This window comes from Sciurus vulgaris (genome assembly GCF_902686455.1).
Source record: "Sciurus vulgaris genome assembly, chromosome: 4".
NCBI classification, from domain to species: Eukaryota; Metazoa; Chordata; class Mammalia; order Rodentia; family Sciuridae; genus Sciurus; species Sciurus vulgaris.
Window position 1 is genome coordinate 96,470,071 of NC_136464.1, and position 72,089 is coordinate 96,542,159.

At 36.8% G+C, this 72,089-nt stretch overlaps 1 protein-coding gene across 1 annotated transcript; it reads left to right on the top strand.

The window, feature by feature from the left end:
* Positions 1-29,348: 29,348 nt before the first annotated feature.
* LOC306659361 (zinc finger protein 131-like) lies at positions 29,349-32,294 on the top strand. The gene is given in 5 exon segments (XM_079136825.1): positions 29,349-29,450; positions 29,453-30,092; positions 30,094-30,459; positions 30,461-30,477; positions 30,480-32,294. Coding segments are annotated over 5 exon segments (1,770 nt in total). The 5' UTR covers positions 29,349-29,359; the 3' UTR covers positions 31,136-32,294.
* Positions 32,295-72,089: the final 39,795 nt, after the last annotated feature.

The window sequence follows — 72,089 nt, forward strand, 5'->3', positions numbered from 1 at the left end:
CAATGAATCCTGCACTAATCACTACCTTCAAATTAGCTTAGACTTTTGTTGTGTTTATTGTTGATGAAGAAACTCAGAGACTGTCATTCTTAACATATTTGAATTATAAATACTGAAGTGATATGTAAGATGCAAAAGTACTTATTCTGAACCTCCACTTAATTTTGATTATTATTTTAATTAAAACACATATTGCAGCCACTAGGAACAGAATAACATAATGCAGTCCCTCCATTCTGATCTTCTGCAAAGACATCAACCCCTTCTTCAATAAGAAGGTTGATTATGCCTGGGGATTCATAACCCACAGCAAGCATGAGGGTCATTCTAAAATAACAGAGAAATCACTTTGTCATTAAGTACTTTAATAAAGATGTGTAAAGAGATAAAATGATGTATTTTGTCAATTTCATATCTTGTTTTACATATGCTAACACAAAAACATATTGGGGGATCATCTGTGCAAATCGTCTTTAAGTCTAAAAGAAAATAAATAAATAAATAAATAAAGAGGAAGCCTCTTGTCCCAATGGGGAATTACATAATAGAAGTTATAAACATAAAATCTCTTGATGGACAAGATGACTGTGATGGGGTTATCTATCTGAAGCAGATTAAAGATTCCAATGAAGAATGCTCCATTTCTTCATTACTTTGATATACATATTGTAACTCATAATCAGTCATGCAAATAAAGACTGTGAGCAGACTTTAAACAACAAAAATAATAATGGAGATAATAAGTCATTATTTCTTCAGTTAATTACAAGGAAAAGCATTTGCTGTGTAATGAAATAAATGCTATTATTTATCATCTCACACCACCCTTCAAGCGTGTTTCACTTTTTTTCATATCAGGAAACATGTGATAAGTAATGTTTCCAAAGGGTTATACTTTGTAACTAGGAAAGTTAGATATGCAACCCATTTAAGTATGAATTTAAAGCTTATCTCCTTTCTATTCACTGCACACCTATGTTTTATCTTCATTAAAGGAAATGTTTATGCCATTTAAACTTTTTTCTTCCCTCAGCCCTTGCCAATTAGACATAAAAGCATCAGGGCTGGGGTTGTAGCTCAATGGTAGAGCACTTGCCTAGCACATGTGAGGCATTGGGTTTGATTCTCAGCATCACACAAAAATGAATAAATAAAGGTATTTGTGTTCATCTAAAACTAAAATTTTTTTTAAAAGGAATGAAAAGCATCAAAATACATTGGCAAATAAACAACATCTAGCAATACCAATTAAGGCTCACTTAGGATAAGCTAACATGAATACTCTTCAAAAAAAAAAAAGCAATTTAGAGTAAGCCAAAAGAAAAAATAATTATCAAAGCCTATTTATGCTCAATATACCATTTTAAAGCAAAAGCATATGAGGAATAGAAGTTTAAAATAGGTCAAGAAATTCATTATTCAACCAAAAAATGCTAAAATCCATACTTATTTAAAACTTTAAATAACATATGATCATGTTGCTTTAGTCAGTTTTTCACTGCCATGCCTAAAGGACCTGAGCAGCAGAACTGTAGAGGAGAAAAGGTTTAATTGAAGGCTCATGGTTTCAGGGATCTTAGTCCATAGAAGCTTGGCTCCAATTCTCAGGGATCAAGGTGGGGCTTAACATCATGAAGGGAGAATGTGACAAAGGGACGCAGAGCACATCATGGTGTTTAGGGAGCAAAGGGAGGTCTCCACTGGCCAGATAGAAATATATACCACAAGCCACACTCCCAATTTCCACCTCTTCAGTTACCGCTGATTTAATCCCTATCATGGGATTAATTCACTGATTAAGATTCTCACAATCCTATCATTTTTCCTCTGAACCATCTTGCATTGTCTCACACATGTGCTTTTGGGGGACATCTCGTATCCAAACCATAACACATGTGAACAACAAAACCAACTATTTCTACCCAAAATATGGTTTGTGTTCATATTTTTTATTTATCCCAAAACTTATAAGTTAATATTTTCCTTCCCATTAATTTAATATTTGACCTGATTGAATAAACTACTGTACCTGCCCCTATTATCAACTGCATGTACATTTGCTTTTGCCTTAATTAAAAATTCTGCCATATGGTGTTTCTTTTCCTTTAGGGCAAGTAAAAGTGGTGTGTGGTCATCCTGGAAAACAAGAATAACACTTTAATAACAGAATTGTTTATTTCTCAATTGAACTGAAAATCTTATAACAGACCATATGAACATTAACATATACTATATAAAGTAACTGAAGGGCAGTCTCTTCCTTCTACCATCCTGCACTTCCACACAAACTGCTCTTTCACTTTTAAATGCCCTCCTCTGTATAGAAGGGTGCATGAACTCCAGTCATCTCCCAAACTTGTTTCAAAGTTTTACTCTTTCCAGGGATTTTTGCCTCTCTCACAGCCTTTATCATGGTATCTTGAAGTTAGGTGATTGCCACTGGCCCCCATCAATAATAAAATTCTTGAGGACAGAGACTGCATCTTCATTGTCAATGACCCCACATCTAAAACACAGTAGTAAGAGGACTTTAGTGTCTTCCTGAATTAATGAGCTAAACTTTCATCTATTGAGCAGGGCTTATCAATCTATATTCCAAAGAATTTCTACTTTTCCAGAAATACCAAGCCTAACAAGAAAATTTCCTTGATGCACTATAAGAGAAATACTACAAAGTTATGCATCATGCATCCAGTGATAAGGAAATATCTTTACCATTGACAACACCTAGTTGACAATGCTTTCTCATAGTAGACATTCACATTTGGAGAACTCAGGCTGCAGGAATACAGCTCAGAACTTTTCAGTAACATGGGAGTTTCCTTTATGCTACACAAACTCTTTTGATTATCTTCTATTTAGTGCCAATATCCTAAACAATATAAGGCACTTCTTCTCCACATGGGTCTCTAGGAAAATGAGCTCTGAGTTAGAGAGACTTCAAATGAACTTTGATTCATTTGGTACCTGTGTTTTCTCCTATAAAAGGTGAAAGACATTAATCTTAAAGTTAATACAAAATGTATTCTCAGTTGTAATAATCATCCTGGAACCCTAAAGCACATCCATTTTATCAAATTCATTTTCATTCTGGTTCCATTTGAATTGCTACTTAAATTTATTTATAATTTTAGGCATAATAGAATTCAGAAAATGTGTGTATTGACAAAAGTTTTATATTGACTCACATGGATTTTATTAGTGTCATAAAAGAATAAAGCACCCACAAGTTTAAGAGACAAAGCTGAAGACAAAATAATGCTGCTTGCACTATGTATGTACTATCCACCTCTAACTATGAGTAACCTAGTGAAAGTTACAGAAATTCTAATGGGAATATGACTTTTGTAGTATACATAAAGAAAACATTTTAAAAACAATTTCTAAATTCTAAAATTCAATTCCATTTAAGAGATTAATCTATTCCACAAGCCATATCCATGTAACTGAATAGAAACTATCATGAAAACCAGGAAATTTTATCAAAATGTACTATAAAACAGGTGTTATAAAAATTTTATAGAGGCAAAGTACAAGATTCTGAGTGAATGAATGCTGCAGCTTGCTGGCAGCGAACTGGAGAATACACATCCCTGGTATGAAGGGGGCAGGCACCATGAGCACAGCATACCACACAGTAACATGTACTCAAAGGAGATCCCATGAGGTTCTTTAAAAGAAATTTAAACTCCAAATTTCTGCATGAATCTCCTGAATTTTAAATGTTGACTCAACTCACCTAAATTTATATTAACTAAATATACCCATGAGATGAAAAATGTTTCAAAATTTGCTACTGTTCTAACCAAGGAAATTCTTATTATAAACATTTGTTGACATGTCACTGTTGAAAGAAATGTATTTCAAATATTTTGAAAATAAAAGTGGTGCATGTATACCTTGTTTTGGGCTTCAATATTTGCATTATGTGACAGTAGTTTTGCTGCTATTGATGTGTTGTCAGTATAAACAGCGTGATGGAGAGGAGTTTCACCATTGGGGTCCTGAAGATTTAGATCAGCACCATTTTCAAGAAGAATAGTTACACATTCCTCTTCCTGCTGTTGGATGGCCTGTTAGTTTGATACCAAGAAATAGCTTGTCAGTTTCAAGAATTCAAGACAAAAGTTCCACAGGTTTTGCTAATTAGTTATATTTCAATGATATTAATCTAATTTTATTCTAAGTATGTAAATCTAACTCATCCCCTGCAGAAATACTTTGCTACATCTACCTTAATCAGAGGTGTGTTGTTGTCACTGTCACAGAGGTGAATGTTGCATTTCTTCTTTACTAGAAGAGCCACCACTTTTCCCTGACCATAGGCACATGCATAATGTAGAGGGGTCCTATGAAAGTAAGAGGATTTGTTAGGAGGTCATAGAACTCCCACCTAAAACAATTATTCATACCATTGTGAACATTAAATAGCATGCAATTCCTCTCTCTTCAAAACAATTTCTCCAGAAGAAACAATATTTACTAACTGTTATTACAAAATTAATGAAGGATCAGTTTAGCATCCTATTCCACTGACTTCTTTCCTTTCCCCTGCCCACCACTGTAGAGGATCAATCTGAAGGTCACTCAATACTGAGCCATATCCAGAACACTTTCAATTTTTCATTTTGTGATAGGGTCTCACTAAGTTGCCCAGCTCATCTTGAACTTGCAATCTTTCTGCCTCAGTCTCCCAAATCACTAGGATTACAAGCATATAGCATTGCTTCTATCCCCATTGACTCTTGAAGTTCATCTGGAAGATTAAAAGTATCATAATAGCCAAATTAAAAAAAAGCAACCCTGGGAAGGAAGAGTGATGCAGGAGGTATCACCATACCAGACTTTAAACCCTGCAATAGATCAAGAGTAATAAAAATGACATGGTATTGGCACCAAAATAGACGTGTAGACCAATGATACAGAATAGAAGACACAGAGATAAACCCACCTACTTACAGTTATCTCATACTAGACAGAGGTGCCTAACACAAACACTGGAGAATAGATAGCCTCTTCGACAAATAGTGCTGGCAAAATTGGAAATCTTTATGCAGAAAAATGCAATTAAACTATCTCTGACCCTGTACAAAACTCAAATCAAAAAGGATCAAGGATCTAGGAACAAGATCTGAGACCCTTCACCAAACAGAAGAAAGAGTAAGCCCTCATCTTCTTCATGTTGGCTTAGGACCAGACTTCCATAACAAGACCCCCAGAGCACAAGACATAAAAGCAAGAATCACTAAATGGGATGGATTCAAACAAAGAGCTATTTCTCAGCAAAGGAAACAATCTATGATGTGAAGAGAGAGCCTACAGAGTGGGATAAAATATTTTCCACACACACTTCAGACAGAGCACTAATGTACAAAATATATGAAGCAGTTCAAAAGCTTTACACCAAAAATACAATCAAACCAGTCAATAAATGGGCTATGGACCTGCGTAGACCTTTCACAGAAGAAGACATAAAAGTAATGCACAAATATGTGGAAAAGTGCTCATCATCTCTAGAACTAAGAGAAAGGCAAATGAAAATCACCCTAAGATTTCATCTAACTCCAACTAGAATGGCTATTATCAAGAACCCAAGCAGTAATAAGGGTTGGTGAGATGCAGGGAGAAAGGCACTCTCATACATTGCTTGGGGAGATGCAGGCTGGTACAGCCACTCTGGAAAGCAGTGTGGAGATTCCTCAGAAAACTTGGAATGGACACACCATTTCACATAGCTCTCCCACTCCTCAGTTTATACCCACAAGACATAAAATCTGTATACTACAGCAAAGCAGGCACATCAAGGCTTATAACAGCTCAATTCACAATAACAAGATTGTGGAACCAACCTAAATGCCCTTCACTTGATGAATGGATAAAGAAACTGTGGTATATAGACACAATGAATACTACTCAACCATAAAAAAGAATAAAACTATGTCATTTGCTTGTCAAGGGGTGGAGGTGGGGAATATCATGCTAACTGATATAAACCAATCAAAAAAAAAAAAACAAAGGTGGAATGTATTCTCTGATATATGGATGATGACACTTAATGGAGGAGGGAGGATTGTGGGGGGACAGTAAGGGAGAATGGAGGACCTTTGGACTGTATAGAGGTAAATGGGGTGGGGGGGTGGGGAAAGGAAAGATAGGTGACAGAGACTGAGAGAATTACCCTATGTTCATGTATGATTACACAAATGGTGTGAATCTACATTGTGTACAACCAAGGAAATAAAAAGTTGTACACCATTTGTGTACAATGAATCAAAATGCAGTCTGTAAAAATGAAAGGAACATTTGTTTATTAAAAAAAATTACTATCCAGCACAATACTGTACCAGCAGATGTGGAGGCAGAGACAGGAGGATCATGAATTTAAAACCATTCTAAGCAAGTTCAAAAGGCAGCAATATATCGAGACCCTGTCTCTAATAAAATATTTTTGAAAGGTCCTGTGGATGTGGGTCCCTGGGGGCAAATCCCAGTGTGCAAAAAAGGAAGAAAGTTAAAAAGAAAGAGAGTGAGAGAGAAAGAGAAAAGAAAGAAAGAAAGAGAAAGAGAGAGAGAAAGAAAGGAGGGAGGGAGGGAGGAAGAAGGAAGGAAGGAAGGAAGGAAGGAAGGAAGGAAGGAAGGAAGGAAGGAAGGAAGGAAGGAAGGAAGGAAGGAAGGAAGCAAAGAGAAAAATGAAAAAAAAAGAAAACTGCAGAGCTCAGAGCAAACTTCATGAGCTCCTGGAAGACCCAACAGGAGGCGATCAGGCTCAGCACCATGGAGAGCGCTCCATTGCACTCAACTGTCATGCTGTCATGGCTGGCCGTACAGGTGTCCTTAGGCCCCAGAGCCCCGGGGTCTCTAGGGTTTGTCTTCTTTGCCAGGTAGGGCATAGTGCCGTGAGTACCTCTCTTTCTTAGGTTTGTGCTCCTGACATTTGCTTTTTCCCTGCCCAAGGGCTCTATCAACCTAGGCAGCCCAGAACTGGAGCTAGAGTTTCCACACATGTTGCAAGACTAGTGGAGGACAGAACTGCACCACAAAGGCCAAGGAAGAGTCTTTGCTGTTCAGTTGTCATTTAACCCCAGTGGATACCCCTCCCAAGTAGGGGTCCATTCTATATGTGCAGCCACCTACCTAACTGAAGGCCAAAGGCATTGGGGATAGGCCCAGGGGGAAAAACTGCAAAAACAAAACAAGAGGGAAAACACACCATCTTCCCACTTCGAAGAATCCTTATAAGGACGTTCAGTCGACTCCATGTACTCCTACATACAGGCCAACAAACAAATAGAGGTGTGGGTCTATATGAGCAATATTTTTCTCATATTGCATTTTCCTACAGGATATATAACATGCTTTTTCCTTCATAAAATATTCTTTCCTACTTTATAGTAAGATCTCCCTATAGGGTTAGTGTGAGGGTTAGGATTAGGATGAGGAATGGTGTCTCCTAGAAGCAGGCTGGGAAAGTAGGCAGGTCAGCCTCCTCCAACCACAGGTCACTAGACTTTGCCCAAACCATCCCAACTCTGCCTCTTGCCTAGCTCTGTCCCTGAGGCTGGAGACTGCTGAAAGCAGGACCTTTGCAGCACAGGAGGGAGGTAAAGAGAAGCACACCAAGTTGGCCCTGGTCCAGGTTGACTCTGCTAGTCCACGCCTACCGGGTCAGGCACGCCCCTGGGACCTGTCAGGAGGCATGCTCCTGCCCACCACATGCCCTCTTACCACTTTGTCTCCCTCCCCCCTACTTTCCAGGTGTAGCCCGCCAGCCCATTCCCTGGGTGATCAGATCTTCAGCGCTCCCAGCCTCCTGCAGGCCTTCCTCTGCACCTGGGACACCCGCTAAAGTGGTTTCTCTGTAGATGCTCATTAGGACAGCCTGGGAGACAGACTGCCCCCAGGTCTACAGGTACTAAGGCGTGCTGAGGACTCCCTGGGCATATGAAAGCCACGCATCTTGGTGAAGGAAGACCTGGCCACCCATCTGCCCTATTGGACCCGCCTTCCCGGTAGTCCCCCTGCCTCTGGAACCCCAGGACTCCCAGACTCTATTACCTGTTCTTCTTGTCTATGTCATTGTCTATGTTCCCCCGCGAACAAGGAGATGCCTTACTCCTTTTACATCACCGTTCCTGGCAGCTTTATGGATTTTCCCGATCGGGTCGTATCCATCAACTTTAGACCTGGTGCCAACTGCAACAAATGTCTTCTGCCTCGAGGTCATCCTCGGGAGTCAGAGACCTTGTCCCTTCCACTTGACCTTTCTCTGCCTCTGGGACCCACTAATGGGGTTATGGACGGACCAATTTAGTCTGTCTACAGCCTAGAACAGGAGCCCACAGGGCTTTGATATAGGCCAACAACCAAATAGTCATCGTGCATTAACGTTGCACACACGTGAACACCAGCGCCACGGGATCTGTCCAACTGGAGGTGATCACGAGCATGGAAGCTGAGCGGCGCCAGCACCAGCCAGCGCAGGGCTCTACCACCCAGTTAGATGGTGGAGGTGGGACATGTGGTCAAAGAGGCCAACCACTTTCTACCCAAGTCGAGGCTGCAATGAGTAGACCACGCCCACCGGGTCAGGCATGCCCCAGGTACCTGTCATGAGACTTGCTCCCGTCCTCCCAGGACCTCTAGCAGCTCTCTGCCCGACTAGCCTTCCTTCCAGGTGCGGCCCTGCCCTGTCCTCTCCCCGCTGTGAGCACATTTTCAGAGTTCCCAGCCTCCAGCAGGCTCTCCTCTGCACCTGGGACATCCACTAACCTGGTTTCTCTCTAGCCACTCCCTAGGAAGGTCTGCGCGACAGACTGCCCCCAGGTCTACTGGTACTCTGGCGTGCTGAGTACTTCCTGGGCATATGAAAGACATGCATCTTGGTGAAGGAAGACTTGGCCACCCATCTGCCCTGTCGCCTACAGGGCATGGCCGGGATGGTGCAGGCTTTTCCCCATCCGTCCCGCCTTCCCTCGTAGTTCCTTTGCCTCTGGGGCTCCAGGACACCCAGACTCTATTACCTACCTGTTCCTGTCTATGTCATTGACATGACAGCCCCGGGAACAAGGAGACACCTCTCTCCTTTTACATCACCGTCCCTGGCAGCTTTATGGATTCTCAAACCACCCTAAGATTTCACCTAACTCCAATTAGAAGGGCTATTATCAAGAACACAAACAGTAATAACGGTTGGCTTGAGTGGGGGAAGAAAAGTACACTCATACATTGCTTTTTGAGATGCAGACTGATAAAGCTACTGTGGAAAACAGTGTGGAAATTCCTCAGAAAATATGGAATAGACCCACCTTTTGATATTACTGTTTTAAAAATTGAACCTGAAAACTCGTTAAAGAATGTGGTAATTAATTTATTTATAATAGAAATTATAAATTTTAGAAAACTTTGCTAAATTTTCCAATAGTTATAAACTGTGAACATTGCTTTCTCTATTTGTAAATCTCTCTTTTATGTATGTTGGATCACATGTTAATTTCTTATATGTTCTTCTGTGTTGTTTGTGTTGCCTTAATTTGTTTTGGTTGAAGTATATGAAGAAAATGCAACCTCACTCAGATATGTACTTGGAAAAGGGAGGAACACCAGCAACCTTTTTCATACAATGGGGAATTTTCTTCTTTCATACTGTACCAAAACTTGACAAGCAGAAGTATTTAAGTAATAGTTGAAATGTGGAATCAGAATACATAGTGCTATTTCCTATGTTGTTTTGCATTCAGATTCAGGAGTCTATTTTGCACTTGGTATGTGTCATGTGTCCACACCTCTTCTGTTCTATTATTCACTGATCACTCTGAATACAACGGTTACTGAGTTATGATGATTTTTCACATATCAAAGTTTCATTGTATAATATTAAGCATCACATACTAATTTCTTCACCAATCCTTCAGAAACATTCTCAATACTTAAGTAATGTCAGTCTCACAGTGACAGATACAAGTTCTCAAAATTTCTAATTTTTGTTTTAATGTTCAAATTTTATCACTGGAAACAAATACTATCAGATGTATTTCCTAAAGTAGGGGACTCACTTTTTTTCTCATTTTTTCCTAAAATGAAAATCTCTGCAAAATACCTACCTCTGAATAACCTTGATATTACTGTCAGTCATTCTTTCAAGTAGAAACAGTGCTTCCTGAAAAGAAGTCATTAGTATATGCTGCACCTGAGCTCCAGGAGCCAGGGACTGATGCTCATACTCATAAGTTGTGATGCAGGTTAGAGTTTCACAGATGGCAGAATATTAAAACAGAATTATTAGAGAATTAAGCCTTAATAAATTAATGATTTTTATGCTTCCTCCAGGGTATTGTTAATTTTGTGTTTTGTTCTTTTTTCCCCCACAGGTTCCTGGGTATGGAAAATCTAAAGGTCTCCAGTATCTTTATGCCAATCCTGTAATTCCTGTTGAGCCACCAGCGTCTCTGCCATCATTGTTTCTGCCTCATTGGCTCATGTCATCACCATTAAACAGGCACTCAACACTTTGTACCACTTTGAAAATAGTTGGAACATGACCATGCATGTGCTTAGGGGCCCTAGGAGTCTCTAGATAGTATTTTGAGTCATGCTATTTTAGAAACAGAGAAGACTGGACCTCTTCCTTCCTTTGATTGCTATTCTAGCATTTTGCTTTCTGTATTTAACTTCTCTGTTCCTGTCCTGCATGATACATGTGTGTGTGTGTGTGTGTGTGTGTGCATGTGTGCATGTGCATTCCCACACATGTGTTTGACTAGTGAATATTCAGGCTAATTGAAATTTAAGTAAATAGTTCATTTTTTTATTGCAGAACATTTTCAGAAATTCTTTATAACTTCTTCAGTAGTTTTTATGAATTTTTTGAGCATATATTTCTTCTTCTTTAGACAACCATTTTTTTCAAACCTCTTATTCCACTTAGACAATAAATCTTAAATCTGTATCTATATCACAGAAATTTCACATATGCACATTGTATATATTCTGAAAATTTTACATACAGATAAAGGGACCAAATTACAAGTCTGAATAGATTTTGTATTCTCCTACCGTGAAAACTTGGCACATACTTAACGTAATTTTCAGTGTAAACCCACCTGATTGATAAAACAAGGGTTATGTCCATTAGATGATTTTGACACAAAAAAAGTGTCATCCATTTAGAAAATGTCAGGGTGTATAGTGATACAACAAATAGAAGTTGCTTCAAATTGTTTAATTAAAAGAAAATCTGAAGCAAAAAGTGGACTTTACTAGCTGTGCGTGGTGGTGTACACATGTAATCCCAGTGGCTCAGGAGGCTGAGGCAGGATTATCTCAATTTCAAATCCAACCTCAGCAAAACTGAGGGACTAAGCAATTCATTGAGACCCTGTCTCTAAATAAAATACAAAATAGGACTAGGGATGTGACTCAGTGGTCGAGTGCCCCTGAGTTCAATCTCCAGTAACACCCCCCCCCAAAAAAAAAAGTGGCCCCTACTAATAGCTCTGGAATTCTCTCGAATATGGCATAAATTGAATATTTAAACACAGTAGAAATCTTTTCTTCATCACTTTTAAAAATATAAAAGGGTATTAAATTTTACTTGTCAGGATTAGATAATATATTAGAATGACTTATTGATAATGAATATTATTTGCATTTATAATAGGAAGTCTCTTCATTACCAAATGTGATTGAAAGCATCAGAGTCAATACACTTTATGGTCTTTCTATTAAAATGAATATATAAATGACCAATATGTCACATGCAGCTATAGAAGGGCAGTACTTTGAAATATTTTCAATTGAATTCTCTTTTATAAGATGTTTTTATTCACTGCCATTCCTCAATTATTAAAATACTATTTAGCTTATTGGCCCTAAGAAGGGAAAACAAAATAGAGAATCTAAACAAATAATGGACTTTTATTTTCAAAGTTGCCTTAAAAATCTGTGGGCAAATATTTTTAAATGTACTTTTGATATATAGAAATGATTTATATGAATTTGGAGGGAAGAAAATTATTTGAATATGCCAATTCAGAGGCTATAACATTCATAACACAAATAAGTATAAACAATGAATACAAGAGTAGGAAAGTCAGCATGTTGACTCATTAGCCATTTCCCATCTCACAGAACCCAGGTCACAATAATTCAACAGGAAGTAAGCTGCAGAAATTACTGGTCTAGAGACTGATGGTGCCTAAGGAGCCTAACATTTTTATTCCCTGAAACTCTGCCCAGTTGGGAAGTTTATATCCTCTGTCAGTCTGCAGGAAATCTTAGAGTAGAGGAGATGCCTCCTACATCTCCCACGACAGTGTGGCAGAAGCCTTGTGAGGAAACTGCACAGGAATCATGGCACTAGCCCACTGCAATCCGTACAGGCCTGGGTTTGAGGGCTGCTATAGAAGACTCTGAAGAGCACAGCCTGGTGCATATAGGGGAGGAAATCTCCCCTATATGGCAGACAGTGTTCATAAAGGCAATGGCTACAATTAGTCTCATCCCACTTTCAGTTTGTACTACATGGCTCTTTTAGTCCTCATGTGGACATACAGGGTTTGTGTTTCCTCTCCATGAATCCAATAAGTCTCTGAAAAGATATGACACTGTGTGATTTCAAAGCTTAGTCATAAAATGCAAATGGTTTCTGCTTGTTTCTCTTGGATAGTTTTCCCTGGAGCCTAGCTACCCATGTCTGTGAGGAATCTCATCCAGTTAAGAAAGCTTGCAAGGAGGCCTGAGCCAACAGGCCTAATTGAGCTACACCAATAGCCAGCAGCAGCACCTAGACATGTGAGTCTGAGGAAAGTCGTTAGTGAGTCTCCAGACTTCAAGTACCAGAGAGGGCACCCAAAATATCTCAGAGTAGAACTAAGCTATCCCCACTTGGCCTGTTCTGAATTCCTGGTCTTCAGAATCCAAGAACACCACAAAGTAGAGGTTATTTGATGTTAATGAACTTGAAGTGCTTTATCAGGCAGAGTAAATAATAGAGAAGGGGGATATAGAAAGAGGGAGTAGAGTCACCAGGGCCTACGGAGGAGAAGAATCTGCTCTGGGGAGAGGTACGCAAAGTCCCTGAGTGCCCACACTTCCTCCCTAGAAGCCAAACTGGGCCTCTTGGCATCAGGACTGGGTCCTCTGACAGGTGTTCCAATGTCAGCCCGATTGAATTACATACAATTCATGCTCCCAGGAAGAGAAGATGGCTAGGAAACTTTCCCTGAATGCCATGAAATGTCCATAGATTCTCCTGGAAATTACAGAAGCTATTGAAGACCAGGGAATAGGAAATGGGAAATTTAAGTATTAACCAAGATCCATCAAAAATTACCAATATTTAAATCATGTACTTGAATCAGCTTAGTTTTTATTGCCACATCTGGATTATTTTAAGTTTAGTAACAAATCTTATTTTATTTATCTTATGTTCTAATTTTATAAAATGCCCAAAGGCAAGATAATCACATGCATATTTTTAAACATGCTTGTTTAAATGGACACGGAGAAGAATGGATGGATTATCCCTTTATCCCTAAAACTTCAAATTTTAACTGGAAAATAATGTTTAGGTTTGTGAACTGAGACCAAAACTTTATTTCACCAACTTGAACATAAGTTAAAATCTTGTCTGTTAAAATTTGTTTTATTAATCTTTAATTTTGTATAACTAAACAAACCATAAAGTTCACCATCTTAAGCATTCTTTGTTGTATAATCCAGTAATTTCTGCTTTTACTTTTAATAATCTATTCATTCTCTACTTTATAACTGTAGGGAAATCTGATCTAAAATCAAGTAAGTATTTTTAAAAAAGAATATTCCAGTTTGTAAATAATATATGCTAAGTTTCCATAAAAGATAATGGATTCATAACCATCTAATAAGATGCTACAGTCTTATTAAACTACTCTCTGACACCTACAGTATAGTCTATAGGATAAATGACACTGATTGAGATACATCTCTGGCCTCACTGTGGAAGAAAGTTATCTGCTCTGAATAAGAATTGAAGCACATGTTCAGAAATGCTCAATACATTTGACACTATCAGATAATTAAAGTCTCATCAGGCTTATGTCTCAACAAAAATTGATGAATTGCTAATATGGTACAATTTAAAGTGGTGATTTTATAATAGATCTTATATATAGTCAAATTGTAATATTGTTTGACATTGGCTTTATTTGTTATACACTGTTGGATTTCTTACATTCAGTTTTAAGAAAGTAAAATGGAAGTGCTAACTGATTATTTTACTTGAAACTAACTATTTTAGGGAAAACTCTGAGAGCTCCCCGCAACTACCACATATCCCAGAAGATCTTGCATCTGTATGCTCTCCTTTTCCATCAAAATCTCATCTCCCTTCCATTTCTGGGGTCCTGGCTTTAGATCACTTTTCCTAAAACTGGAGTCGGGGCTGAAGTTGTTGCTCAGTGGTAGAGCGCTTGCCTAGCACATGTGAAGCACTGGGTTCAATCCCTAGCACCACATTAAAAACAAATTTTAAAAAATACAAAATAAAGATATTAAAAAAAAAGAAACTGGAGTGGTACAAACAATGAAATAAAACCACATGTGATATTTAGGACATCATTATATGCAAAGCCATTAGCTGAACAAAAGTGGAAAAGCCTCAGCATTATAAAATGCATGCATGTCCTGAACAGATGTACAGTGCTATAGTCTTGTATACAAGGCCACGTAGGTTGAGGTTAGTGGTCTCATACACAGTAAAAGCAGAGGCACAACATAGGGCTTCCACACAGCTAGTACAGGACTGCCTGATTCTGTGATTAATGAATTATTCATGACTGCTTGAGTTCAGGCCTCAGAGACAAAAGGAAACAAAAGAAACAGGAATTCATATTTCAATTTCAACTACAACTTTGAAAGGAGAATTTGGGTAGAACAAAGGCACAGTATGTAGTCAGTATGTGAATAACCAATAATCATAATCTTAAAGTAGTGGTTAGTATACACATTGTTTGACATCTCATATAAATTCACAGTGGTATGAAATGTTCTCACTTATACTGGTGACATGGGCACCTAGGATCAATAGTGCTTTTGTGGTTTATTACCACACTTAATATCAAAGGGAATGCTAAGTTGTGATAAAGAATAGTAAGAATAAAAAGCATTATTTCTAATCCAACTTCATGAACCTCAAAACATGTATCCATGTACCACTTGGGATTCAGTACAGACAAGTTCAAGAACCTCTGAGTAAATATTAGTGTATGGTTCTCTCTACTTATAAAATAAATTACTTTATGCTTCATGCAAATATGAGGAAGAATAGTTTCTTATGCAGCTACTTAAAGAAAATATCAACAAAGACTAAACTAATAACCATAGACTGGCCCAATCTCAAGAGAGGAAAGGTTATATTCATTAGACTTTAAATAGGTTTTGAATAATTGCTATTTTAAGTTGAGGCTAATTCCATATGTGATTAGAAGAAAAACAAAAAAGAAAATTTACAGTCTTAATAGGCAAAGCAGGTACTGTGTAAGTTTGATCATATATTTGTTATTGTTCTCTTGGTCTTTCAAGTAAATTTCCTCTTCAGTTAATTTTCTGTGTAAGCACCAATTATAAGGGAAAGTGTAATTTACTTGAACACTCAGTTCTTTAGTTTTTTCCCATGTAAAATGAATGGGTTAAGTTAAATGACCTTTTAGGTGGATTCTAGTGGAAAGAGAATTCATTTTGAAGTTAAACACAGGTTAAAATCCTTTTTCAAAGCTATTAAATAAAATATGATTTAAGAAAGTTGAGAACAAGTTTATTACAGACTCATTATCAGGATCAAGTAAGATAACAGAAAGCACTAAATAATGTAATTTCTTATTAAGATTCTTATGTGCTTGAAGTAGAAATCCCTACTCTGTGCATATGAATTTTCCATTGTTATTTACTAATAACTGTTTATCCTTGAAAGTACCATGAACATTATGCTACATAGTGGTTGCATCTGTCTGTGACCTACCTTGTGAGGTCAGGTTTGGCATTTTCCATTCATGATGTCACACTTTCACTCAAAAAGTTGAGAATTTTATAGAATTTCACATTTCAGATTTTCAAAGTAGGTATGTTCAATCAATACTGCATCATAAGACTTGGGAATGCATGTAAAATGTTAAGAAAACCACTTGATGCTCTGGAAGTGCTAGTTGTGGATGTTATGATTGTCATCACTATTATTCCCCTAAAGTAAATAAAAATCAAAGAAACCTTACAGCTCTTTCATTATTGCAGAAATGGTCAAATCAGTGCAATGGCCATCTGTGTCCACTCACTTCTTCTTGAAGATGGCTTGCATGATTATACCAGCCAGTCATTTTAACACTTTGTCACATTGCACTCACTGCAGCACATTTTACCTCCATAGTAATGGTTCAGTTTCAACAGTGTATGATCATTAAAAATATGGTTCTAGAAAAGTGAATCATTTACATATGGCATTTAAATTTCCATTTCATAAATTTGAATCATGCTTGGGCTTGTTAGTCAGATAATTTTCAACTAAGAGATACATGAGGCCCTTTAAATCTGGTCATATATGTTGACATATATTTAATCTTAAAACAGAACCTTCTTCTTTCAATCAAGTATTAACCATGCCCTAACTGGGTAAGTAGGTTGCATAGCTATTTCCTTCACTGGAAATCTCAATATCATATTATATTGTGAAAAAACTCAATCTTATTGGTAGACATAGTTATTTTGATAAAACATTTCATGTTAATATAAAGTAATTATGAAGCACACATATAAAGTCTGCTTACTACATATTATACAACTAGCATGTATTTATACATATATACCTTTATAGTGCTCATTTAATAACTGGAAGCTGCATTAGTACAGCACAGCTGGATGGGATCTGAACTGCCCATGCATGGACCTGCATATGCTAGACTGCTTATGCAGATATGCTAGAATATAAATCAACACATCTAGAGTACCCATTCAGAAGCCATTTCTAATAGTCTGTCAAAAATCACAGTTGATAGTTTTTCAGACTACATTTCTGAATATCTTCAGTATTGACCTAGACACAATAAGATATCATCTGCTAATTGCCATGTGTACCACAAATATATAATTAGCTAAATAATTCAGCAGTCAAATGTAATCCAGTAGAGAGCTTCATCTCTTTGAAGCATTGGAGTACAATTATAAGTACTTATAATTCCTTTTATTTCCAAATTGATAGTATTAATTAAATATGACCCCTCATTTGAATATCAATTATTTTGCCATCTAATAACTCTTTAATTTACTTTCCTTCAATTTTTTTTATCTTATCTTCCCACTAGAGTACAGAGTTAAAAGGGCAATTTTAAAAATAGTTTGCATACATTAAGTATTATTCCCTCAGAAATTTTAAAATTAGATTTCTTTAATGTGTTATTGAGTCTGTTAATAGGTTTATTTTTACTATTGTGATGGGCTGACAGATCTGGCTCCATGAGAATATTATAGGCCAGACTCCAAGGGAAATGACTAAACAGACTCCATTTTGCTCTGAGACTCCATGTTATGTAGGAAATAAGTTTTTCCCATGGGAACACCCCGCCTCTGTGCCCATCATTAGTTACTTAGTGTGACATGTTTAATAATATACAATGGCAACTCCTATGTAACCAATGTACCATGTAAATGGTAATTATATGGATGTTAGCAACTATTCTTTAGTTTGTACCTAGGAAAGGGTCAGTTTGACCCACTTCCACCTCTGTCGATGATCTCATGATGTTAGTTTGTAATTTTGAATCATAGACACAGACACTTATGATTGATGTGATTTTTGGTATAAGAACCCCTACAACCCTGTGGTTGGGGCTGTTCTCCCAATAGCCATTTTTAGGGCGGCATTTTGTGAAACAGTCAGCTGGCCAGCTTAATAAAGACTCTCAAATTCGGACTTCTCAGTGGTGATCCGTCTATTCTTAAGTTGCGCCCCATAACATTTGGAGGACCCAGCGAGATCCTTGCTGCCTGGTGAGCAATCGCTGCTCACCACTGACCTGGAAACTCCTGCGGAGGGGAGAGGCCACAAAGTTGCTCCTAGGGGAAGGCCTCTGAGAGACGTTCCTCAGTCCCAGGCGTCATGGTCTGTGAAGCCCCGCCCCAGGACTGAACTAAATTTTCTGAGAGAGCCACCTGTTTCTGCACCCCTGGGGGACTGGTAAGTCTGTTTCTGGTGGATCTGCATCTGGGGACTCTGAGGAAGGCTGGACGCAGCATTACTTCCCGAGTCCGGGGCTGGCAAGATGTTGCTCAGTTACTCTGGTCTGGAATCTGGAGTGGCCACTTGTCTGCATCTTTGGTGTTTTATCTGTTCTGTGTTTGTTTCTCCTTTTCTGTTTTTTTTTTTTTTTTGTTTTTGTTTTTTTGTTTTTGTTATTGCCTTTAAGTGTAAGCATGGGTCAGTCTCCCTTATGTCAGTCATGTACTCCCCTCCAGTGCATGTTAACTAATTTCCAGGAATTCCAGAAGAGAGCCAGTGACTACGGAACCAGCTGTGTTGTCTTTTCTCTCTCTAAATTCCGTGAGAGAGAATGACCAAATTTTGAGGTCAGATGGCCCCCTCAGGGCACCACCAAATTGTCTTTGGGCAGCCTAAACAATCTGATCAAATGTTTTATAGTCAAATTGGGACAAAAATGGTTAAAAAGGTTTTTAACCATGTTACATTAAAATGTGAACTGCTGTCAATAGGAACTTCCAACTCTTGGAGTTGGTCCACCAAAATGCCAGGCTAAAATTTTAATGGCTGCTATCCAAGAGACCAGGAAAACCAGTTTAGAACAAGACCCCAACCTGAGGGGCTCTCCCAAACAGACCAATGGAAGCAGCTCCCTTGCTGTCTCTTTGAGAAACTCCTTAAGGAAGGGATAGGGCATAACCTTGTCTATATTCTCTTAATTCTTTTTCATCTCAGGATGGAGGCCAAAAAGACTTAAAATTCTATTGTTTTTGAGTTCATAATTTTGATCTGGTGCACCTAGGTTAATTTTTAATCAGACCAATTTTATCCAAATATAAAGATTTTCTTAATGCTCTGTTTCATTCAGAGGCCAGTTTACAAGGGTTAACTCTCAGTCTAATGTGTTTTAAGAAATAAGCTATAAGGTCTTTGTCCATCTGTTTATTTTATGTATATGTACACCGGTGTATTGTCATGTCTACATATATTTGATACCAAAATTGACGTATGAGCTCATAAATTAAAATTTTAAAAAATGAATCCAAATGCTTTTGATTTACATGATTTAAAAGGTTTTTAAATTGGGTAAACAAAAATATGGCTTTCAAGTTACTAACACAGTTTTGTTTCCAGGTGGTAAAAAATACATAAAATGTTAATTTTATAAAATGTCTAATAGCCATTGTTTCTAGGTTTTTTCTTCAACAGGAAATAAATGACTGACGTGGCTCAATACAATTCTCTGTTAACTTGGCTTTTAAAAAATAACTAAATTAGATTTAACATATATGGGATTGATTGTAGATGTGTTTGTTAGAGACTTAAAACATTTTTGGTGTTTTCATAAATTGGTAAATAAAAAAAGGATTTAAATTTACTTTATGTCATCACTAAAAACATGATTTCTAAAAGTCTTAACAGGTATTATTCTGTATAAAGGGTCCAAAAGTTCCAACTGTATTTAAATAGAGTTCTGTAAGAAACAAAGTATTTCATCAGATTAAAATGGAGTAATTCATCTGAATTCAGAAATTTATAAAGGGTGTTTCAGAATATAAATTTTTAAAAGGGGATCAACAAATAAAAACATTATAAGGTTTTAGATATAAAAATATATTTAATAAAAATATTTCTAGATAAAAAAGCCTTTATGTGATAAAATAAGGCTGTAATACATCTAAGTAAACAACAACAGTGTCTAAGTGATTAAAAAATGTTAATTAAGAATAAATTTTAAAAGGCTTACATGTATATGTAAGTAACACAAGAGTTAAAACTATTCAAGGTTATTTCCTAAGGTCAAATATTAATGTACTGATATAAACCAAATTTCAGTCTATATGCTAACATGACCAATAATTCTGAAAGCATTAATTTACTCTTAACATTGTATCTATTATGTTTTATTCTCTAGAGCAACTAGTTTTAAAAATTAGAGGGTTGTACAACTCTGGTTAAACAGCAACTGTTAGAGTGTTGTACTATATTACAAAGTCTAAATTTTCTTTAAAAGTTAAACATGGTTAATAGAAAAACATCAATGTAATTAGATTATATTATTCTTATTCATATATTAAGTGTGTTCACATCTTCCAGGTATGCAAGTCTTTAAAAGGTTTAAAAGAACATTTTATCAAGCTGGTGTTCTCCACCTAAAGTTGTAATGGTAATTCTAAACTGATCAGAATAAGAAATTTTATTGGGGATTTATTTATATCATTTAGTGTTCTGTAACTGGACCTGAACCTTCTACACTGAGATAAAAATGTAAATGTATTTCTAAAAGATAATGGGAGCCTGATCTGTTTAAAACTTAATATCATGAAACAGGAAAACATTTTGCCACTTTACTACACAAAAGAAAAGTTAAAATCTCTCTCAGCTTTCTTTGGTTCATGTTTTAGATGTAATATCATATTGTGTTAACTAACATTTAAAAAGACTTGGGAAAAATATATGTAAACTTTATAAAGTAATATTTAAAAGATAAATGTCAGCTTCAGAACTAGGACTGCTTTACCTAAGATTTATAAAAATCCCTGCCTTACCTGAGATAAGGCTCTGCTTCCTACCTTACTACATGTTACAATGGCTCCAAAATAAGTCAGACTTCAGTTCACTTAAAGTTATATTCAAAAGATTGTTTTTTTGTTTTAAAATTACTGTAATCTCAAACAGGAGATAATATATAGCTCAGTCGAAATTTAAAATAGCTATTACACAACTAGATATGTTTTTACAGTTGTTAATTCCATTTTGTATTTTCCTTGCAAACTCTGTAACTGTTGACTGACTAATGTTTTACAGAGGTACTGCTTCAAGAACAATCTAAGTCAATTTGTGATAATAAGCTGTCACCTATAGGACAGATAACATAGACCCCAGTTTAATAAAAGTGGGTAAATGACTATAAAGTCATAAACATTAAAGTTAAAGCCCTGTACTCTTACTGTATGACTGGTGAAACTGACTTGCTGGATGTTTAAGATCAAGACTTCTTTTCAGTGGCTTATTATTTCATTTGTACAGAATCAGTCTTAAAGAATCTATAAAGAAATGATTCAGTTGTATTCCTTATATATGCCTTATAAAGTTTCTACTCATAATATTTGAATTTGAATGAAGAGGGAAATAAAGACAGGGCTTTTTTATACTAAATCATTCAGACTCTGAAATATCCATATCTGGGGAAGAAAAATTTCAGAAGTAGAAAAGAGTGGAGTGCTTTACATTTAGCATTTTGTGGATGTGATGTGGAATGGAGTATGTGTAAGACTGCAACATTCACAGGTGCCTCCTGCTTTTCCAGATGTTGCTGAACACAGAAGTTGGGACTGCCATTGTCCATCATGCTTTTAGTAATGCTGGAAAGAGTTTCTTAAACTGGAATATATATATAATATTATATATATTAATTAATTAATAATTAATATCAATAATATATTAATTATATATAATAATATATTATTAATAATATATATTAATTATATATAATATATATAATATATAATAATATTATATATAATGTATAATGTATATTTCATATATATCATTTTTATATTAAATATCATATAGAAAATGTAAGTGCAAAAGGACAGGAAACAGACCTCAACAGTTTCAGAGAAGCTTTTATTCCTTTGCAGACTTGTATAAAGTTGGGGCCCATTTTCCAGATGGGGAAAATGGCCACCAGCTACAGAGGGGATTTTGTTTATAGGGTACAATGATGTAATCATTGGGAGCTATGTACATGCAGCTTTCACAGTCAGGGGCTATTTGAACAGGTTAAAATTTTAATTTAGGAGGGTGGTTGTAAAAAGGTTGAAACTCATTGTTTTCCGGGGAGGCAAGAGTCCAGATCCCAGGGATGGATACTCAAATCTTGCCCCTGGGTATTTTCTGTGCTTCCATTTAAAACTGATTAGCCATGGGGGAAGGTTATGGTTTAGGACCCAGCATTCAATATCTGCCCCTTTCCTCCAGGACTCATTCTTTCTTGGCTAGTTTCCCCTCCTCCTTCTGAGCTACACCACTCTCCATTTTTTCTTGGAGAGCTGTCTTTTAGGAACATTATTTTCCATAACCCTTCAGAAAAATATTTATAAATATTTATAAATTCAATGTATCTATATTAAATAGCAAAAATTTCTCTTGGGAATGATTAAAACAATATTAGAACCACATACAGTTAATTAAATGACTAACAGAATAATACATACACACACAGCCATCTTTCAGAATCCACTTGGGATTGGTTCCAGAAATTGTTGGGGATCCCAAATCCATGGATGCTCAAATCCCTGATAATCCATGGCATATTGTTTGCATGTTACTAACACACATCTTCCTGAGTACATTAATTGTAGATTAATTTTCATACCTAACACAATGTAACTGCCATGTAAACAGTGATTATACTGTATTTTCCATAATTGGGGACAGGAAGTTAGTGTAGAAATAGAGGACTGGGTCAAATCAAGGAAGTGGAGGCCGCGGAAGCCATCTGCACCTGGAAGTTGGAGACTCCCCCTGGGAGAATGGAATGTCAAGGATCTCTGGAGTCCATTGATTACCAAATGTACCTGCCTTTGTCAGGGGCTATAGGCAAGGAACTGCTATTAATGCACCCTGAGCCCTTACCTGCCTGAACCACTTTGGCCCTCCTCCTGCCATCTGCTTGCCTTCTTTACTATGCCACTGGTAACTCCTGGGCCTAGTCACATAGGCAGAAAGGAGAGATAAGGGAGGGGAGAACAGAACAAAAGAGAGCTTAACCTATAAAGATGTAGGGCATGCTCACTTCTTGGAAACCTTGAACATCATCATGATCCATTCTCCCTCCAGGGAGAAGTCTGTATTATTACCTTTAAATAAAACCAGCTTAATATGCTTGCCTTGGTGTGCTTCTCTAATGTTCACACTTCAACATTTGAAGAAGCAGAACTTGTCACCAGTAAATGGCAGTATCAGATTTGGAGGTCCCACGTAGTTCTACACCAAGGTAAGCTTCTCTCCATGCACCCTACATCTGTTTGAGGTTCATCTATCTATCTCTTTATGTCTTGAGGACAAAAATGAGCACCCATCAGCTACTTAAATGCAATTAGTGCAGCTACCATCCTTCAAGATTTGGGCGAGAGGTTTCCGGGCCCAGGCAGTTTCCAATCACCTGCTCTATGCACAGCAGGCATGTTGGACTCTGCCAAAGTCATTTCCTACTTTTCTGTCCAGGCCCAAAGTACAATTGTCATCAATACACAGTGTCCCTAGTTCTGATCTACCTCAGATGCATGGAGGTGGAAAAAGGGTTGGAACAACTGCAGGGTTCTCTGTGTAATGGAATTTCCACAAAACCACGCCGGACACAGGAAATCACATAAGGGAATTTATTAAGCAAACAGTGTCTTCTTGCAGGGTAAGAGAGAAAATGAGAGGAAAAGAGAAAGGAAAAGAAAGGGTGCACACTAGAGAGAGTGGAAAGCCAGAAGGATAGAGAAAAGTGTGTAGGACACACAGAAGAATGGGAAAAGATGGCAGGGAAGCTACAGTAAAACAGTTGAATTCCACCGGGCTAACAGGGGACCAATATCGGAGAAGGATACTTGCAAGCTGACTGATGAGCCAATAGCTAGCCAGGATATTCACAGATTGACAAGTGGTTGGGAGGCAGGGAAAATTACTGCACCTGATGGGTGGGGGAGCAGCTTTATACATTACATTCCCCCATTTTTGTTTTTAATAAGAAAATCTTTTGCTCTCCAGTTCTTTCTGAAGCCTTCTCTCTCCTTCCTCCTAAGTGACTGGGGCTGGTTTTGCAGGTGAGATGTAAAACGTCCATTCTCCTTCCAGACTTCCAAAGGCAGATGGTTTTCATGGACTTCGTTTCTTCAATTTGACGGATGCTCTATTTCTACACTAACTGCCTGTCTCCAATTCTAACTTCATTCACCCCTCTAATTCTAGGAACTCCTTTACTGTAGGGAAAGGGGGTTGATGACCGCTCTGGCTTCTTCGAGCTGAAAGGGGGCAGCATGGGGCAAGCAGTTTGGAGTTCCCTTTTTAGAAATTGGGTCAATTGAGGGGTCCAAGGTAGAAATCCGGTTGGGGAAGAGCAGGTTGTAAAGGCATCTGGGGATGGGTGCTACTATGAGAGAAGAACAAAAAGACATGAGTACTGAAATGAGATTGATACAATATAAATGTTGCAGAATCTGGAACATGCCAATGCATATTATAAAGATGACAGAAGTCAATAATTCCTCACCAGGGGGTGGAAGAACTGAGAAGTTGTTCCCATAACAAGGCCTAGCAAAGGCTGGAGAGGACAGGGCCTTTATTTGGGAGTTTCAACATTGTCTAGGTTATCAAGAATGTAAACACAACATTTAGTAGAGATACTAGCAAACATAGATTAAGCCTACCTGTGTCTCTAGGCCTTAAACTGATTAAAAACTTCTGACTCTGGCAGTTTCTCTTGATAGTTATTAGGCACATTTGCCAATGAATCTCTCTTTTGTAGCTTTTAGTCTTTATTCTAGTGGGCTAACACAAGCGTACATCTTAAGTTACATTTAAGTATTATTTCTTTTAAATACCCAAGAATGGATATATTTTGGTTTTAACTGTTTTGCTAGCTGTTTAAGATCAAGCTGGTCAAAGTGACCTATTTCTGTTTGTTAAAGAGTCAGCTGAGTTCCCACAGGGGTCACTCATAGAGAACTTAAGAGCAGCTTCTTAGCTCCATTAGTGCCATTGATTAGGTATGGTCTTCTCAATTAGGTGGCTCCCCTTGGAAGCATTAGGGGTGTCTCCCTTTTTCCATGACCCTCCTCTACAGCACATGCACTGAGTGACTTTTCCTCTAGTGGCCTCATCACTCTCCTTGGTCAGGAGGTTGTGTGACCCAGAGTTGCAAAGCTCCTTGGAGAAGTCCTCTTGTTCCCTGGGTTCAGGCTGACTTTGAGGGCAAGACCCAAATATGGACTTTTCTTGACCTCTGTGTTTAATCTCAATCTCTAAGTTTGATCTTAACCATCAAGAAAGTCAGTCTCACCAGTCATAAAGCAAGAGTACTGGGCTTTAACTTCAATGTCTATAACTTTACAGTTATTTACCCCCTTTTATATAATTGGGGTTTACATCATCTGTCCTATAGCAGATAGCTTACTATTCCAAGTTAATTTATGGTGTTCACTCTTGAAGCAGTACTTCTGCAAAAGATTGATCAGGCAACAATTAGAGTTTACAAGGAAAATACAAAATGGAACCATCAACAGTAAAACATTCAGTTTGTGCAATAGCTATCTTGAATTTTGGCTGAGTTCCCATTTGAGATCACAGTAATCTTTACAACAAACATCAGACTTTTGGACACTACTTTAAATGAGTTAAAGTCTGGCTTACTTTGGAGCCATTCTGACATGCAGCAAAGTTGTGAGGCAGAGCCTTATCTCAGGTAAGGCGGGGTTTTTCCTAAAGCTAATTTTTCCTCTTTTGCTATGACCAGCATGACCAAATTCTCAAGTTCATTGAGAGACAAAGGAATATTAGAAAATAAAGGTTTATAAACACAGATTTTGAAGATTAAGCTGAGATCAGATGGAACTCTGTTCTCTGATGGAAATGCAGATCTAAAGAGTTATGTCAGCAACGTTTATATATGTATGTAAGCATTAAAGAAAAGCTGAGAGAGCTTTCAACTGTCCTCTCAATAACTTTTAGAAATACATTTAACAAATTTTACATATACCCTATTGATGACAGGTCCTATAATAGAACATTAAATGATAGGTTTACCATTACAGACAAGTTTAATTTGGAAAATAGCAGCTTGATAAATTTTCTGCTTTAAAGGCTTGTATATACCTGGAAAATATGAACACATTTAATACACAAAGAATAATGTTTTTAAGCATGTTACTCCATGGAATAACTTTCTAAATTAATTAGATGTCTCTAACAAACACATTTGAGTAATCCCATACATGTCAACTCTAATTCATTCATCTTATTGTGGAAAAACCAAGATATTAGACAAGTGTACCAACAGTATTTGCCCTCTTTTTCCTGTTGAAGAAAAGTCCTAGAAAAATTGATGTTAGACATTTTATAAACATCAATATTTTGTTAGTGTGACCACCTAGAGACTTGTGAGTTAATTTTAAAGACATTTTACTTCTATTAGTTTGCCCAATTTAAATTGAACCTCTTTAAATCACATGAATTAAAAAATTTGGATCCATTTTTAAAAATTTTAATTTTTATGCACGCTTATATTTAACACAAAAGTAAAGGCCTTGTAGTATTTATCTCCATTGCAATGTAACAGATGTTCAAAAATAACTCTAGAGTTGGATAAAAAGAACTGATCAAAATTATTAACCTAGGTATGTAGGATCAAAATTGTGAACTCAAAAATACAGCATTTAAGAAAAACAAACATCCTAGAAGAAAAATGATAATGGTCATTAATTATAGCATGAGAAAATGAGAAAGAGAGAAAAGGTGAAAGGAAGAAAAGTATTCTGAGTTGTAACCCAGGAGAAATTTAAAATGGAGACTTTTTTTTCCTTGGGTTTGAAAATGGTCTCCCACTGCACCTTCCTCCAGTAGGTAAGGGAAGTTTTCAAGCTGGATCCATAACTTCGGGATAAGAATTGGCTGTAAGGGCTGGGTCGGTCTGGCTGGGGCACGAAGTGTGGCTGGGCATGCATCATGACTGGACCAGGCATTGCCGCCCCCTCCACACCCAGGGCACCTCCCAACCGGGCCGCCCCCATGGCCTGCTCTCCCAGCCCCCCACCTTCTTCCCGCCCTTCCCTCCATTTACATTTCAATATAAGCCTTGACTGAGATCTGAATCCGAAAGGGGCTAAAATGTTCTAGCAGAAACTTGATGCTTAGGTCCTTTTAATTTAGGTTTGGACACAGAAAATTGTCAAACAATTATCTCCCACTACTTGTGGGGAATGGGGCTGCTTATATTATATGGGGATGCAGGGGAACACAGAGAAGCAGGGTCTGGAGGCACTTGAGTCTGCAGGAAGAGCCAAGAAACAAGAAAGAAGAGACTTGAAGATAAGGAATCCCTTTCCATCTGCCCCCTCGCTCACGGAAGCTGTGTGCCATTACACAGAAGGATTTTGATGGCTTTAAGTACCAGGGGTTGGGCTAAGGGTTCCCAGAGTGGAATCTGCCAAATTGGAGGACTCAGATTCCATGGTGGGGACTGATACAGCTGAGTCTGTGGTCAGGGCGCTTCAAGGCCAGAGTACTGGGCTGGAGATAAGGGGCACCACATTGATCATGTCGTCACACAAACATCAATGTGGGGCCAGGCAACTCTTTCGAGAAGAGTTAAGGACCTGATATCAGTGTTTTCAAGTGCGAATGCGAGTATGAGATGAGCCTCAACCGTGAGAGAGATCTCCACCATAAAATCAGGAATCCATCTGGCAGATAAGACCAACTATAGGGGCCTGCCATAAGTATAAATCGGCCTAGCGGAACCGGCCTACTCACCAACCTGAAGTCCGGTGATAAATGCAGAGCAGAGCAACTGGGCAGAATGGAAGGTGGAGATGTGTCTGGGGGCACTGGGACATCAGATGGGGTTCCACTCTCTTAAGAGACAGTGGAAGATCCCATCCGAGTCACAGCACCACTGTAAGGGAATTTCCACAAAACCACACCGGACATGGGAAATCACATAAGGGAATTTATAAGCAAACAATTGTCTCCCTTCAGGGTAAGAGAGAAAATGAGAGGAAAAGAGAAAGGAAAAGAAAGGGTGTGCACTAGAGAGAGTGGAAAGCCAGAAGGATAGAGAAAAGTGTGTAGGACACACAGAAGAATGGGAAAAGATGGCGGGGAAGCTACAGTAAAACAGTTGAATTCCACCGGGCTAACAGGGGACCAATATCGGAGAAGGATACTTGCAAGCTGACTGATGAGCCAATAGCTAGCCAGGATGTTCACAGATTGACAAGTGGTTGGGAGGCGGGGAAAATTACTGCACCTGATGGGTGGGGAGCAGCTTTATACATTACTCTCTGGACCAAACTACTCTCAGGAGAATCCCAAAAGTTTCTTCTCTGGACTCCCCCTCCTGACTGCCCTAAGGAGTATCTAGGGTGATCCATTGATGAATGGCACTGAGGGAAAGTGCCAATTACCTTGTCCTTTTGTATGGGCCATAAAACACTGTCCTATATCTATGCCCTCCTGGATGCTCCCCTTCCCTCACCAATCAAACATTAAGAATTCAGATTGTAAGATTAAAAGAAAGACCTAGGATGATTAGTAAGAAAATCCCCAGGTAACCATTGTTCACATACTTAGCATTTACTAGTCTAATATCCAGATTCTCCCCATTGCTCTTCTTGTGCTTAAATGTGCTCACTGTGTTTTCCTTAAGCTGCAATAAGGAGACATCTAAAATCAATCCCTTCCATGAGACCCTGCAAGAAAAGGGCATTATATGCCTAATGACCAATAGATGTCCACTCACACTCCAGAGATTCCTTTAAGTCTACAGGGAAAAAAATAGGCAAAATCACGATTTTTACTTTTGTCACCTTTTTTCATAATTAGGAGTTTATAGTGGCAGAGAGAAAAGCAGTAATGCCCTTAAGTCTGAATCCTCCAAGGGTCTCTGGCACAGGGCAAACTGGGACCCTAGCACTTTGCCAAAGAAGGCCAGAAAAAACTTTGGCAAAGCCACATAATGAGACCTCCCTCCCCCCTCCCCCCCTCTTCCCCTCCCCCCTCCCTTCTCTCCTCTCCCCTCTCCCTTAAATCAACTCTTCCTCCTCGGTGATTGCGCTGGTTGGGTCCTTTTAGTCACAGCTTCCAAGAAAGCTGACTTCAGCAGCCAGGAAGCGGCCAGGGGGCAGGGTTCTGGCTGCCCACCCCGCTCCTACGCCCTAGGCAGAGCGGGGTTTTCCCACCAGCACTTAGGGCGGCAGCGCCCAGCGAATTTCCAGGTCGCCGCAGTTGCTCCACGCTGAGTGTCCCCTGGGCCCTGGACCGTGTGTCTCTCTCACCAGACACGGTGGTTCCCGGCTTGGGTGCTTTCTCGGTCCAGGCACCACTATTTTCCCAGAGCTGCTTCTCATTGAGGAGAGCAACCCCACGGCCATGGAGGCTGAAGAGACGATGGAATGCTTTCAGGAGTTTCCTGAACATCATAAAATGATTCTGGACCGATTGAATGAACAACGAGAGCAGGACCGTTTACCGATATCACCCTCATAGTTGATGGACATCATTTTAAGGCCCACAAGGAGGTTTTGGCTGCTTGCAGTAAGTTCTTCTACAGATTCTTTCAGGAGTTTACTCAGGAACCTTTGGTGGAGATAGAAGGTGTTAGTAAAATGGCCTTTCATCACTTAATTGAGTTCACATATACAGCAAAATTAATGATACAAGAAGAAGAAGAAGCCAATGATGTATGGAAAGCAGCAGAATTTCTACAAATGCTAGAAGCTATCAAAGCCCTTGAAGTCAGAAACAAAGAAAACTCAGCTCCATTAGAGGAAAATACCACAGGAAAAAATGAGGCCAAAAAAAGAAAGATTGCAGAAACTTCAAATGTTATCACTGAGTCATTGCCTTCTGCAGAATCAGAGCCTGTTGAAATTGAGGTAGAGATCGCTGAAGGCACAATTGAAGTGGAAGATGAAGGCATGGAAACATTAGAGGAAGTGGCTTCTGCCAAGCAGTCCATAAAGTACATACAGAGCACAGGTTCCTCTGATGATTCTGCTCTAGCATTGTTGGCAGATATTACCAGCAAGTACCATCAAGGTGATAGAAAAGGGCAGATTAAAGAAGAAGATGGCTGTGCATCTGACCCCTTAAGCAAACAGGTAGAAGGAACACATGAAATCACACTCCACTGAGAGTTTCAAGTGTGAAATATGCAATAAAAGGTACCTTCGAGAGAGCACATGCAAACAGCACCTAAATTGTTACCACCTTGAAGAAGACGGAGTCAGTAAGAAGCAAAGAACTGGGAAAAAAATTCATATATGTCAGTACTGTGAGAAACAGTTTGACCACTTTGGACATTTTAAAGAGCATCTTCGAAAACATACAGGTGAAAAACCTTTTGAATGTCCAAATTGTCACGAAAGATTTGCTAGAAATAGTACCCTCAAATGTCATCTCACTGCATGCCAAACTGGAGTGGGGGCAAAAAAGGGAAGGAAGAAGCTGTATGAATGCCAGGTGTGTAACTGTGTTTAACAGCTGGGACCGTTCAAAGATCACTTGGTAATACACACTAGAGATAAACTCAATCATTGTACTTTATGTGACATGTGGTTTATGCAAGGAAATCAACTAAGGAGGCACCTCAGTGATACTCATAATATTTCAGAGCATCTAATAACTGAAGAAGTCCTTTCAGTAGAAACACGTGTGCAAACTGAACCAGTGACATCAATGACTATTATAGAACAAGTTGGGAAGGTGCATGTGTTACCATTACTTCAGGTCCAGGTGGATTCAGCACAAGTGACTGTGGAACAAGTTCATCCAGATCTGCTTCAGGACAGCCAAGTGCATGATTCACACTTGACTGAACTTCCAGAGCAGGTCCAAGTCAGTTATCTAGAAGTGGGTCAAATTCAGACTGAAGAAGGTACTGAAGTACATGTAGAGGAGCTGCATGTTGAACGGGTAAATCAGATGCCAGTGGAAGTGCAAACTGAGCTTCTGGAAGCAGACTTGGATCACATGACCCCTGAAATCATGAGCCAAGAGGAGAGAGAACCTAACCAAGCAAATGCTGCTGAGGCTGCCAGGGAAGATCACAAAGGTGCTGAGGATTTAAAAACTAAACCAACTGTGGATTCCCTAGCTGAAAAGGCAGAGAATGATGACAGAACAGCTATGCCAGTTTTAGATTGAAATAACGAATATATTTTTAAATTTACATGTTGGGTTTTTGAACTGATTATGGGCAGTGTGACTGTCCTTAAGCTAACAGACAAGTGGACCAAAGTTAAAACTATTTCCTGTTGTGCTGAACTGTTTCTGTTGAAACAAACTGATGCCCCTCACCCCAGTTAATGCCACAGAGGAGGATCTTTCTGATAAGTGAAGGGGAGCTTTGAGAAGTATATTTCTGGAAACTTAAATGGATTATATTCTTATTATATAGTTGGGTACGAATGTATCTATTTTCATTGTAGTAAGGGTTCTTTATCACCGTCTTCTCTTCCCCAGGTCATGTCCTCCCTCAAATTTTTTTCCATATTGTAAAAATCAAACGTAAAATCATTAGAATACAACTTTATGTATTCTAATGCATGTTAGAAAATTGAGTATGTAAGAAACACAAGGCTGCATGAAGAAAAGTGTTGTTACTGTGCAGTTAAAATTTTGGCTCTGGCTTTCTCTAGTTTGAACAACATTCTTGTCTGCCCCAATAGTCACAGGTGCCATCTCTGCAAAAGAAAGAGTGGTGATGGCAAAATTTCCAGAATGTTTAAAAAAAAAGCAACAACAACAAAAAAAAACTACCCATGTGCCTTTTCAAAACCAACTAAACTTTTCTATAAAGCATTTCTGGTTCTTTGAAAGTTTGTGTTGTAAGAAGCAATGTAGACAGTGCTATAAGACTTCATATTTTTGTTTATGATGACAACTACCAATTCTTTTTCATTTAAGTTAGGTTGAGAAATTTCATTTAATGGCAGCTGAAGGGCCACTTTCAATTGGGAGAGTTCATTTACATCTGTGGTAAACTTTATTTTTATGAAAAGTTGCACTAGTATTTTACCACAAGATGGAAAAAAAGATAAGCATCATTTAAAAATTAATGTATTTTAAAAAGTACAGAGAAAAACATGTATATAATATATCAGGCTTTGTTTTGAATGGAATCTTTTTCCCCAATCCTTAATGTAAAGATCTTGTGCTATAACTTTTAAAGCCATACAAATAAGAGTGCTAAACTGTGGACTTAAAAGTAGGTGTGTAAGTATTTTTAATCAGTATTACTTAGAAAATAAAATATAACAACTACATAAAATAAAACAATATGCTATTTTCTTTACCTGTTAAATATTGGGAGATATTTACATTTTTAAAGTAAACTTTAAAATTATGTGAAAAAAAAAAAAAAAAAGCGCCACATAATGAGAGCTGGGTTTTTCTGGACCCTAAGGAAGCTCAAACTTATTCTAACTCAGATAAAATCTTCTCTCTCAACAGTATTGCCAGGTTCACCACTAGCCTGCATACTGCAAAATTACAAATGATCAAGAAAAGTGCCTTTCATATGTGACCAGGCTTGGCCTTAATAATCTCTACCTTGAGAGGAGAAAACCTTGAGGAATCAACTTCTGAGGGAGGAAAATCAAAGGGAACACCCACAACTTAAGACAGATAAAAAGAAATTTAGGGAGGTTTTTGGAGGATCCAAATAAATATATATGTTTCAAAACTTAACCAATGCCAGGTATTTGAATTAACCTGGAAAAATTATGCTACTAATTAACCATCTAGAACACAGGCAGTTCCCAGAAATGATCCTAACTGGGATTCAAATAATGAGTAGCATACCTAGAAAACTATTATATGAGACATTCGGGAAAGTTGTGCTATTTTCATGGAGAGATTCAGGAAGACAATAAAACACACCACCCTGAATCCTGAATTCATAGAGGGTCACCTACTTTTAAAGAATAAATTTATCTTTCAGTCAACCCCAAACATTTAGAGTAATTACAAAAATTGGCTCATGACACTGATAAATCCTTATATGATCTTCTCTAACTTGCATCTTCAATTTTTTATATTAAAGATCAGAAGAAAAAGAAAGGGAGCATAAGGACAAGAAAAAGGGCCTACTAAGGGATCATTCAAAACTTCATGACAGAAAATTTTAATGCCTTGCATAAGTTCATGCAACTCACCCATTTTAAGAATTAAAAAGAAAGCTGCCTTGTCCAAAATCTTGGAATAATTTAATGAAGCTGTAATTTCCCTCTCTGCAGTTCTTTCTCTGTAGTCTGAAATTCCAGCTATTGCTTGGTTTACTATGTTAGATATAAAAGATGCCTTTCTCTGTATACCCTGAACTCTCAATAACAATATCTGTTTGCCTTTGAAGAACCAGACAGTGGATCTCAACTATCCTGGAAAGTGTTGCCTCAAGGATTTGGAGATAGCCCTCACCTTTCTGGACAAACCCTAGCTAAGGGCTTAGCAAAATTCAGAAAGAAAGCATCCGTTATTGTTTTCCAATGTGTACATGACGTACTTTATGTGTCTCCACCCAGAAGGAATGTCAAAAGGCCATTACACAGCTCCTAAACTTCTTATCTGATAAGGATTATAAGATCTCAAAGAAGAAATCTTAATTATGTCATCAATAGTTTTAATACTTAGGATTGCAACTATCTCAAAGAACCCAGAAATTAGGACAGGAAAATAAACACCATAGGAAAATATGTCTGCCCCAGAAATATCAAAAAGGGGTCTTACTTCAATCTCCTGTCCTCAGCTTACCTATGGAGCAAGATATAACCTGTTTGACACTGAGAGAAAATAATCCTAAAAATACTGAATAGGCAGCCTTGGACAAACCAGCTCAATAGCCAATGGCATATTTCAGTAAGCATCTTAGCATAATGACTTCATTCTCAAAAGTAATGGAAAATAAGTTCTCATAATTTTCTTTGACATCCAAACCTGCCTTGATAAAAATGGTTAAAATGCCCTAAGCATCAAGTTTCTACTGGAACCAGATCTCAAGTCCAAGCTTATATTAAAATATAAATGGAGAAGACAGCAGACCCAGTAGGAGACCAGTCTCAAACCCAAGAAAAAGTGGGAAAAAAGAATCTTTTACCTGAACTCCAGCAAAAGTAAATTGTATGGTGCTTTACTAAAATAATTAATGACCATGTCATTTTTCCAGGACTCTTGTTTTTTCCTTAAATTCTATATTTTTTGAGTTCACAACATTGTTTTTTGATCAATCTTATTTTTATTCAACTAGAGTTTTTGAATATCTGTTAAAATTGCAATGGAGATTCACCTACAAAGAGCTACAAAGCCTTTGGTTTTGTGTTATGTGTATATTGTGTTATCTGATATCGTGTTGTCTGTGTTTGTACGTGTGTCTTAATGTCATGTACATTATATCAAAATTGACACAAAATGAGCACTCATAAAATTAAAATTTAAAAAATAGATCCAGATACCTTTAATTCAAGTGATTTTTAAAAAGGTTCGATTTAAATTGGATAAACAAATAAAGGTAAAATGTCTTTAAAATTACTTAATGTATAAGTCTAAGTAATCAAACTACTAAAATGTTGATGTTTGTAAAATGTCTAATATTAATTGTTTGTAGGAATTTTCTTCAACAGGAAAGAGACAACAAGTACTGTTCAATACACTTGTCTGACATCTTGGTTTTTACAGAAAAATAAGTGAATCAGATTTGACATATCTAAGATTACTCAAATGTCTTTGTTAGCAATATCTGATTAATTACAAAGTTAAAATCCTAACTGTTAAATAACATTAAGTATTCTTAACTCCTTAAATTCCATGGGGTACTATATTTAATCATCATTGGTGTTTTCATAGATTGGTGAATAAAAAGGGTTTAAAATTGCTTTGTGTCATCACTAAAACAAAGGTGACTAAGAGTGAAGTCCTAACAGGTACAATTCTATACACAAAGGGATCCAAGTTTCAACTTTGTTTCAATTAGAGTATCATAAATAACATAAAAAAATCTCATCTTATTAAAATGGGGTTATTTATCTAAATTCAAAAATATCATGAGTTGTTTCAAATATGAACAAAAAAGGGTCAACAGAGAAGAAAGAGAAAATAAAAGGTTCTAGGTACAGAAATATATTTAGTAGAAGGAAAAAATGTTTTGGGGTAAGAAAGTCTTTCTGTGATGAAATAAATGAGGGTCTAAGTAAATGCTAAGAAAGTCTGTGTGTAAGTAAAGGGCAAATTTCAACAAGTTTGTGTGTAACTAAATTGGTTATATGTATGTGAGACAATCAGTTAAGCTATTTAAGGTTTTTCATAAGGTCAAATACTAATATACTGATATAAACCAAAGTTTAATCTATATGTTAAAATGACAAGAATTTCTTTGAAACACTAATTACTTTTTCTTTATTTATTTATGTTATTTTAATTTTTTGCAGTGCTGGGGATTGAAACCAGGGCCTTGTACTTGTGAGGCAAGCACTCTACCAACTGAGCCACATCCCCAGCCCCACTAATTACTTTTAACATTGTGTCTGTTAAGTTTTATGCTTTAAGACAATTGGTGTTTATACAATTATGGTTAAACAACTGTTAGAGTATTGTACTATGTTACAGAGTCTAGGTTTTTCTTTAAAAACTAAACTTTGTTAGTATAAAAGTATTAAGATAATTTTGGAATGGTTACACTTCCTATATATTAAATATCTTCATATCTTCCAGGTATACAATCTGTAAAGCAGAAAATTTATCAAGCTACTATTCTCCAAACTAAACTTTTCTGTAATGGTAATTTTAAATTTATAAGAATAGTAAATTTTATTTGGGACTTATTAATATCTTTGAATGTTCTATAACAGAACCTGTTATCAATAGGGTATATGTAAAATTTGTTATTTTACACTGAGATAAAAAGTTTAAATGTAAATGTATTTTTAAAGGTTAGTAAGAACCTAATTTATTTAAATGTTAATATCTTGAAACATGAAAACATAAAAGCATTTTGTCACACAAAATGAAAGATAAAAGATCTCTCAGTCTCTCCTTGATTCATGTTTTAGATGTAATGTCATATTGTGTTGACTAACATTCATATAAACTCAGGAAACAACATATGTAAACTTTGTAAAATGATATTTAGAGAGGAGGTAAAGATCACCTTCAGAACTAGAAGCTGATCTTTATCTAAGATTTGTAAAGAGACACACCTCACCTGAGATAAGGCTCAGCCTCCCACCTAACCACATGTCAGAATGACTCCAAAATAAGTCAGACTTCAGCTTATTTAGAGTTATATTCCAAAGATTTTTGTTTGTTTTAAAATTATGTGATCTCAGAAGAAATAATGTGTAGCTCAGCCAAAATTCAAGATAGCTATTAGGCAAGCTAAATGTATTTTTACTCTTGCTAATTTTATTTTGTAAAACTGTTACCTGTTAATGTTTTGCAGAGATACTGCTTCAAGAATATATAACCTGGGTTAACTTATAATAATGTCATCACCTACAGAATAGATAATATATAATGGTTACTTCCAGTACTAATACAGACTATAGCTAAATAAAAGTGTAAATTACTGTAAAGCTATATTGAAGTTAAATCCCAGCAGTCTTATGTTGTGACTGGTATAACTGGATTGCTGGATATTTAAGATCAAACTTAGAGACTGAGAAATACTTGGTTGTTGCCCTCAGAGTCAGGCTGAATCCAGGAAATAGAAGAACTTCTCTAAGGAGTTTGCAACTCTGGGCCACACAACCTACTGGTCAGGGAAATTAATGAAACCTAGAGAATGAAAAGTCAATCAGTGCACTTGCAGCAAAGGAGGGTCATTAAAAAAGGGAGACATCTCTGATGTTTCCAAAGGAAGCATCAAGGAAACACTACCTAGCAAATGGCACTAAAGGGGCTAAGAAGCTGCTCTCAATTTTCCCATTAGTGATCCCTGTGGGAAATCAGCTGATTCCTTAACAGACAGGAATGGGGTAGTTTGACAAGCTTGTTCTTAAAAACCTAGCAAAACAGTTAAAACCAAAATACAGCCATTTTGGGGCTTTTAAAAAAAACAATAGTTAAATGTAACTTAAGATGTACCTTCTGAAGCATTCTTTCAAACCATCATTGTGCTAGATCATGTATATGGAAACCATGATTATGTGCAATGAAGTGAATAGTGTATGAGACATGTGGTCCTGCTCTCAATTCATTTGCAACTCATTTAGGAATACATGATCAATCCTGTAAACACATAAGTGGCATAGAGTATTATTCCATGTTTTTTTGACTGTGCACTAGTGTGCCTCTTAAAAATATCACAAATTACCACCAATGATGAAGAAGAATCACACTGTGATGCCTATGTGTATGTATGAGAGGGAAGTACAGGTAGAGAGGAAGAGCAGGTGGCAGGGAAGAAAAAAAGGAGGGAAGAATGCTGAAATGCAATAAAACCATCAGTTCTTTTGAGCAACACTATTGACAAGAATGTCAGTAGACACAGAAAATAGTATGGATATTTGATTTTATAACTCTCTTTTTTATTACTCACTAACTCTCTTCTCTACCAATCACCAATAATTAGAAATAAATCTGCAATTATAAGAAAGATCTGTGGCTGCTTTTTAATGCTAACAAAGAAGTAGGAAAGCACATCCAGGAGAGGTAGAATGAGAAGAATTTTATTTTGTAATCAAGTTGGGATCAGAAAAAGTTACTCGATGTGTGAATGGATTGCAGATGCTACAGACTATTAGAGAATAAAAGAAAACAGATTAATCTTGTATTCCATACAATTCATTATACTGGGAACAAGAAGTTCTTTAGGAATATACCAGTCAGAAACTGGCTCAAAGAGATCCATTTCTGAAGACCTCACTCAATCTGTATTCCTCAAGTGATATTTTCTCAGAAAATACTGCCAATGTTGATTTTGTTCTTCAAAGCACTCCCATTAAAAGCAGTGCCTTATATGCTTATGGAATTAATTTATACAAAGGTCTTTAAAGAAGGCACAATTAACTTTTTGTTTTACTCTCCTAATATTTACTAGAATGGCAGAAATGTTTTCACTAATTCATTTACCAAGACTAATTAAATGGTTGTTAAAGTGAATGCAAATGTACAATTGGTATTTCCAATAATGATCACTTCACCCTGACAGGAAAATAGTTTTATTTATTTTGGGGAAAAGCTACAAACAGAGTGATTCAAATAAATATTTAAGAAGCAATTAGGATCATTGACTCTGTAGTTTTAGATTTGAGAAAACAAAAATGAGTACCTTTAACAATAGTGTTCTTGGTCCTCAGGCAAGTTTCTGGAGGTGCTTGGAGGACAGGAGATAAGGTAGGCTCCATCTTTGAAAAATGCAATGTGCCAGTCACAACACTCCCATGTATAGAATATATTTACTCCCTTCCAAGATTACTGCCCCCCCAATCTCATCCCAGGTATTAGCTCATTTGAGGACTCTGTCATTCAATAAGGTATAGGTGAATATGAGGGTTCTCAGGTGTATTATCTCAGGCATATCACCTTGAATTCCACTTTTTTTCTTATCTGAAAACCCATGAAATAAACAGAAACATGATTTGTCACCACTCACTCACATAAAATGGTGCATCAGGTCTCAGATAATGGCTGTGAAGGAGTTAAAATTTAAGTGCCCATAATTAAAGCACAGAATCTGTAGTCTAGCAAATGAACTTAGGAAAAAAAAAACAAAGAGGGACAGGCTTGAGGCCTGAACATACCTAAACAAGCCTAAAATAAGACTGCCAAATCATCAAAAACTAACTGGCCATGGAGGATAAACAATCTCCACAAGGCCGTGGACCATCTGGTGTCACCCACTTTTCCCCTTCTTCCCTTTTCTTTAAGGTTAACTTGACCCCTGTTAACCAAAATAAACTGCCCTACCACATTACTGGAATGTCAATTTGCACGTACTACTTGCTGATGTAATCAATGTAGTCATGTGCCCGCTTATGTTTGAATCAGCCAATTATGTGTACCCGCGCCAAACTCTCTAACTTTTCCTATATAAACCCCTGATTTCTGAGCCTCGGGGTCAACTCCTCTATCTCCTGCGTGAGATACGTGTTGGCCCGGAGCTCCGTTATTAAAGCGCCTCGTGCTTTTGCATCAAGCCGGTCTCTCGTGCTTCCTGGAGTGCGCCATCCTGAGACTCGAGTAAGAGTCTTTCTTTTGGGGGGTCCTACAGCTGTAGACACTTTTAATGAAAAGGGGAAAATTAGAACGTTAAAAACAGACCCTGGTCCATACAAATACTGAAGTCACAGAACATTTCCGAGAACTGTTACGAGTTTTGAGCTAATTGCAAACTAAATAGCCTTCCTCAATTTCATGGGTTCTGGCAGAAGATAATAGACTTAGGTTAAAGATGGAGGATAGTTTATTATTTACAGCAATAGCAGTAGTTATTAGTGCTTAATATTTGCATCAGTTCCTTGAATCCATGTTCACACAGGGTTATATCAAAAGGGTCAGGTAAATCTGTTCAGGAAGAGGATTCCATTACAGGGAAATAGTAATGAATTTAGGCAACCAAAGCCTTTATAATGATAAATGTGTCTGCCTGATGCATTTTCTGGAGGAAGACACTCTCTGCATTTCCCAAGGCTATAAGAAAAAAAAAAATAATATAGATGGAGACACAATATCCTCCAAGATTGTTCACTATACAAGATCATCAAAAATATAGTCCAGAACAATGAAGTCAGTTTCTCTGCTTGTGAGATATCCAAATTTGTTGGGACCCATGGAGACTTAACTTCTGAAGAACATCCTGAGTCATTAAGAATTCATCACACAATATCATCACAAAATATTATCACAATATATCACTATTTAGAACACAATCACAATTTATCTTTACCCTCACCAGATATACATATTCCCTGAAAACTTGTCAACAAGTATATGATGAATAACTTGTTGGAGAACATTGATCATAAAAACCTCTTCAGTGCAAGTACTAGCATCTGAAAATGCAGAGAGAATGGAAAACTAGAGAAACTATGAAGGGCATTAGCAGAATTTCTTTGTTTTGACTTAGCTCATAGTTTATAGTTTGAATGTTGATTCATTGTAACACCTTATATGTAGTCACCTCCACCATGTTCATAGCAAACTTGGCAATGACATAAAAAATGGTCTGCAATAACTACTAGAATGGAAGGAAAGACTCTGCTTATGTTCAGGTATTAAGAATGAACTTGCAAAGCATAACCAGGAGTTGTCACAGTTGCCTGCATCATCAAATTGAGTGAAAACAGAAAATCACTGGTGACGTCTTATTCCTGCCCTCCATCAACATGTGTACACAACATCTGTCTTCTACCAAACCCCACTTGCCTTCTGTCCATTAAAACCCTCCTGCCTGTTCTCAGTGGACCAGGCACCTGTCTACCACTGTCTGAAACATGAAGACTTCCATTCTCTTCTGCTCTCTAGCTCTTATGCAAATTCTCTCATTAAAGCAATCTAAACCAGAAACTGTCTGGAAAATTAAATCTGAGAAATGGGTTTTTCAGTCCAGGAGCCTCTGCAACACAGAAAATATTGAATAGTTAGGTGGAATAATTCTGAGATGCCAACTTAATAACATCAACTTTTTCCCTAAGAAACCACAACTCAGTGTAAGCATTTGCAATCTTTTTTTTTCTTTTTCTTTTTCTTTTTCTTTATTTTTATTTTTTCCATATTTATATTTTTTTATTGTAAACAAATGGGATACATGTTGTTTCTCTGTTTGTACATGGCATAAAGACATACCATTTGTGTAATCATAAATTTACATAGAGTAATGTTGATTGATTCATTCTGTTATTTTTTCCCTTCCCCCCACCTCTCCCACCCCTCTTTACCCTCTATACAGTCCTTCCTTCCTCCATACTTGCCCCCCTCCCTAACCCTAACTCTAACCCTAACACTAACCCTTCCCTCCCCCCCATTATGTGTCATCCTCCACTTATTAGCGATATCATTCGTCCTTTGGCTTTTTGAGATTGGCTTATCTCACTTAGCATGATATTCTCCAATTTCATCCATTTGCCTGCAAATGCCATAATTTTATCATTCTTTATGGCTGAGTAATATTCCATTGTATATATATACCACAGTTTCTTTATCCACTCATCAATTGAAGGGCATCTAGGTTGGTTCCACAGTCTGGCTATTGTGAATTGAGCAGCTATGAACATTGATGTGGCTGTATCTCTGTAGTATGCTGATTTGAAGTCCTTTGTGTATAGGCCAAGGAGTGGGATACCTGGGTCAAATGGAGGATCCATTCCAAGTTTTCTAAGGAATCTCCACACTACTATCCAAGAACATAGGAGATGTTTCCATCTTCTAAGGTTTTCTTTAATTTCTTTCTTTAGTGGTCTGTAGTTCTCATTGTAGAGGTCTTTCACCTCATTTGTGAGAATAATTCCCAAGTATTTTGTTTTTTTTTGATGCTATTGTGAATGGGGTAGTTTTCCTAATTTCTCTATCTGAAGATTCATCACTTATGTATAAAAATGCATTGGATTTATGAGCATTGATCTTGTAACCTGCTACTTTACTGAATTCACTTATGAGTTTTAAAAGATTTCTGGTGGAATTTCCAGGTTCCTTTAAATATATAATCATGTCATCAGTGAATAGGGATAGTTTGAGTTCCTCTTTTCCAATTCATAACACTTTAATTTCTTTGGTTTGTCTAATTGCTCTGGCTAGAGTCTCAAGAATGATATTGAATAGAAGTGGTGAAAGAGGGAATCCCTGTCTTGTTCCAGTTTTTAGGGGGAATGCTTTTAGTTTTTCATCATTTAGAATGATATTGGCCATGGGCTTAGCTAGATGGCCTTAACAATGTTAAGGAAAGTTCCCACTAGCCCAGTTTTCTCTAGTGTTTTGATCATGAAGAGATGCTATATTTTATCGAATGCTTTTTCTGCATCTATTGAAATAATCATGTGATTCTTAACTTTTAGTCTGTTGACATGGTCAATGACATTTATTGATTTCCGGATGTTGAGCCAACCTTGCATCCCTGGGATAAAACCCACTTGATCGTGGTGCACTAACTTTTTAATATATTTTTGTATGCGATTTGCTAAAATTTTGTTGACAATTTTGCATCGATGTTCATTAAGGATATTGGTCTGAAATTTTCTTTCCTTGATGTGTCTCTGTCTGGTTTAGATATCAGGGTGATATTTGCTTCATAGAATGAGTTTGGGAGGGTTCCCTCCTCTTCTATTTTATGGAATATTTTGAGGAGTATTGGAATGAGCTTTTCTTTAAAGGTTTTGTAGAACTCGGCTGAGAACCCATCTGGTCCTGGACTTTTCTTTGTTGGTAGGCTTTTGAAGACCTCTAATATTTCATTGCTTGAAAGTGATTTATTTAAGTTGTGTATGTCCTCGTTGTTCAGTTTAGGTAATTCGTATGTCTCTAGAAACTTGTTGATGTCTTTGAGGTTTTCTGTTTTTTTGGAGTATAGATTTTCAAAATAGCTTCTAATTATGTTTTGTATTTCACTTGTGTCTGTTGTGATTTTTCCTTGTTCATTCCAAATTTTGGTAATTTGAGTTTTCTCCCTCTTTCTCTTTGTTAGTGTGGCTAAGGGTTTATCAATTTTTTTTTTATTTTTTCAAGAAACCAACTATTTATTTTGTTAATTTTTCCAATTGTTTCTTTTGTTTCAATTTCATTGATTTTGGCTCTGATTTTAACTATTTCCAGTCTTTTACTACGTTTGGTTCTGGTCTGCTCTTCTTTTTCTAGAGCTTTGAGCTGTAGTGTTAAGTCATTTATTTGTTGATTTCTACTTCTTTTGTTGAATGCGCCCCATGAAATAAATCTTCCTCTAAGTACTGTTTTCATAGTGTCCCAGAGATTTTGATATGATGTGTCTTTGTTCTTGTTTACTTCTAAAAATTTCATTTCCCTTCTGATGTCTTCTGTTATCCATTCATTATATAATAGTGTATTATTTAATCTCCAGGTATTGGAGAAGTTTCTTTTTTTATTCTGTTATTTATGTCTAATTTCAATCCATTATGATTTTATAGAGTAGAAGGTAGTATCTCTATCTTCTTGTATTTGCTAACAGCTTTGTGGCATAAGACATGGTCTATTTTAGAGAAGGATCCATGTGCTGCTGAGAAGAAAGTGTATTCATTCTTTGTTGGATGGTACATTCTATATGAGTCGGTTAAATCTAAATTGTTGATTGTGTTATTGAGATCTATGGTTTCTTTATTCAATTTTTGTTTGGAAGACCTATCCAGCGGTGAGAGAGGTGTGTTAAAATCACCTAGTATTATTGTGTTGTGGTCTATTTGATTTCTGGAATTGAGAAGGATTTGTTTGACGTACATGGATGAGCCAATGTTCGGGGCATGGATATTTATGATTGTTATGCCTTGCTGATTTATGCTTCCATTAAGCAGTATGTAATGTCCTTCTTTATCCCTTCTTTCTAGTTTTGGCTTGAAGTGCACATTATCTGAAATGAGGATGGATACTCCAGCTTTTTTGCTGTGTCTGTGTGCATGGTATGTAATTTCCCATCCTTTCACCTTTAGTCTATGGGTATCTCTTTCTATGAGATGAGTCTCTTGCAGGCAGCAAATTGTTGGATTTTGCTTTTTAATCCATTCTGCCAGTCTATGTATTTTGATTGATGAGTTCAGGCCATTAACATTCAGGGTTATTATTGTGATATGATTTGTATTCCCAGTCATTTGACTCATTTTTGTTTATTGACATGATTTGGTTTCCCCTTTATTTGGCTATTCCTTTAGGCTAGTTCCTCCCGTTGCTGATTTGCATTGCTGTTTTTCATCTCTTCCTCATGGAATATTTTGCTTACAATGTTCTGCAATGCTGGCTTTCTTTTTGTAAATTCCTTTAGCTTTTGTTTATCATGGAAGGATCTTATTTCATCGTCAAATCTGAACGTAAGTTTTGCTTGGTTTAAAATTCTTGGTTGGCATCCATTTCCTTTTAGGGCTTGGTAAATGTTGTTCCAGGCCCTTCTAGTTTTTAGGGTCTTGATTGAAAAATCTGCTGATATTCTTATTGGTTTCCCCCTGAATGCAATTTGATTCTTTTCTCTTGCGGCCTTCAACATTCTCTCTTTATTTTTTATGTTACGTATTTACATAATAATGTGCCTTGGTGAAAGTCTGTTGTAATTTTGTATATTTGGATTCATATAAGCCTCTTGTACTTGGTTTTTTATTTCATTCTTCAGATTTGGGAAATTTTCTGATATTATTTCATTGAATAGATTATTCATTCCTTTGGTTTGTTTCTCTAAGCCTTCCTCAATCCCAATAATTCTTAAATTTGACTTTTTCATGATATCCCATAATTCTTATAGATTCTTTTCATGATTTCTTACCATCTTCTCTGATTGGTCAACTTTGTTTTCAAGATTAAATATTTGTCTTCAATTTCTGAAGTTTTGGCTTCCAGGTGTTCTATCCTATTGGTTATGCTTTCTACGGAGTTTTTAACTTGATTTATTGTTTCCTTCATTTCAAGGATTTATGTTTGGTTTTTTAAAATATCTCTAACTCTTTATTGAAATGATCTCTTGCTTCCCATATTTGCTCCTTTAACTGTTGATTGGTGCAATCATTTAATGCCTGCATTTGCTCTTTCCTCTCCTCCTTCAATGCCTGCATTTGCTCTTTCATCTCCTCGTTTGCTTCCCTGATTGTTTTAATTATGTACATTCTGAACTCCCTTTCTGACATTTCTTCTGCTGTGCTGTCACTGGGTTTTATTGATATAGTATCTAGGTTTGTTTGGGACATTTTCTTCCCTTGTTTTCTCATATTGGTCAGATGTCAGTGGGACTTTGTGATATTGCAGAATTCTTCTATTTTCTTATAGTGTCCCTGTAGTTTTCCAGTGTACCACCTCCAAGCCCTCAGTAGCCTGAAGTCTTGGAGTAACTTGATAATGCAGTGCTTCCAAGGAAAGCTGCTCCTAGCCCACTACTGGTTCCAGGACTTGGAGCTGTTTCTGTGTGGAAAGGCTCTCACGTGGGGTCTTCTCCGAGAAGCTAGCCTAGAAAGGTACTTCCTGCTGGAGGGGGCCGGACTGCGGGTTGCTTGGCAAAGTACCTGGCTGCCCTGTCCTGGTCCCTGAAGCAACCTGTGGGCAGGATCTCGCTGCCCTGGTTCAGAGACTTGAAGCTTGATTCTGTGCAGAAACGCTCTCACTGGGGTACCTGCTCCGAGATGCTGGAGAATCTGGCACCATGGGAGTAGCCCACCACCGGAGTGCACAGGGCCACCTGGGGAGGACTGTAGCTGCCCTACCCTACTCTAATAAGCCAAATCTGGGCCTGCTGCTTCACCGGGTGGGGGAGACTCACCAAGAGGTTCTATTTTAGTCCAAGTCTCTCAATGCCTCCCCTTCTTGAATCCTGGGTTCTGGAGCGACTGGAGATGCAGTAACCCTCTATTCCACCATCTTGGATCGCCCCCTGGAAATTAGTTTTTGATTTAATGTTTTCAAAGGTTAAGTTTGAAAATATGCTTTTCAAAAAACTGTACACAGTTTATAAACTAATTCTTATGTAGTTATGCAAGTGTGACATTATGGAATAATACATTGAAAATACACTTGAATCTGCCTTGAACTAATTTAAGAATAGAGATTCATAGAATATGAACTATTGAAAATATTTTTTATTCAAATTCACCTTTGTTTTTGTTTGCATCTGGTTGCCAGCTATTTGTTTAGTTATGTTTTGAAATAGTAATAATGTGGAAAATTAAATGTATGCAGACAGAAAAAATATAGATGACAAGGTTTTTAATCATGGTCTGTCAGAGAAAGTGGCCAATACACTCATATATCTTCTGTAAACCGTATGGGTGCATTGCAGTGTGAAAAGTCATTGGAAATAGGTAGAAGTCAATGAATGTACCATATCTCCAGGTAGTTTATACTAACAACATGAGCACCTGCTCTTTCATGGGGTTGTGCAGTTAGAATAACTGAAGTCAGTCACATAAGCATAGCTTGCCTCAGTGACTGATTGCCCCCCAAAATCCTGAACATCTGGAGTAGAACTTCCATTATTGGCAATATTTTGACACATGTCATTGCTGAGCAAATTAAATGCACTCTATGTAATTCCATTGGAAACAGGCACATTGAAGTTTGTAATCAGTTTTCTCTAGGTTTCAGCTCGTACCTTTTTTTTTTCTTTATTGAATTTAATCTGTATTCTTTTGCTTTTGTAAATAGTAATCATGAGTACTCTGATTTCTAAGTCCTTCTCCTATATCATCAAACATGAGAGTGGTCTTGGGAAATTCTGACATATGGCTTGGAGAGAGATATTTTCCCAGTAGGAGAAGTTGAGGGAAGTGAGCACCAGACCTTGCCTAGGGTCCCAGAACTAAGTTCACCTCAGTAAAACCCAGCATCAAACCACTCTCCAGGATACCAGACTCTGGACTGCTATCTGGGGCTTGAGCTTCCAGCCTGCCCTAGCTCCCTACTGGATTCTGAGCCCCAGGTTGTTGGTCAGCTTCAGCAGGACTAGGTGTGGACTGACTCTACCATCTGCATGTCCTATAAGCCTTGAGGTTTGGACCCTTCCCAGTACCAGGCCATCCTCCACAGACTGAAATTCTAGGTACATCCCAGCACCAGGCTCAGGGTTGCAATTTGTTGTCCTGTCACTATGCTGAGAGGTAGGGAATATGGGGCAAGGGATGATCAAGGTCATTGACCAAGGCAAATAACAGAGTACAACTAAATGTAGGTTTGTCCCTGAAGAATGTGCTCTGCAGCACTGCATAGCTTCTTCTCATGTACTTATGACTATAATCTTAAAATTACTCTTTATAAATTTGTTCTAATTAGTTATACATTTCAACTCACTGTACACAAATGGGGCACAACCTCTCATTTCTCTAGCTGTACATGGTGCAGTCACACCAGTTATGTAATCATACATGTACACAGGAAACAATGTATATCTCATTATACCATCCCTCCCACCCCCACATCCCCTCTCCTCCTCTCACTCCCCTCTGCCCAATCCAAAGTGCCACCATTCTTCCCTAGCTACCTGCCACCACCATCTCCCTTTATGAATCACCATCTGCTTATCAGAGAAAATATTTGGTCTTTGGTTTTGGGATTGGGTTATTTCACTTAGAATGATATTCTCCAACTCCATCCATTTATGTATCTGCAAATGCCATAATTTCATTCTTCTTTAAGGCTAAGTAATATTCCATTGTATATAGATACCACATTTTCTTTATCCATTCATCTCTTGAAGGCCATCTAAGTTGGTTGCATAGTTTAGCTACTGTGAATTGAGCTTATGTAAACATTGATGTGGCTGCATCACTGTAGTATGTTGATTTTAATTCCTTTGGGTATAAACCTACGAGTGGAAAAGCTGGGTCAAATGGTGTTTGCATTCCAAGTTTTCTAAGGAATCTCCATACTGCTTTCCAGAATGGTTGCATCAATTTGCATTCCCACCAGCAATGTTTGGGTGTACTTTTTCCCCCTGCATAACTCATCAACACTTACTGTTGCTTGTATTCTTCCTAATTGCCATTCTGAGTGGAGTGATGAAATCTTAGAGAAGTTTTGATTTGCATTTCTCTAATTGCTAATGATGTTGAATTTTTTTCATATATTTGTTAATTAATTGTATTTCTTGTTCTGTGAAGTGTTTGTTCAGTTCATTAGCTCATTTATTGATTGGGTTATTTGTTTTTTTAGGTGTTAAGTTTTTTGAGTTCTTTCTACATCCTGGACATTAGTGCTCTATCTGAAGTGCATGTGGGAAAGATTTTTCTCCCATTCTGTACTCTCTCTTCATGTTCTTGATTATTTCCTTTGCTGAGAAGCTTTTTAGTTTGGATCCATCCATTTATTGATCCTTGATTTTATTTCTTGCACTTTACTGTCATGTATAACTAATTAAAATGAATTAAAAATTAAAAAGATTCTGCATTCATTTGATGTATGATGAAACATGCTTAATAAAATAAAAAAATATTAACTTTTATATAGGGAGAACACCAGAAAATTGTGAAAATTCAGAGAAAAACAATCAGGTTTTTACATGGCAAGAGGAAACATCTGTATTTATTCTTCTAGACTAAATAAGTTTTCTTTAGGAAGATAATGAAGGGAATTTGAATAAAGTCAATGAGAAAGGAGTAAAACTCTCATAGGCAAGGTATATTTAAAAAACAATACGTAATATACTTTACTAGGTAAGAGTATAGGAATTTGGAGGCATCAAGTGAAAGATATGAAATCTGGAAACCACTTTGTAATGATGGCATTTTATCAGAGAAACTGAAAGTGTTGCCTCTTCTTTCTGCATCAGTAGAAGGGAATTAAAGAATATACAAGCATCTCTGAGGCAAGGAATTATTCCATTGTGTTTCCCAATAAGAGTATATTGAGTGAATCAAAATTCAGTAATTTTGTGAAAGGGTGATGAAATAAAAGGGAGGATACTGCATACAGATTTTTTTACTTTTCATAATATTATACAATTTGTACTTAGTTTGTGATTGGTGAGTATAGGAGAATGGTCCAAGAAATAGATGAAAATATCTGTATGGACAAGAGTATTTTATATATAACTAATGATTTCACCACAGTCATTGAAATGCATCATATGCTATACCTATTAATCAATTCATTACTGCAAATAACCAAATCAGAGGTAAATGGAGAAAAGGGAGAATTAAGGGACAAGAGTGAGAGAAAACATTATGAACTTAATGAGAAGAAAAAATGAATATGGAAACATCAACAATATTAGCAATTAGGCATGATACATGCCACTGAGGCATGGATACAAAGCATTGGCATAGAATGTGATTTCCCGGTCTGATGGAATGTATTGGTACCTGTGAGATATGAAAATGATCATTAATATCTGCTGTACAGACAACTCCATAGCATTACAAATGGTGATACATGCTATTTAAATGAAATTTTATTTTTTACAAAAGTATTTCTAATAAAATAAGATTACATTAAATACTTTTAAAAATCTTACTCCATCTACTATCTATCACCATGTGTTCTGCTGTAGTGTCCCTCTACCTATTTTCAGAAATATGTGTGTCTGTGTATGTGTGTGTACATGCACAGTCTATTGCTGCTAGTTAGCAGTTCTATTTAAATTCAAAAGCATTACACACCACTTAATAATTTAAAGTCAGTGTGGATGATTATACCACATATTATTTATGATAGGAAGTGCTCAGGGATATAAGGATCCAGACTGAAATTTTCAGGTTCCCCTTGTTGCCTGTTGGGTCACTTGAGGGTAAAAATTTCTTGTGATACAGCTTAGGTTACTCTTTACACCAGCTATCAAAAGAAACATCACTGATAACTGCAGTCTTAATAGCATCGCCCTCGATTTGCTCAGATCTGGAATTTGTAAATCAGAAACATTATCCTCTTCTGGAAGGAAGAGTAGAAATTTGTTTTCACCTGTAAAGCAGAGCTTCCACCAGGATGGTGCATCAGGGACTTTCCACATGTAGAAATACAAAATGTGAGAAAAAATAAATGAAATATCAATATTCAAAACCAGGGATATCAGGAAACAAGAGGCAGTGTTCCTTGAGATTTGGGGAATAAAAAAAGAACCCCCAGAGGGTTCAACTTCACATTCTTAAAAGTTTCTAGTTTGTTTCACCAAAAAAAAATATATATATAACATTAAAAAGGCTGGCCAACTCCCTGAATGGGGAATATGGAACTGAGACTCCAGGGAGACCAAGGAAGATAGACTGAAGGACAGTGCAGCAGAGGGAGAATACTGGAGATCTTCAGAAAAGAATTCCATATACCATCAGAGAATATTCACGGAGTAGAGAAAAACGCATGCATATTAGAAAACTACCTCAGACCTAGGAAGAAGACACCAGGAAAGACAGTAAGAATGCTCAATAAGGTAGAAAAAAATTTCCTATCGTCACCATCTAGAACTGTAAACCTCACAATTCTTGGGGAGCTGGATTAACTAATCAAAAGGTGTTTACCTCAGTGGTGAAAGAGTTATGGTCCCACTGGATGATCCTAAAAGATTAAATATTTTCTAAATAACTACATCCCAAACAAACCTCAAGAATGTTCATAAGAATAAAAAAAATCCAGCATCCAAAAAAGTGAAATTTAAAATGTGTGACATCAAATAAAAAATTACTAGGCATTCTAAAAAATTGGAAAATACAATTCATGAAGAGCAGAAAAATAATAAATCTATTGACACTGACATAGAACAAACATAGATGTTAGAATTAGCAGACACCACTAGGGGTAAAATACAAGGTTGGGGATGTTAACTCAGTGGTAGTGAATGAACTTGACATGTGTAATGCGCTAGAATTAATCCCCAGGACCAAAAAAGATAAGATGTCAATTATACTTAAAGGAAGCCTTGTGAGTTTACCTATCCCAGTCCTTGCCTTGGGGCAAAAAATTAGATTAGGGGATTATGCCCAGGATAGTTTCACCTAGACCTCAAAGCAGGTTCTACAGGTCCTAGATGTGTCTCTTCACTGGGTCATTTTATGGGTTCATATATATTATCCTCATAAAAAGGAGTTAGGTTCAAGATTTCAGTTTAGAGTTAATGGAGAAGTAAGTAGATCAGGCTTTCTGGACTGCCTTGATTTTGGTCCACTGATGAATATCAGGGGGGAAAAAATCATACACTCTAAAATTCTTCCCAAGTTGTTTGTACCTGTTGTTCTAGCCTGGGGTGTCTCACAGAGGATTATTTATTTGCCACAGTCTTCAAAATACTTTTAAGGCTGCTGGGAAAATATACACTTAGTCAAATCATATATATGTATCATGTTACTGTTAGAATTTGTTTATTAAAACCCACTCTTTCTTGAAATAGACTGAAATTTTCTCTTTGTCTACCTTAGCGCTATCAGTAGTCAATCAGATTAAGACAGGAGGTGGTTCTCACAGGTTTTTCACTGCCTGAAAATCTCTACAGTTGCTGTTTTCTCTCCATTTGGACACACATCTAAACAAAAACACAGCAACTCCTTAAAAATGGAAAATAAATATAGAAAGAATGGCATATAATTATATGTTTGCAATTAGCTGGATAACACATTTTTCATCTGTATATTTAGACCTTCTCAGATCTTAGAGTTTAAATATGAGAAGCAACTTGCTAAGGAGAAATGTAAGGACTGTGAATATAAACAACAAAAAAGACAAAGCAAGAAAAAAATAAATCCTTTCATAGAGTTAAAAAATGTCTGAATTTAACGCTTTCATTTTCAGGTTAGAAAGTGATCAATTTGAAAGTGATGCATACAGCTAGCAGGAGGTGAAAGTGAACAATGATTTTCTTTACTTATGCAGTTTGTTTCATTTATCCTTACCTCTGTAGATTTTTTCCAGCATGGCTCTCCACTTTCATTCTTGCTATGGAATCTACCTGTAATACCTTTTCCTTTTCAATTCATCATTAAATTTTCAACTTATTTAAAGTGCATTTGAATTTTTACCTCTTCATGGAAGTCACTCATCATTGTTCTATCCCAGTTCTAAACTGGTTATTTCTCTACCCATTGTTTGCTAACTGGGACTCCTAACTCTTTATTTCCAGGACCAGAGAGAGGTCATTGAAGTCAGAACCCCATATCTTGCTATGATTTCTTCAATATACTTAGTCTGCTTCTTGATTCTGGCTCATTCTCTTGTATTCCTGATTATATGAAGCTTTTCTATTTATCTTGAATTGTTGTTTACTCCTTTCACTTCTTTAAGTGCAAATTTCTTAGAAAAATAGTCAAATACCATAACTGTTCTTTCTTAGTTTTTCTTACCTTCCTCAACCTTTCATAGCTAAGATTCCCCAAAACTGAAATTCTAAATATCAACAAAGGTTATTGATACTATGATTTTTTTTTTTTGCTTATATTGTCATTCTTGTCCATTTTGATTGTTTATTTTACCATTTACTTTCCTGTATCTGTTATCATTTAAGGTACTTCCTACTTTTGTTCAACATAAAATGAATGTATTCTTAAATAAAGCATGAACAAAAAATGGGTATGGTTTATTACTGTACCATAATCCAGGTTTCCTGACTGAAACAATGGCAATGAATGACTCATTCAGTGACAAAGAATACAGGACTCCACATCTATTGTGGAAACCACAGAGAAAATATCTAAGAAATATTATTGGAGCAAAAAAGAATATAAATTTTTTTAGACTTTTTTTTAGTTTTAACAATGTGATATAGATGATATAAGGATTGTTTTAAACAGATCTTTCTCAATTATTGTAAATAATTCCCGCCATAGTTCTGCTGTTAAGATATCTTAACATCAATGTGCCTAAGAAATTCATGATTCACTTGGTTAACAATAAGGTGACAATACTTTTCATCTACTATTTGTTGACAGAGAAAACTTAAGTGTCAATATCCAGATAAGTGTCAACATCTATTCAACTTTATTGACTGTCCTTGGCATAGTGGAACAGGGAGAAAATTGTTCCCCAAAGCAGGGACAATTCACCCTAAGGGTAAAATATTAGAGAAAATAAGGAAAAGGTTATTTCCAAGGCACTAAGTAAATCTGTTTTCTTACCTTATTTCCACCTAAATATTTGGTATAATCTAATGAAAATAATAGAAATGATGATTTGGTTCAGGCATTGGATTTAGTGTTATTACCTTAGAAGAACTTATCAAAAATACATATGAATTAAGTAAGATTTGTTAAATGTTTAATTATTTATTGGTACTTTATAATGTGTAAGTTAAGATTTGGGATTCTAACTCAGAAAATCTAGGTTTTAATTTTAGTTTTACTACTTCTGTGACACTTTGAGCAAGTTACTTGCTCAAAACTCAATTTTCTCACTTGCAAAATTAGAATTTAAAAAAAGACTTGCTGTACAGATTGGGTTGATTTCACGTGTATAACATTATGCACACAAAGTATGCAAGTATTGTTTCTTTTACCTATAATCCATTCAATCTGATTACTCCTCACTCTGTTGGCTTTTCCTTGAGAAGTTTAAAGTTCATAAAGTAGAAACTATCAATATATTTCTTTGAGAAAAATGGTAACTGAGACTGCCTTTAACTCAGTCATCAGTATTTGTATTTATTAGAAAGAAAAGGGTACAGATGTGATGGATGATATCTACTATAGAGGGAAAAAATGGAAAGGAGCTCAGTACGTAAACTGAGGATGAAGTATCATGAAAAAAGAAGTCTGTGAAACAAAGTGAAACTGCACATGGTATCTTTAGAAGCTCCAGACAGTTTTCTGATTTTAGACCTATAATTGCAACATCATGGATAATGGAGAAGTGCTTTAAAACTACTGAAAGTGATGAATGCAAATAACTGAAATCAACTAACTAAGCTACAGTTCAATTTTTCATGTCAGTTTTTGTCATATGAGTATTGGCTTTTCCTTCTTTTAGTTAGCAAAAGTTTAAAACCATAGCTAAATATTAGGGATATGTAGTGTCTTCAATGTAAAAAAAATTGAAATAAGCATTGAATCCTATGAACTGTACAGAGTTCTAAAACATTCTGTCATTTTTTTCCTATTATCAAACCAAATTTCAGACTTGACATGCAATAGTCATGAAAATAATGCTTGCATTTTTATCTTAATATACAGCTGGAAGAGAGTACACACAATAACATGATGACTGAAAGCCCAAAAGTATAATAGTGATGTTTTGAACAATTTAATCCTTTAAAATCTCAGTAAAGCAAAGGAAGAAAATACTTCAAACATATGGTTGTAGTAAAGTAAAAACTGGTAAACATTATAATAGAATATTTTTTAGAAATTTCACCTTCTCAACCAATGTTTTCAGAAAATGGTGTAAGAATCATATTCATCAGAAATCTAATTTTAACAGTGTTTTATGTTCAGATGAAACATTCTATATTTTATATTCTATATTCTATATCTCCATTCTATATTTTTAAAATGTCTTTATAGTCTTGCTTCTCCTGACCTTCACATCCACATTATCTTCTACTCTCTGAAGTAGTTAGTAAAGACAGCTTTCATTGCTGGGCACAGTGATGCATGCCAGCAATCCCAGTAGCTCAGGAGGCTAAGCAGGAGAATCACAAGTTCAAAAGCAGCCTCAGCAATGGTGAGGCACTTGGAAACTCAGTGAGACCCTGTCTCTAAATAAAATATTTTAAAAAGGTAAGGGGCTGGGGATGTGGTTCAGTAGTTAAGTGCCCCTGAGTTCAATCCCCAGTACCAAAAAAAAAATAATAATAATAATAATAATAAAATTAATCTGTCATTTTCTTGCAGCGCCAACAATCTCATCTCTGCTTCCCTGTCTTGTCCTCAGAATCTCAGAATTAATCCTTGGATGCTTCTTCCCCATATCAATCCAGGTTGATGTCCAACTTCATCCTCTCTCACTTATAATGTACACTTATTAACTTCTATATTTCATATCTACCCTAAGTACTTAAACAGTCCCCAACTTACAATGGCTCAGTTTAGGAATTTTCAATCTCATGATGGTGTGATGGGTTTTCACATGGCATCATGTCTGCAAATATGCATCTATTTTTGTTTACTTGAAATAGTCAATACTTCAATGATCAAATAGACTTTGTGTTAAATAGTTGATCCAATTTTAAGCTAATGTAAGTGTTCTGAACATGTTTAAGATAGGTTAAGCTAAAATAGAATGCTTAGTGATTTAGATTTGTTAAAATGCATTTTTTACTTTACAAATTTTCAACATAAAATGAGTTAAACTGGATGTAACCCTATTATAAATCATGGAGTGTCTGTACTGAGGGTAAAAATAAATGTGTCATAAAGTCATGGATATTAATCTGCTTACAATGTAGTAAAAGAATATCTTCAAATGAATATTTGAAATAAAGTTTTAAGATATGTATAAGTTTGAGCACTTATAGGAAGGGAAGAGTGATTCACTATGTGAGGGTCAAATTCTGTTGAAATTATTGAGGTCATCCAAAAGAATGAATAAAAATTGTGAGCTTTTAATTTTCTCGCTTCCTGGTACAGCAGGTTTCCACAGATCTCCTTCCTGACAGAAACCTCTTATTCTCCAATATGACCTATAAAATTGCTCACACTAACTTTCTCCAAATGCATGTCTGATCATTCCTAAAATGAAAGATGAAAATTCTCCTTTGGACTTAAGTCCACCCACCATAGGAGTTTAAGTTCTCTGTGTACATTCATTAAGTCCCAGATGCTTTCCATTTACTATTAACTTCAATGCAATTAAATTATCAATTCATTATACTATATCCTCACAATAAAAGACAATGCAATGGGTTTTATTATGAGGATGTTTAAATAAATCATCCATTTTCTAATTATACTTTTCAGTGGTTTCTACTTAGTTCTTAATATAAATTCTAAATATCTGTCCTTATGCATCTCTATTTTTAAGACAAAGAATATCAAAAAGTACAGTGATAAAATGATAATTTTGTCACTATAATTGAAAGTATAATGATTAAAAGGACATTTAAAATATGTATAAATCTTGACAAATTGCCATAAAAATTTAACCAATTCATTCTTACCACTATGGCAGAGTGTCTGTTTTTCTATATCCTTCTCTAAATAGAATCAAATGCCAATCTCATTTCAATCTTATGTGTCAAAAATAGTATCTCACTATTATATTAAGACCTATTTCTCTGTTTGTTATAAAGTTTTGGTATATTCTTATGCCAATTTGTCATTCATAGTCATTTTCTATAAACTTTCAATTTTTTTGCTAGGTGAATATTTTTAAATATTTTTGTGAAATTACTTAACCCTTTGCATTCCACTTACATGGCACTTTTCAAATTTCAGGTATTTATATTATTGTAACTATAATTATTATTTTATTTTAAACCAATAATGTGTGTGATCAATCAGTTTTTCTTTTGTGAAGTTTAGAAATTGTTTCTTATTCAGAAATTTCTTACTACAAAAACTTGCCTATATCCTTGCTTAATGTATTTAGTATATACTTTTTGTACTTGATTGTTTTACACATATAAAATGCATTTTGGATTATGAATAAAATAAGAAAGCAAGTTTGCTTTCTTCAAAGAGTTGTACAAATGGTTCTAAAAAATAATGGGACAATTCATCAATTATTCATTATTATTTATTGAACTTATGATGTAACGTTCACTGACAGAGAACATTAAATACTTCTGTTGACAGTGGGAATTTATTTTCTCCCTCATATTAATAGAAACATATCTCATAGTTTAAAAATAATTTTGATATTATTTTAATGATATTTTAAGGAAAAACCTACCTATATTGTAATGCACATATTGTGTGAGAAAAATATGAGGAATAGTTCTTATGCATTAAAAATATAGCCTCTGTTAAAAAACTATTATTTTCAATTTTGAGTTATATTCATAGAATTCTTAAATTCTATCTCTGTTTTCCCAAAATTAATATCACTGTATTCTTTAATGTACATTTATTTTATTTTACAATCTTTTCTCTAAGATCTATAATTCATAACATCACTCAATACTTATGTATAGATTTTTTGTGCAGTTCTTGTCTTCTATTTTTTATCCGTATTACACTGGTTTAAAAACTAGTAATTTACTTTTCTTTCTGTGCTGGGGATTAAACCCACAACTTCATGCATGGCAGGCAACTGCTCTATAACTGCTCTGTCCCCGTTCCCTGTTCTTTTTTAGGGATAAAAAAGAAAGAAATTATTTGTTTCTTAATAATTAAAGGTAATTTCATATGGAATTTTTTTAGAAATGGCTAATTTTATGTCTGGATTACATAATATGTCCGATAATCCTACAAACAATTTTCAATACAGAAAATAAAAACAGGAGAAACACATTTCTAGTTGTTGAAGTATTCTATTTCTATTATTTTTTATCATATTTTAAATTTAGTGAATTTAGCCTTCAGAATTTTATCTTTTAATGTTTCTATATTTTATATTATCATTGTTTGCCTTTTAGATTTTTTGTTCATTTTCTTTAAATAGTGCAGCTGCATTAAGTTATTTTATACTTTTTTTTCACAGTTGTACTTAATGGCTAAAATACATAACTTCTTCTTAATTAGCTCATGGATATTTTGCAGGAATGAGATTTCTGAAACATTACAATATGGTCTGATATTTGATTATATTTTACTAAAATTATAAACTGAAGGAATTTAGCAGTGGGTCACCTTCATTCTGGATTTAAAAGTGTGCCATCGTAGTCTATTTACTCAATTAACTATGTTTTCAGAATTTCATTCTCTATGTATAGAATGGGAAAATGTGAGTAACTGAAGAGTGTAACATCCAAAATCACCTTTCACTGTACATGGAGAGGGCTTGTTTACTTTGAGGGTCTCAGATATTTTGGGATTCTTAGAAGATTATATACGAGTGACAACGTATTTTTCAATACTGTTACTATCTGTTCATATGACCAAGTTTGAGCATGCTGTGAGGTGATAGCTGGTCAAATCCAAGTTAGTCGTCACTATTGTAAACTGCTTTAACCTTTCTATGTATTTCCAAGGGTCAGAAAGTCAAATGGGCCTTGAGACTGCTTCTTTAGTTCACAGATCTCAGCATGTCAAGTACCATACTTATGGATGTTTGTTGAGCTGCCACATCACACTGTTTTAAATATTAAAAATATCTAGATTCATCACATAAATCTTGAAAGCTAGTGTCTATATGTGCACGTGTATGCAAGTAACAGTTGCCTCCATAGGAATCTTAATTTAGGTTTTTTAATGTGCATATTCCAATGTAGGCTGGTGTTAGTGAGGCCTAGCTCATGTAACATATCCCAGAAATACAACATTATCATAAGGGCTTCCCATCTCTTGTTCTATAAAAATCTGAGAACAGGGATTCAAATATAAACTTTCTGAGATTCTAAATCATTAGCAAGGAATTGTCAAAATAGGTGTACTGAACTACAAAAAAGAATTTGAGTGCAAGGCCAACCGATTCAAAGCTAAAAACCAGATGTGAAAAATTATAAAAAATAAAAATAAAAATTTTTTTTTAAAAATTTCAAATTAAAGATAAGATATAGAGACTGAGCAATTTCTGCAGTGACAATAGTGGCTTTCTATAGATTGCTTGTGACCTTAGAAATGAATGGAAAGGCAAAACTAAAGTAAACCCTGTATTTCCATAACTGCTGAATACTGAAACTGCAAAGTCACATTAAACTTCTTTGCAAAACATTATTCAACTTAGTCATGAATCCAGTGAAAAATCATGCAGCAGAGAAACAGAGATTTACTTACATCTCACAACTCACATGGAAAATAAAATACCTTGGAGTTTTCTACCTGACATCTCACTGAAAAATAAATGATTATAAAAAGATGCGAAGGATCTCAAAGAAACATCCATACATTACTTCAGAAAATGCTACCACTGCTTTCATTGAAATGCTGATTCAGAAAAATCTGAATATAAATCTGAATTATTTGTAGAATGTATGAAATTGATTTTCACTACCTAACCACGAAGCAGGAAGTTCCACCGAAAACCAAAATCCACAGACAAGTACTACCTATGGATACTACGTTCTCAGTTCGTCTCAACATCATGATTGTCATTACAGCCCAAATTATCTCCGCTCCTCCTAGAAAGTTTGCAGTATTCTCTAATTGCTTTTCAGAATGCAGGCTTAACTCATCAGTGCAGTCTGGGTAAGGTAAATATGATACCTTACTCTTCTACTCAAAATAATTCAATGACTTACCAATTTCTTATCTTGAAGTTTAATTATCTTAATGTGACTTAGAAAGTCCACCTTTATGTGCCGTAATGTACTTTCTTGCATCATTAGTAATATCAATGACTCCATCTCCAGGCCTCATCCATCTATATAAATCCACCAATGTCTATCAAATGCCAAGCAAAATACTGGTTTCTCAATAAATTTTTTAGACTTCATTTCATTTACTTATTTTATGTGGTGCTGAGGATTGAACCCAGTGCCTCATGCATGCTAGGCAAGAGCTCTAACATTGAGATACAACCCCCAACCCCAGTGATTTTTGAGTGGGCAAATCGAGTCCAAATCCTGTTCAAGGCAGAGAAACATCAGAGTGGTAACAGCTATAATAATAAAGATGAAAGATTTTTATCTAAGGGGATAGGAACGTATCTGGAAGCAATCCTTGGTGAGTTCTCCATGGTCTAAGGATCTGACACTTAGGTTTATGTCAAAACCTATGTATGGACATAACTATATGACCCATGGGATTCTACATCATGTATAGTTAGAAAAATAAGAAATTATACCCCATTATATATGATGTATCAAAATGCACTCTGCTGTCATGTGTAACTAATTAAAGCAAATTAAAAATTTTGTTAAATGTAAGTAGCTTCATAAACCTCCTTTAAAAGAATCATGTTGGGAGATACAAGATGGCAGACTAGAGGGAGGCTGCATTCCTTTTTGCTCCAAGTAACTCCAGTTTCAAGCAGAGGATATCTGTTTCTTGGTAAGGCAGTTTTAAGGCTGCTTATTGATCCCCTGCTATTTACCCCATTTGTCTGCTGTGATCACCTGCAGTCTGCCAGCATATCGATGCATTTTTTGAGTGCAGATTGCTCACTGTCAGGCACCTATAATCTGCCATTTGCCTGCCTCTCCCCTGTCCATCACCTGCCTTACACCTATCCATCACCCAACACATGAGGTTCACCTCCCGATCGTCCGACAACAGTCAGCGAACTGATCACGAACCACCAGTGGAGCACCAGCTGCCTGCTGTTGCCGGAAATTTCACAGTTACAGTACCTGCAGGTTTGATTACACATGGCTGCTGCCATTTTGAGACAACAGCCAGGCCCTGTAGGACCCCTGGCCCGACTGACTGAGCCCCATCTCCAGGATCCCTCAATCAGACCTATCACTCCCTGCCTCTGGGGCCCTCACATCAACTGAATGCTACCTGCTGCCAGGACCCCCAGACCAACTGACTGTGCCCTATCACCAGGACCCCAAACCGACTGATTGCAACCAGCCTCCAGAATCCCACAACCACACCAAACACACTGGACCTCCAGGACCCCTGCCTGACCAACTGCATACTGCCTCCAGGGCCTCCTGCTGAACACGACCACACCCTGAGCTGCAGCTCCCCATTTGCCAACACATTTTGAAGTCAGAGCGGCCATCATAGATAATCCTGGAAGCCATAGCTCTGATCCTTAGGTAGGGCAAAACCCATCCTGAGATGCCTGCAGGAGGCTTGAAGCTCATTTTCAGGAACCTCTCATGCATCAGGCTACTGAAGACTGGGAAGTTTCATTACTATATGACTGTTATACTGTAGATTTTCTTTTTTCTCCTTATTGAAAAAATTTAAGTTTTTATTTCTTTACTTCTCTTGCTTTCTTTTCCTTTTGTTTACCGTTCCCTCAGAGTCTCGTTCTCCCTTTTTTGCATGCTAACATCCAATTTCTTTTGATTACACTCTCACCCTTTCTATTATCTAGAACCTCTGTATATTCATTTCTTATCCCATTAACAGCCACATTCTACATCCTTCTGCATCCTCTTTTCCTCCATTAGAAACTGCAGACCTTATTGCAAATCTGTTTGTTTTACTGAAGATAGTATTTGAACTCATTCTGTTTATTATGACAATTTTGTTATTGTCCTCATAGGGGCTATTTGCTCTAGGATTGCATAGTGTCTGAATTGGGCACTGCTAATATTGATCTCCCCTTAAAGAAAGGGTTTTGGAAACCTATAGGGCCTCTATAAGCCTATAGGGGGAAATCTGATATTCCCCAAATCTGCACTGCTAGAGGGGAAGATACATGAACAACATGAAAAAAGAAGGGAAGAAAATGATCCAAACAAATCTAGATTCTATAGTAATAGAATCCAATGACAGTATGTTAGAAGAAATGTCAGAAAAGGACTTCAGATTATACATGATTAAGATGATTTGCGAAGCAAAGAATGAGATAAGAGAGCAAATGTAGGCAATGAATGATAAAAACAATAAGCTGAAAGAGCAAGTGCAGGAAGCAAAAGATCATTTCAACAAAGAGATAGAGATTCTCAATGAAAACCAAATGGAAATTCTTGAAATTAAGGAAACAATAAATGAAATAAAAAACTCAATGGAAAGCATCACCAAAAGGCTAGACCATTGGAAGACAGAACCTCAGACAATGAAGACAAAATATTTAATCTTGAAAATAAAGTTGCCCAAACAGAGAAGATGGTAAGAAATCATGAACAGAATCTCCAAGAACTATGGGACATCATGAAAAGACCAAATTTAAGAATTATTGGGATCGAGGAAGGCACAGAGATACAAACCAAAGGAATGAACAACCTATTCAATGAAATAATATCAGAAAATTTCCCAAACATGAAAAATGAAATGGAAAATCAAATAAAAGGGGCTTACACCACACCAAATGCACAGAATCACAACAGATCCACACCAAGGCACATTATAATGAAAATGCCTATCACTCAAAATAAAGATAGGATTTTGAAGGCTGCGAAAGAAAATCATCAGATTACATATAGGGAGAGACCAATACGGACAGCAGCAGACTTCTCACCCCAGACTCTAAAAGCTAGAAGGGCCTGGAACAACGTATTTCAAGCTCTGAAAGAACATGGTTGACAACCAAGAATCCTATACCCAAAAATTAACATTCAGATTTGAAGGTGAAATAAAATTCTTCCATGTTAACTTTTAACAAAAGTTAAAAGAATTTACAAGTAGAAAGCCTGCGCTACAGAATGTTCTCAACAAAATATTCCATGAGGAGGAAATGAAAAACAACAATGGAAGTCAGCAAAGGGAAGAACTACCTTAGATAAAAACCACTCAAAGGAGAAACCAAGCAAGCTTAAAAACCAAAAATAAGCCAAATGACTGGGAATACAAATCATATGTCAATAATAATCCTGAAAGTTAATGGCCTAAACTCATCAATCAAAAGACATAGAGTGGCAGAATGGATTAAAAATAAAGACCCAACAATACGCTGCCTGAAAGAGACTCATCTCATAGAAAAAGACATCCACAGACTAAAGGTAAAAGAATGGGAAACAACCTACCACGCACATGGACTCAGTAAAAAAGCGGGGATTTCCATCCTTGTATCAGATAAAGTGGACTTCAAGCCAAAGTTAGTCAGAAGGGATAAAGAAGGACATTTCATTCTTCTTAAGGGAACCGTAAATCAGGAAGACATAACAATATTAAATATTTATGCCCCAAACAATGGTGCATTCCTGTACATCAAACAAATCCTTCTCAATTTCGGGAATCACATAGACCACAACACAGTAATTCTGGGTGACTTTAATGCACCACTGTCACATCTGAAAGGGAAATGAAGAAAACAACTCCATTTGCAATATCCTCAAAAAAACAAAAACAAAAACACTTGGGAATCAATTTTATCAAAGAGGTAAAAGATCTCTACAATGGAAACTACAAAACATTGAAGAAAGAAATTGATGAAGACCTTAGAAGATGGAATGATCTCCCATGTTCTTGGATAGGCAGAATTAATCTTATCAAAATGGCCATACTACATAAAGTTTTATACAGATTCAATGCCATTCCAATTAAAATCCCAATGATGTACCTTACAGAAATAGAGCAAGCAATCATGACATTCATCTGGAAGAATAAGAAACCCAGAATAGCTAAAGTAATCCTAGCAGAAAGAATGAAACAGGGGGTATCACAATACCAGAACTTCAGCTGTACTACAAAGCAATAGTAACAAAAACAGCATGGTATTGGAACCAAAATAGACAGGTAGATCAATGGTACAGAATAGAGGACATGAACACAAACCCAAATAAATACAATTTTCTAATACTAGACAAAGGTGTCAAAGATATGCAATGGAGAAAAGATAGCCTCTTCAACAAATGGTGCTGGCAAAACTGGAAATCCATATGCAACAGAATGAAACTAAACCCTTATCTCTCACCTGGGACAAAAATCAACTCACAATGTATCAAGGACCTTGATATCAGACCAGAGACCCTGCATCTTATAGAAGAAAAAGTAGGTCCAAATCTTCAACTTGTTGACTTAGGTTCAGACTTCCTTAACAGGACTCCCATAGCACAAGAAATAAAAGCAAGAATCAATAACTGGGAAAATTCAAACTAAATATCTTTCTCTCAGCAAAGGAAACTATCAGCAATGCAAACAGAGAGCCTACAGAGTGGGATAATATCTTTGCCACTCATACTTCAGATAGAGCACTAATTTCCAAATTATATAAAGAACTCAGAAAAGTCTACACCATGAATACAAATAATCCAATCAACAAATGGGCTAAGGAAATGAACAGATGTTTCACAGAAGAAGATCTACAAGCAATCAACAAACATGAAAAAATGTTCACCATCTTTAGTAAGAAGAGAAATGCAAATCAAAACTACACTAAGATTCCATCTCACCCCAATTAGAATGGTGATTATCAAGAACACAAGCAAGAATAGGTATTGGAGAGGATGTGAGGAAAAAGGTACACTCATACATTGCTGGTGGGGCTGCAAATTAGTGCAGCTACTCTGGAAAGCAGTATGGAGATTCCTTAGAAAACTTGGAACAGAACCACCATTTGACCCAGCTATCCCACTCCTTGGCCTATACCCAAAGGACTTAAAATCAGCATACTACAGAGATACAGCCACATCAATGTTCATAGCTGCTCAATTCACAATAGCCAGATTGTGGAACCAACCTAGATGTCCTAGTTGATGAATGGATAAAGAAACTGTGGTATATAAATACAATGGAATATTACTCAACTACAAAGAATGATAAAATATGGCATTTGCAGGCAAATGGATGAAATTGGAGAATATCATGCTAAGTGAGATAAGTCAATCTCAAAAATTCAAAAGACAAATGATCTCACTGATAAGTAGGTGATGACACATAATGGGGAGTGGGAGGGGGGCAAGAATGGAGGAAGGAGAGATTTTATAGAGGGAAAAGAGGGGTGGGAGGGTTGGGGGGAAGGAAAAAATAACAGAATGAATTAAGCCTCATTACCCTATGTGAATGTATGATTATGGAAATGGTATGCTGTTATTCTGTGTACAAACAGAAACAACATGTATCCCACTTGTTTACAATAAAAATAAATTTTAAAAAATTTTAAAAAAATGAATCATGTTGGTATTCAACAGAATATTAAAGGTTGAAAACTTTAGGCATCTTGTGGAAAGTCACAAAGTTATGGAAAGTAGGAGAAACTTGACTGTAGCTAAGCAACTATGACAAGGGAATAAACACAGAGAAAAGTTTGAAGAAAGGTTGGAGTCACTGCATTGAAGATTTGAATGCCAAACTGAAAATATGGGGCTTATAACTGCAGTTAATAGAGAGTTATTATATAGGAAAATGATATGATGACATTTACAAGATAACTCAGGGAAAACAATAAAAGATCCACTATATTGGGGAATGTTTTCTAGAAACAAATATTGTCAGAATATAAGTAAGTGAAGTGTAGTCATTTAAACGTTAAGTCTTGGTAAGACAAAATTGCATAAGGTATGTAGATTGGCCTTTTCTTCAATTTATGGAAGCATTAACCCTAAGGTGTCTGATAGAACTAAGTTTAGATTCCAGCTATAGAAAATACAAAGTAGGAGATCACAAGGAAATTGTTTTACCTCTTTTGTTCTTGTTTTGTTATTCATGAAATAAAGATAATAAAGGTAAATTTCTAAAAATTTCCAAATATTATGGGAAATATGTGAATATTAATCTCCTAAACAGAATATATGGTTAATTTTTTATACTTCTAAGTATGTTTAAGGGCAATATTTTCAAAAGTTAATTTCTGAAAGTGTCTTGTCTTCTACATATAATTCAACAGAATCCTGTGGACCTGTTTTTCTTAATAACATGGCCTACAATATTTTTCCCTCTATAAGTACATCTTCAAGGTTATGAATCTGGGTTCTTCCTGCTTCTCATATGCTCTCTTTTTAAATATATGTATATTTTTTAGCTGTATGTGGACACAATACCTTTATTTTATTTTTATGTGGTTCTGAGGATTGAACCTAGGGCCTCATGCATGTTAGGTGAGTGCTCTACCATCTACCATTGAGCCACAACATCAGCCCCCTCATATTCTCTTACCACAATAGCACTACATATTCTCTGATCACAGTAAGAATGTTGAAACAGAAATCAGATAGAAATCTATTTTGCTTGGGATCCAAGATGAGAGTCTCTCTTCAGTGTCCACACATATATGTCTCCATCTAGATTTCTTGGATCTCATTCTTTTCCAAGCAGTGTCCTTACTTTTAACTGCAAATATTCTTCAAGGCTGAGAGTGAAACTTGCTTCATAGTTTGGCCAATTACAGGATGAGGGTTTGTTTTTGGTTGATGGCAACCCCAGCTCTGTGGCTTTAGGAGAGAAGATTCCCCCTTAGCACACACTGAGAAGTTTTCACATTGGTTATACATACCTGGAGATTAGAAATTGAATCTTTGACCTCATCCTTCTCTTTTGTTACATTGATGAAGCCAGAAACAACTAACCAACATGATTATATTCATCAGTTTTCCAGAAACTTTCAAAATTATCATGTATAGAAGTCACTGAACTCCTTGCCTATCACAGGAATAACAGCAAAAGTAGTAGAAGATTACATATAGGTGGCAAATTAGGATCATTGAAGGCATTTACTTTGCATTTCTCTTTAAATAGTTTATGTCGTGAATGATCAGAACTCTGCACACTATCAACAGGAAAGACTTTAACAACTGTAGGCCTAACCAATTTAGAGAGTCAACACCAGAAACCACAAACCAACTGAGGAGATTATTCTTAAAATCTGTTTCTCTAGAACAACTCCTGGTAATAAAATCTATATTAGGATATATACACACATATATAATAATGCTATATTATATAGAACTATGTATATTGATTATTTATCATACAAAATTATATATTGTTATATCATATTATTATACTTTATATTATAAAATGGGAAATTATTAGATTGGCTTCAAAGATTAGAAGCTGGATAGTCTCATAATGGTCACCTTCAGGATGGGGAATGGAGGAACCAGTAGTTCAAGAAACTCAGTTCAAGAAACCAGAGTCTCAGAAGAGGGATTAATGATGTTATTCTGATCTGAGACTGAAGGCCTGGGAACTGTTTGGAAAGTCTGCTTTGCAATAGTTAGGAAGTTAGAGTCCAGTGTTCACAAGTGATCACAACAGCCACCCAAGTACCCGCTCCAGAAGAATGGAGTTTCTGTCCCTACAGACTTCCACCCTTTTCCTATCCAAGTCCCCAGTATACTGGTCTGTACTGCTCACATTCCAGATGAGTCTCACCCCTCAGTTTGCTATCCCATTTGCTAATCATCTCTGAAAATAACCTCACTGCCACACCCAGAAGTCTCTTAATCCTACCAGATTAACCATCACAAATAGACCAGTTAGGCATTTGTAGAACTCTATTTAAAAAAAAAAAAAATGTCAGCTTATTCTGAGATAATGGCCATGACATGTAGATAATAAGAGTTGGGAAGTTCAGTTTATGAGGTAGAATTGGCCTCACTGGATATAGATAAAGAGAGAGAATATATAACAAAAACAATGACAGCACATGCTGGTGTTATTGAAAAATATTACAAATAAATGCAAAAGAGCAGTTTTGTGAGAAAGAAATGTGATAAAGTTCAGGAGCACACTTTTTAATTATAAAGGCATTTAATCATTAACTGGAAAACTGGTAATTGTACCTATAATCATAAAGTGGCAAAACCAAAGGGCATTTTGTCATTTTAAAAACTAGCTACTCAAATGCTATTTGTTCTACAAATATTTCTTTCAAACAACAGTCTGCAAGATCTGAAATAACTGTGCACTTTGCCCAAGTAAAAAAAAGTTCCCTAAAGACAGATCTGAAAATGAAAGTACTTCATGATAGGAAATCTAATAAGCAAAGAATTCCTAACCGTGCTATTGTTGAAACACCCTGCAGGAAGAAAGAATTACCCACAGTGGCTTGCCTGGTGGCTGTGCCTCCAGCATCACCTGGAATCTGGTGAGGATGATGACCAGTTGCTCTTTCAGGAAGCACACTCCTGGGTTTTTGCTTTTCCTTGCTTCAAAATGCTCCTGTTAGATATAGGTAATAGTTGCTTCTTCAGGTATCCATATCCTGAGACTTTTACTGATACACCTTTGAGTTCAAAATCTATTTAAAAATGTATTGAAAAGTAGAGGATGGAATCAATTTATTGTAATCTCATATTTTATTAAATTATACTATCATTTTCAATGAAATATAATATACCTCCACTCACTTCTCCAAATTAAGATACTGTACAGCATGAATAAAATCATCCTCATTGAAAATTATTTGTGGGGGGTTTTCAAGATGGTGGACTACAGGGTGGCTGCATTTCATGTTGCTACAGGACTCAGGATTAAAAAGAGGAGATATTGAGAGACTTGGGACCAACTAAAAGCAGCCGGGTGAGTCTCTCTCATTGGGGAGTCCTCCCGAATGAGACGGAAGTCCTGGAACGCAGGGAACTTTGTGAAGTAGAGTTGCCCTGCAAGACACCCCTCCCCCCACTGGAGCAGTGAACTTGGACAACTGGGAGCATTGTAGAGGAGGCCGCTCAGCACAGCGCTGGGACTCGGAGCAACCACTGGGGATCTGGTGGCTGCCCAGGGGAGGAGCGGCGAGGAGAGCTGTGAGGACTCAGAACACCAGGGCCTGCCCTGAGGAGGAGGAGGAGGAGCATGGCCGCTTGGATTCGGAGTGACTACACCAGAGCTACAGGCAGTTGCCAGAGGAGGAGCTGTGCGTTGAGCTGTTTGGACTCAGACCAGTTCTGAACACTGGGTCCTGTCCGGAGGAGTAGGAGGAGGAGGACGAGGAGTGCTGTGGGTCGTTTGGACTCGCAGTGACTGCATTGGAGCTCCAGGCGGCTGCTTAGAGGAGGAGGCGATTGGTGAGTGGTTTGGACTTAAAGCAATTGCTCCTGAACACAGGGGCGCAGCCTGGAGGAGGAGCGCGGTGGGTCGCTTGGTCTTGAGTGGCCGCACCAGAGCTCCAGATGACTGTCCAGGGGAGGTGTGCAGTGGGTCATGTGGATTCAGAGCCACTCAGAGCGACTGCTCCTGAACACCCGGGGGGGTTACCTGGAGGAGGAGGAGGAACAGGGAGGGTCACTTCGACTCGGAGTTATTTCCCAGGGCAAAGGGCGGTTGGTGGGAGGAAGAGGCACACAGTGAGTTGCTTGGACTTCTAGTGACCGCACCGGAATATGGGGCAGCTGTCTGGAGGAAGAGGCATGCGGCGGGTCTCTGGGACTCAGAGCAATTTTACGGGGCCCCAGGTGGCTGCTCACAGGAGGGGCCGCATAGCCAGGCAATTAGGTGCAGAGCAGGGTCCCAGGATCTAGGAGGCTTCTGGGTGGAAGAGTCCCACAGAGACACGCTTAGGGGCGGAGCGAAGGTTCCAGGACTGTGGGCAGATTCTCTGAGGAGGGGCAGCCTAAGGAGATTCATCTGTGAAGGGTGAGGCTCCCAGGCCCAGGAGGTAGGGCCGGGCCCCTGGGAACTTTGCAGAGGAAGGCAGCCCAGCCCAGGCGGTAGCTGTAAATTGAGGGGAACCTCTAGGAGGCGAACTGACCAGTGAGACCTCCCCACCGGGTGAGTTGTCCCTGCCAGGTAGGTTTCCCCACAAGGACAGTAAAACCAGAGACACACGCCCAAACAGGCCTTGCCTCAGCCTGCAGCCTAGTTCCCCTTTGGATGACCATTGGTCAACAAGTGGAGGCACCTCTGCCCACTAGCAGGAAATATACCCCACCTGAAGGCCACCACTCCTAGAGAGGCAGCTTCCTTGTGGAGCACCACATTATCAACTTCCTCCAAGACTTCAGCCTACTGAAGGCTAAGAGGGGATATATATAGAAATCTTCAAGGACATTATAAGTCAATAGAGGAAATCTGCAATATCTCAGTGGTCCACTGATACCTGAACAATATGAGAAAACAAGGAAAGAAAATGCTGCAAACAAATCTAGATGTTATATCAATAAAACCCAATGACAGCATGGCAGAAGAAATGACAGAAAAGGAGTTCAGAATGTACATAATTAAAATGATCAGGGAGCAAACGAGGAGATGAAAGAGCAAATGCACACACTGAATGATGAGATGAAAGAGCAAATGCAGACATTCAATGATCGCACCAATCAACAATTAAAAGTGCAAATACAGGAAGCAAGAGATCATTTTAATAAAGAGTTAGAGATATTGATAAAAACCAAACAGAAATCCTTGAAATGAAGGAAACAATAAACCAAATTAAGAACTCCATAGAAAGCATATCCAGTAGGATAGAACACCTGGAAGACAGAACCTCAGACATTGAAGACAAAATATTTAACCTTGAAAACAAAGTTGAACAAGCAGAGCAGATGGTAAGAAATCATGACCAGAATCTACAAGAACTATGGGATATCATGAAAAGGCCAAATTTAAGAATTATTGGGATTGAGGAAGGCCTAGAGAAACAAACCAAAGGAATGAACAATCTATTCAATGAAATAATATCAGAAAATTTCCCAAATCTTAAGAATGAAATGGAAATCAAGTTCAAGAGGTGTATAGGACTACAAATACATAAAATTACAACAGACCCACACCAAGGCACATTATAATGAAAATGCCTAACATACAAAATAAAGACAGAATTTTAAAGGCTGTGAGAGAAAAGAGCCAAATTACATTCAGGGGGAAACAAATAGGGACATCAGCAGATTTTTCAATCCAGACCCTAAAAGCTAGAAGGGCCTGGAACAACAATTTTCAAGACCTGAAAGAAAATGGATGCCAACCAAGAATCATACCCAGCAAAACTTACCTTCAAATTTGACGATAAAATAAAATCCTTCCATGATAAACAAAAGCTAAAAGAATTTACAAAAAGAAAGCCAGCACTACAAAATATTCTCAGCAAAATATTTCATGAGGAAGAAATGAAAAACAAAGAAGCAAATCATCAAAGGGAGGAATTATCCTAAAGGAATTGTCAAATAAAGGAGAAACCAAGTAGTGTCAAATAAATAAATAAATAAAATTTAAAAAATGAACCATATGACTGGGAAACCAAATCATATCTCAATAAGAACCCTGAATGTTAATGGCCTGAATTCATCAATCAAAAGATGTAGACTGGCAGATTGGATTAAAAAGAAGGATCCAACAATATGTTGCCTGCAAGAGACTCACCTCATAGAAAAAGATACCCATAGACTAAAGGTGAAAGGATGGGGAAAAACATACCATGTACATGGACTCAGCAAAAAAGCTGGAGTATCCATCCTCATTTCAGATAATGTGGACTTCAAGCCAAAGTTAGTCAGAAGGGATAAAGAAGGACATTTCATACTGCTTAAGGGAAGCATAAATCAGCAAGATATAACAATCATAAACATCTATGTCCCAAACAGTGGCTCATCCACGCATGTCAAACAAATCCTTCTCATTTTCAGAAACCAATAGACCATAACACAATAATACTAGGTGATTTTAACACGCCTCTCTCACCACTCGACAGGTCTTCCAGACAAAAATTGAACAAAGAAACCATAGATCTCAACAACACAATCAATAATTTAGACTTAACGGACATTTATAGAATATACCATCCAACCAAGAGCGAATACACTTTTTGCTCAGCAGCACATGGATCCTTCTCTAAAATAGACCATATATTATGCCACAAAGCTAATGTTAGCAAATACAAGAAGATAGAGACACTACCTTGTATTCTATCAGATCATACAAAATATCTAGTTTTTTATTGGTTGGTTATGGTTTGTTAATTTGGCTTGACTTAAGTTTCTTTGTTGAAAAAGTATTAAGTAATAGAACCCCCAAAGGGACAGTGGGAGCTAGAAGTCAGAGGGTTAAACCAGTATAGATTTAAAGTTGCTCTGGAGCCTATTTTGGAGACTGATAAACTAAGAGAATATTTTAGTGGTTGTTCAGGTAGGAAGAAACAGGTTATCCCCTGCAAAGAGAATAATTGGGGTATTGGCTAAAACTGGAACTCATCTCATGGAAATGTCATCATATTGACAAGGGAAAGAGCCCTCACAGACTGGAGTCCCCATGGGACTATGAGGTCAAAAACGTATGTTTTGAGAAGTAAGAAGCACTGTCTCCTCAAATGGACATGTGACTTGCACTTATTTCTCAGTGTAGTCATAGACATCTCCAGATAAACATTATCTTGGAGTGACCCACAAAAGCAACAAGATGCTCAACTGAAACAAATGAGTAAAGTCAGATGTGGTGGTGCTCGCCTGTAATCCCAGCAGCTCAGGAGGTTAAGTTAAGGAGATCCTGAATTCAAAGCCAGCCTCAGCAACAGCAAGGTGCTAAGCAACTCAATAAGATCCTGTCTTCTAGAGGAAATGTAAATTAGTGCACTTGTGTAGTCTATAATTGGAAAGAAGCTAGCAAATGTGAAAAATCTTTACTCAGCAATCTTGAATGCATAGCCTAGAGAAAAATCTTGTCTATGTGCATAAGCTGACATCTACAGAAAAAAACATTTCTGATATTAAAAAATTAGAAACAGTGAAAATATCAACTAGTAAAATAATTAATTTAAAAATATATGCAGTGATAATCACCATTATTAAGATAGAATTTCAAATATCAAATTTGGTACATTTTATACACATATATCTGAATGAAAAATCCTCAATAGAATATATAAAATATATTTACTTTTTTGTAAGCATTTGTAAAAGACTGTTTTTGTAATTATGCCTGTGTGTGTGCATGAGAGAGAGAGAGAGAGAGAGAGAGAGAGAGAGAGAGAGAGAGAGAGAGAGAGAGAGAGAGAGACTTATGAGACTTATAAACCAGAGCGCTGCAGCAGATAAGAATTTGAGGATGGATGTTATACTTAGTATGTGAAGTGGAAAGTGGAGGAGAAATGTGCAAGGAAA